Source organism: Callospermophilus lateralis, chromosome 2 (genome assembly GCF_048772815.1).
Source record: "Callospermophilus lateralis isolate mCalLat2 chromosome 2, mCalLat2.hap1, whole genome shotgun sequence".
Taxonomy (NCBI): Eukaryota; Metazoa; Chordata; class Mammalia; order Rodentia; family Sciuridae; genus Callospermophilus; species Callospermophilus lateralis.
In genome coordinates, this window is record NC_135306.1 from 96,784,387 (window position 1) to 96,856,475 (window position 72,089).

The following is a 72,089-nucleotide window of genomic DNA, read 5'->3' on the forward strand; positions in this document are numbered from 1 at the left end:
CTGTCTGCAGTATTTTGTTATGAGCCCTAGCAAACTAACACAGGAGCTTATGCAGAATTCCAAATGTTTTCCTCCTTCCCAGACTGACCCATTCCTCTCTTATTCATTGGATATTTAAGCCATCCTTCAAGGCCGATTCAAATGACATCTCTGCTGTGCAACATTTTGGCATATTTCTATTATACTACTTTTTCATTGTGTCAAGATCTACCTCTAATAGTAGATTGTGAATTCAGAAAAGAAACTATATAAAGTCCATCTTTGAATTCCTAATAACTAGCTTCATCCTTGTCTAACGACTAGATGAAAGTAAGAATTCAGGAGCAGAGGAACAAGCCCCAGGCAAATGTCCCCTTAAGCTGCTGTGCTCTCTTCTGCCCTCTGGCGGCCGTTTATTCCCCATCACTGGGTCTAAGGCAAGACATGGAAGCGCTCTTGGCAACATCCTAGGGTTTCCTTCAGATCATTCATTTTCGGACTCATAGAAAACTTCCTCCTACTGTGTTGGTATTGCCAGGATCTTTTATGCTTACTTCATCATCTTTCAACCTCCTGGTAGTTCTCATTCGTTGAGAACCTTTGTCCCAAGATCACCATCCTCCCTAGCATGACTTCCAGGCTCAGGAAGACCATCCTTCTCAAACATGCAGACTCAACATTCCTTGCTCAAGCCTAACACATTATCTGGAACCTACGTCAGGAGGTTATTTGGCCACAACCAGACTTAATCATCAAAAACATCTAACTACCTAAGCTCTGTAGTGCTCCCTCCCAAGTGCTGTCTGCCTGCACCTAATCCTCGGCCCCTGTGACTATGTAATTTTACTTGGCTAAAACTGTAGATTTGATTAAGTTAAAGGTATTGAGATGTGAAGATTATACTGGATTGTAAAGGAGAACCCAGTATAATCATAAAGGAACTTTTAGGTCAGAGACAGGAGCATCAGGGTCAGAGAAAGAGATGTGACAACAGAGGTCAGTGTAATGTGGGGACATGAGCCAAAGGTAGCCTCCAGAAGCTGGAAAGAACAAGAAAACAGAATTTCCCTTCAGAAGAGGCATGTCTCTGACAACTCATTCCAGATTTCCAGAACTGTAAGAGAATAAATTTAGATTGCTGTAAGTCACTAGTTGGTGGCAATTTGGTAGAGCAGCCAGATGAAGCTAACATAGGAGCCAACAGCCTAATCTCCAACCATAACCTTTCTTCTTCTGTCTTGTTCACTCCACTTCCAGATCACTAAACCCTTTTTTCACAATTTGTCATCTTTCTCCTGGTTTTATTTCCTTTTTATGACACCTAGACACTATGATTTTCAATTTTAGCACCTTTCCTTTGGGGATGTCAACATTCTAAGCACTTACTTCTTTTCATCTACATTGATACTCACAACATGGTAATTTACCAGTCTCCTGCTTGTATCTTTCCTATATTGAGGACACTAAATATCTCAGGAAAAAACAACTCAACAATGTATATTGCACCACTATAAAAGCATGACCTCTAATCTCAGCCTGCCCTCAATCCTTCTTTTTCCGTCACATAACCTTTATTAGCAAATAATTCTGCACCATCACCTTTTCTCCACTCATCTGATCCATCACTGAAACTCTCTTCATTAGGTTACTCTGTCTTCTATTTTCAAGAGAAAATTAATGTGTGGCATGGACTGATTCCAGCTTGGCCTCTTGTCATACTGCCATTTTCTCTCATTGTCCCTGACTGTTCTCACATGTATGCTGTACCCTCCCTTTGCCTCTGCACTCTCTACCCTACATTTTCCTAAAATACACTTACTTATCTTGCATTTCTCAACTTATGGGTAAACTTTCTGTGAACCATTCAATTCCCTGGTTTACCATCCCTCCTTTGAGTTCCTACCTTATTGTACATTCTTCTATTGGCAACTATAGTAGCACACCACATAAAACATGAGATCATGCTTAATTACATTTTTCTATTTGTCTCTCTTTTAACTAGCCTGAGAGTCCCTTGAGATGAATAACTGTGTCTTATTTATCTTATTATTCCCACCAATCTGGCATTATGCTGTTAATGTTTTGAGAAATGGTAAGAAGAGAAGGAAGGACTCTGCAAGAAACTGAGCAATGTGGCCAGACAGACAGGCCACCCCCCCCACACACACACACTCACACACACACACACACACACACACACACACACCACTGAACATCAGTCCTGACTCACCTCCACCCAGTGATTAATCTGTTTGGAGACACAGAACTGTCCCAGACCCCTGGGCAGAAACTCAGACCTGTCCAAATGACAAGTGCATTGGCATGTCCATCAAATTCGCTTCAGAATCAGGAAGACACTCTTGGATACTTCAGTGCCCCAGACCATCTGGTCAGGTGGCATAGTGCCCATTTACAAGGTCAGTTCCTTATTGCCCTGAACATTCCAGATCATGAGGCAGAGTAAACTTTCTCTCTGAGCCACCATGCAATTTTTACAGGAGCAGCATCATTAAGCCCTCCATCATACACTTTTTAAATTTTAATCCTCAACTAGGTGGCAGGGATATTTCTCCAGGTCATCACTGACATCATCTAATTGTTCCTGAGAACAATGGAATGGTCTGGAAGGGGAAAGAGAGTCAGTGTTCACTTCTCATTCCTTTTCCACAGGAAGGAGAGTGGCACTGAAGTGGAGTATACTGTGGAATGTGGACCGACATTCTGGGATTTAAGGGAGATTCCCAATCAGCTTAATGGAGACCTCCATCCAAAGTTGCGCCATTTGCGTTAGAAGTGGTTAGTTATAAACCATGCCTCTCATATAAATGATGGTTGTATTAAAAAGAAATTTTGCACCAACACTAGAAATGGAAATGAGAGAACAAGCTGAAATATACTTATTGTTGGCACAGTTTTTATTGGAATTGGCCAGAAGATTTTCCTTTACATCTAGAAAGTAAATTCTATAATGACAAAAGGCTGCTAACAACATAGAGAATGCTGGAGATGGGCAACCATACCAGTTTTATGCAAATGATGTATACTCTATGCCAAAATAAAAAGGATAGCCATATTACAGACAGCATTCCAAAGGGCCAAGGTGTGGAAGGAAATTGGCTTCACACCAAATGAACATGAAAATGTCTAGATTATCAAATATTTATCTTCCTATAGATAATTCTATTTATGTAGACATCTAAGGGTATTAAAACAAAAAATAGAGCATATTCCAAACCAACTATATTAGAGAATTAATTAAAAGTATATCTCTCTCTCTGCCTTTTTCTCCTATGTATTTGGGAGGTGAGAGGAAGAAGGAGATGGAGGTGGATAGAAAGAAATCCTCATCCCTGGTGATTCAGCATCAAAGTACTTTCTCTGTTAAATTCTCCTTGACCTTTGTAACCCACCATGATCTTTCCTTCCTCTGAATACCTGTAATATTTTGCAAGTTACCATATCACATACTGGTGTGTATAATTAAATATCTATTTATGTTCAAAGTAGTCATTTACTCAATTAGCCACAAGGGTCTTGAGGACAAGGATCATTTGTATTTCCCTAAACCACCTATCATAGCACCTAAACATAGCAAATGCTCAAAATATATAACTGTTTGAGCAGTGACATCAGCAAATAACCCCAAATCACAAATTTGATTTCATAATGCAGTATATAGAATTAAAAGAATAAATTTGTCCCTGTATCATATTTTATGAGTTGTATTTTTCAATTATTGAGAACAAGTGAGGTAGGCTGTGAATTAGGGATGCAGTGGGAATGGGAGTGGTTCGGAAGGAAGGGGGTGAACTTTTTTAATCCAAGAGGCCCATGAAATATGACCCCATGGGATTAAAATAAGCAAGATTTAAAATAAGCGGGATCAAGAATGTGCATAAGTATAAGGGGTGTTTGCAAACAAGATTGAAAAAACTGGAGCTGCAACTCGCCTTAAAGACGCTAGAAATCTGAGCGTGCGAGTCACTGCCTCATGGCCACAGAGGTTTAGTGACAAATGGAATTTTTGTCCTCTCTTGGAGAGCACAAGTTTTGCACGCTCTCAGGGGTGGAGACCGACCGTCACAACGGCTTCTTACCACCAGGGGGCACCTTGCAGAGCCGCTTCTCCCGGCACTTGCAGCCACTCTCCCAGCATGCCTCGCTCCTGCCCGCCACGACCCGGAAGTTGTCGCCGGCTGCTGGCCGGCTGGCAGCCCTGGCACAGTCGGCGCTGCGGAACACAGTCGCCCTCGCCGCCCTAGCCTGCGGTGGCTGCGGGCTGAGGCTGTCGGCGGGAACCCCAATGAGTCCACTCCAGGCGGGGTCTCAGACTGGACGCGGGGCCCCTGGCGACGTGTGACCCGCCCCGGCCGGCCGCTGCACGGGCGTTTGTAAGTGTGTGTGGGACCCAGCCGGCCCTGCACCGCCCTCTCTGAGGCTGCAGAGAGGCGCTCCGCCTGGGGCACTATGAAGGCCGCAGAGCTTTCCTCGGAAACTGCATCTCCGCCGGAAGCGGCTAGTTGGAGTGTTCTGTTGACAGTAGTGAGGGGGAGAAGCAGAGCTGCAGCTGTCGCTTTGCAGCGCCTGTAGGACTTCAAGGGCCCGAAGCCCCTGCCGGTTCTCTGTAGTGAACCCCAGTTTTCTTGTATCTGGAACACAGTACCTGCCTCCTTTCCTGATTCTTAAGTAAAATAGAGGGCTGTCATCTAGGGGAAGCTACCTGAGCCGTTCAGCCATGGAGCCCGACACAGTGTCCCCTATCCAGGAGACCTCTGCCCCGTCTTTATGTAATTTAAGTAATCTGTGGGGTAGCCGGAAGCTGATGATTGTGGGGATCTTACTTGCCTGGCTTCTAGTTATCCACCTTCTGGTTAACGTGTGGCTTCTGTGCCTTCTCTCAGTGTTGCTAGTGGTGCTGGGAGGATGGCTAGGCTCCAGCTCCATTTTGGGGCTTTCAGGTCGACTACACCTGGAACGGTTCATCCCAGTGGCCACCTGCCCTCCATGCCCTGAGGCAGAAAGGCAGTTGGAGCAGGAGATCAACAGCACCATCCAGATGATTATTCGAGATTTTGTGTTATCCTGGTATCGTTCAGTGAGCCAGGAGCCAGCCTTTGAGGAAGAGATGGAGGCGGCCATGAAAGGGTTGGTGCAGGAACTTCGGAGGAGGATGGGTATGGTGAACAGTCGTGCTCTTGCCCAGAGAGTTATGACTCTCTGTGGTTGTCACCTGCAGAGCTACATTCAGGCAAAGGAGACCTTTGCAGAGAAGCAGAGTGGTCCAGTCCAGCCTTCCCAGCTCTGGGAGGCTTATTGCCAGGTTACTGCCCCACATCCTGCTATGCACAATCCTAGTACAGAGGTAACCTATACCCGTGGCATTGTGAATTTGTTACTTCATGGGCTGGTGCCCAAGCCCCACTTGGAGACTAGAACTGGACGCCATGTGGTGGTTGAACTCATTACTTGCAATGTAATCTTGCCACTGATCAGCAAGCTGTCAGATCCTGACTGGATTCACCTTTTACTTGTGGGTATCTTTTCCAAGGCCAGAAATGATTCAGCAAAAATAGATAAATCACTCTTCCCACCCAGTTCCTTGGAACAGCACTCAGTGCCCACATCTCTACCACTGATTGTTGAGGTGGAAAGTCTGCCAGAACGAAGAGCCCCTTCTCCAATAGAAGCCTCTGTGCTCCTAAACTGTAGTGAGCCAGGCCCCACCCCAGAGGTTGAAGAAGGCCATGAAGCTGTAGAGGCAGATATGGCTGGGATACTTGAAGAAAGAAAAGTAGGAAACAACTCATCTCATTTCCTACAGCCAGATATTCGAGGCCCCCTGTTCTTATGTGAAGACTCAGAACTGGAGTCTCCACTGTCTGAACTGAGCAAAGAAACTATCATGCTCATGACCCCAGGCAACTTCCTCTCTGACCGGATCCAGGATGCCCTATGTGCCTTAGAGGATTCCCAGGCTCTGGAACAAAAAGAAGGTGAGGGATCCGAGGGCAATGAAGGAGCAGAGACTGAGGAGGGGTCAGGGACAGAAACAGGCCTGCTGGTCTCCATGCTGAACTCCTGCCCAGAGATCCAAATTGACACAGCAGACAAGGAGGTAGAGCAAGGAGATGACACCTCTCTTACAGCTTTGTTGGAGGAGCCAAAAAAGATTCAGCCCCTGCGACCCTCGTGCTTAGATAATAAGGATCTCATCAATGATATGAGCTCCCTTGATCCAACTCTGCCACCAGTTCCACTTTCTTCCTCTCCTCCTGGTCCTCTCAGCTCAACCACTTTCAGCTTTGAGCCCCTGAGCAGTCCAGATGGCCCAGTTGTCATCCAGAACCTTCGTATCACTGGTACCATTACTGCCCGAGAGCACAGTGGCACTGGATTTCACCCGTATACACTCTACACTGTAAAGGTAACAGAATTCAAGCTACAGGTATCCATCACGGGCTGGGAATGTAATCAGAAATCAGAGTCAGCAAATGCAATGTTCTCTCAGGAGATGACTTTTAGTTTGCTATGTTTAATTCAACAAACATCTGTATGTGAATGGCCTGAAGCTAATTTGTAAGACAGAGTAGGCTCTTACCCTATTCCTATACGAATAATCCAGAAACTCAGGGTTTTACCCTAGTTTCCAATCTTGGCTGTACCTCAGAATCACTTGGGCTGCTTTTTAAATACACTGATTATGATAGATCCTGACAAATTCTGAAGGAGAATATCCAAAGTAAAGTCCAGGGTTCTATATATTAAAAATAAGACTTTCCAGACAACATGAAGACACCTTGACCTCAAGCTATTTGGAGGGAATCAGCTGCTCTAAGCAGCTTCCTTTATAGTTTCAAGTTTGTGCTTAAATGTCTTCAGGAATAAAAAAAATTCCTATCTTCTGAGGTAAATACAGGTAAATAATCTGCCTTCCAAAAATAAAGTTCAAATGATACTGATATTTTTTAAGAATGTAGCAGGGAAGAAGTTTGGAAAAAGAATTCCTGGGCAAGACCCTATCTGTTGTATTTTACTTGCTTTTTCCTTGCTTTTTTCATTGAGTCCAAAAACTTCCATAAGGCATGTACCTGGATACTGCTAACACTCTCATCCTCAAAATCCCAGCCCTGTTAATAGGAAAAGGGCCTTCCCTAATCTGCTGAACTCAGTTGCATCATAACAGCATTTTGAAAATTAACAAGACATTTTGAAGTTAAGACAACAGAATCATAAACATGCAAGTACATATATTTATACATACACACAAACACTCCTTATAAAATAGACAAGTTTTACAAGTATAGACATCTGTCATGTAATAACTCTGGCTAGTCTCAAAGGACAGGTGTAAACATTTTGCCTACCTTTTTGTTCTAATTCCATATGTCCCAATGACATGCACCTTTCTCACAAATAGGCGTCAGCTTCTGATTCTTCCTTCTTCTATTTATGATATATTCTAACACTGATATTAAACAACAATTATTTTTCCTCTTCATTAGCAGAAAATTTAATGGAGAGAATTATTAAGTCATAATCTTTCTCCCACTTACTGTTTTTGTTGTTGCTAAATTTTGACACCAGTTACTACCTACTTCAAGTAGACGTTGAAAAAAGGGTAAGGTGAAAAATGAGCAACAAAATAATATAGTCAATTATGTATAGTTTGAGATTGGCCTTAGATTTTCAAAAGGACATAATGTAACTATGATTTTAACTTGATTTCAAAGTTATTTTACTTTCTGATTGTAAAACAGTTTTAGTTTGTATGATAGAAGTGAACACATCAGTATTGAATATTGTCCCGAATATTCCACAGAAAGATTACAACTCCTAGTTTCTCTGAGAGCCCTCCCCTGAATTCTACCTGTGTCTTTATTTCTCAGTACTGGTCTCAGGAACTTATTTGCTCTCTTCAATTCATAGTGAATACCCCTGCTTCTCTACCTATAAAAAAGTTTAAAATACCACCAAGTCCTACCAATGGGATAGTTTTTCCTATCAATTGCCACAATATAGTAACGTACCAAACAATAATAACCTACTCCTAATTAGTCTATTCCTAATAAGAGCAAACATAACAGTTCCTTGTATCTTAACTACTCTGTCAGAGACAAAGTTTTCCTCTGTATTGAGTCATAGCTTTCATGTTGTTCACAGTGCTCACTTTTCTGGGAACATACAAGAACTAGTCATCATTCCACATACAAGCCCTCCAAGTATTCAAAGGCAACAGACTTTAACAACATCTCCAGTCATCACTTGACTTCTAATACATATGTCATATGCTTAGGGGGAAAAAAAAAAAAACTTAACCCCTAAAAAAAACAACTAGGAAGATTAATCTATCCAGAGCAAAACTAAAACACATGTTCTTTTAATTCATTGCACGCAAACAAATGATTTGTGTTCATTGTTTGGAATTATTTGTTCTACCCCCAATTAATAGAAATCATCCCTGAATGAGTATAAAAGCAAAATGGTTTTTCCCTTAATAAGGTCCAGTTTGTAATTTAGGGGTGATAGAGTTAGCATTTTTTATAGGTGTTATGCCTTCTGTTTTATACTCACCTTTTGAGATTTGAATAATAGTGATGTAGCCATTTGTGTAGATAAAGTACATATTTGAGGGAGGGAGGAGTGAAATTCATTTCTGACATTCTGGGCCACATATATTAGGAACTCATTCTTCAGTTCAGCTTCCTTGGAGTTTGAGTTATTCATTTCAACTCAGGGCAGCAATCAGATGTGTTAGGTCCTATAAAAGAATAGGAATATCTCCCTCCCTTAATCCCTACTGTGCTATTACTGTGTAGCCATTGAACATGTTTTCATTAAATCCAGAATAGAAGATTGCCTAAACCTGGCTGATTCTGTCAATAAATCTGTTCCTTCAACAGTATGAGACAGCTTTTAACAGTGAGAACAGCAGTGCCCTGCAGCAACTGGCCTACCACACTGTGAACCGCCGATACCGGGAATTCTTGAACCTGCAAACCCGCCTGGAGGAGAAACCAGAGCTACGAAAGTTCATCAAAAGTTAGGAATTGCCCAGTCCCTGACTGGCTGCTTGCTTTTCACATCTAGCCACCCTAAACTGAATGATTGGTAGCCTATGGGTTTGTGGAGAGAATAACGCAGCATTGATGTTCTTCCCCAAATTTGCTTTGAAAGTTTGAGGGTTTTGTGCTAGACAGTTCTGATTACATTCTTTCTGAGGTAGTCCTTTGCTGCTAAATGCACTCAAATTTCTATCTGTGCCCATAAGATAGAGTGAGACATTATAACTTTTCCAGAAAAATAGATTATTCACTTTTAAATATTAAAATATTATACAGAAATTCATGTCACTTCCTTTCCTTTAACAACCAGGCCTTTTGTGTGCTGTTTGACACTTCCAAGGCCCAGAGAAAATAAAAAAGTGTAATAAAACTCAACTATAAATATGAGCTAGTCACTGGTTACTTTGTTTTTTTAAAAAATTCTGATTCTGGTCCAAATAAATATTTTAATAACTATGGGCATAATTGTTTATTTTCTTTCTTAGTAACAATAACTAATACTGAGTCAAGCTTGAATACATGGGTCAGGTTCTCTTGTTAGTTAATTTAATCCTCTTAATAGCCTATGAGATAGATACCATCATCTCCCTTTTATAGAAAAAAGACAAAGTTACAGAAAGATTATGCAATTTTCCTGCAGTCATCATTATACTAGGGATTGGAGCCCCAAAACTGATCAGTTGGACTTCAAAGACCTCTCTTCTAACTATATCAATTGGTCTCTTTATATTAGTAGTGGGAGTAGATTCTGTATATTACATCCTGGGAGCATATTTGGAACTCCTGAAATTTAAAAAATAAAGGTCAGAAAAAATATATTCAATAACTGTTTTATATAGGGTAACTCTCTATGAATGTTAAATGAAGGAGGTATTTTTGTTTTATTTTGGAGATGTGAAAGGTCCTAAAAAGCTCTTTCCAGATCTTCCATTTGGCAACATGGATAGTGACAGAGTGGAAGCCCGAAAGAGCCTTCTGGAATCATTCCTCAAGGTTAGCATCTTTTTTGTCTTTGCCCTCATTCTGACTCCTGCCCACCCAAGCCAAGGCAGAGAGATCTAGGAACTGGGATTTCTCTTTAAAATCCTTCTATCTTAATTTTGCAGCAACTCTGTGCCATTCCTGAAATCGCTAACAGTGAAGAGGTGCAGGAATTTCTTGCTCTGAACACAGATGCTCGAATTGCCTTTGTCAAGAAACCATTCATGGTCTCCAGAATAGATAAGGTACTAGCAAAGCTGCTATACTTAGCTTTCATTTCTCTGCAGACGTGGAGTATTCATCAGAACAGAGGCAGTATCTGAAAAATAAGAGAGGTAGGGTATAGGGCAAGGTGGCACAGAGGAGTCAGTAGAACATTGACTAGAATTTTTAAGACATGTTGCCAAATATTGGTTGGACATCAACTTGCCAAATCACAGTGAGCAGCTATTAGGTGATAGTAGTCCTGACTCTAAGTGTACACACATCTCCTGGGGAAACGTTGATTGTTCCTGCAGTAGAGGCATGTAAGGATCAAGTGAAGATTCATGGATAATTGCAGGGATTCTCTTCTTGTGTGAAAGGTCATTCCTAGTGTGGTCATCAGGAAAGAGAGCTCCAAGGCAGGACACTGACCTGGATTTCAGTTGATGTTGTGATTTTCTGATGGAAAACAGAGTATTCAGAGAACTGTACTTATTCAAGAGGGTCTCTCAGCTCCCATGGAGAAGGTAGGAGAAGGAAATCTGGAATACTTAAGAACTTATAAGCTATGATTACCAGCTGTTATCATGGTCTGCAGGACAAAAGCCTGAGATTTATGTTCATCAGAAGATGGTTTGTTTTACAATGTCTCATTGGCAGAAGAAGGGCTTCTCTCTTCTCACCTAGGCTTGGGAGCACAAAATAAAATAGAATTTCATGTAGTAGGTGCCAGAGGACATCCACTGCTATGTGGGATAAACCACAGACTACAAAGGGATCATCTAACTAAAACTCCCAGAGTTCCATGTAGATATATTCATTCATTGATTCTTTCAACATCTTACTAGATGCCTGTTTTGAGTCAGGCACTGTTCCAGTTGCTAGTGATGCAAAAGTAGATGAGACAGATTAGGACCCTCCTACAGACTATAGTTCTTGAGCTTAGAGAGCAAGTTGTATTTGCTGAGCTACATTATCTATTTTCATGTTGTCCTCTGTGTTCCTTCCCTGGCTTGTTCTCTACTCTCCACTGTAGCCTTCTTGTCTATTCGACCTTGTCTTAGCTGTACTGTGCTCCTTGTGCAGGATCATCCAAGAATGTCTCGAAGAAGGCATATGCTGTTCCCGTAGTGTTAAAGAACAAGAGACACCAAGGAAAAGAAACTGTTTCCTTCCTTGTCATAAAAATTTCAGGATTTTGGTTTTTTGTATGTCTTCTTTAGTAAATATATGTTTGTCATTTTCCCATTCTGAGAAATAGATATAATTCTTCATTGGAAATTATTTGGTTTTCTTTATGGCTGGAAAATATTATATCAACTCTAGATTTCTTCATTTTGATCCCAGTGATTCTCATTCTTTCTTTACTGTTAGAAATTGTTTAACTCAACTATAAAAAAAAAAATTCTTTGGTCTGTGTGAATTACCCAAAGCATGTTTATATTATTTATGTCCCTAGACTGTATTTTTTATTTCTGATCATCTTTTTCATTCTTCTTTTTTTCCTTATACTTATATTACTTCCACTTGTTCCATCTTATTGAAGACTATATCAATTTAGAAACTAGAAACCACCTTTTTATATAAAAAGGAAGCCACCAACCTGCAGAACTTCTAGGTTTTTATTTACCCCACTGTATGTTTTGGCTTCTTTCCCCATGGCATTGTTTGTCTTATTCTGCAAGGAAAAGGATATTGATGGTCATAGAGAAAAGGGAAGATTGTTTTCATTGGTGGGTATTTGGCTTTCCTAATGGATGAGGCTCTGCTAGATAGCCTGGCTCTCTACTCATCTTATTGCATAAGGCACAATGAGCTGACTTCTTTTCTGTTTGGCATTTTCCAACTGGGGATGTAAATGGTTGTACTAACCCTGCACCTCTGATCCCTGCAGATGGTGGTGAATGCTATTGTGGATACCTTGAAGACAGCATTTCCTCGCTCTGAACCCCAGAGCCCCACAGAGGAGCTGAGTGAGGCCGAGAACGAAAGCAAGTCCCAGACAGAAGGCAAGAAGGCTAGCAAGTAAGAACCTTCGGTGGCCCAGAGACCCTTTCCCCAGTTATCAGGTTGATCCTCAATCTTCAACCAAAGCCTACCTCATTCTCAAGCCCTAGAAAAGAGCAGGAGGAAGAGGAGGTGGGGCACACATAAAAATTTTTAGGCAAAGCCAGACTCTGGGCTACTTAGCACTCCCCTAGAGCAGGAACCCAGCACTCAGCTGACCAAGGATTTTTTTTTTTTTTTTAACTAGAAGGAATACTGTAGACTATGGATATTCTCTTTTCTGTCTTCTGAAAATTTGAGGTATTTCTTTCCTATTAAGAATTAAGGCTCATAACTCATCTCTGCTGTCATTTCTGGTAATCTTGGCTCAGAAATTTCATATACTAACAATAAACAAGAAAAGGGTAGAATAGAAACCTGCAGGGTCTATTTTAGTAACTGATTGACTGCTACTGCATCCTGCACTAGAGTCCCAGTTGTTCCTTGGCATCACTCCACACCAACATGTAGAAGGCAAGGGTACCACACTTAACCTTACTGGAAATTTCATCTGAATATGGGCCCATAGGGAAAAAGAAAGTTATGTATGTATGTGCGTGTCTGACTGCCATTGTCTTTGTGTTCATGTTAAAATCCAGCAATGCCAGACTCACAATAGTTAGCCTTTTTTAATTGACCCATATTTTATTTTATTTTTTTTTATTGGTTGTTCAAAACATTACAAAGCTCATGATAAATCATCTTTCATACATTTGACTCAATTGGGTTATGAACTCCCATTTTTACCCCAAATACTTTTTCCAGAATCACATCGGTTACACACTCACCTTTTTACATAATGGCATATTAGTGACTGTTGTATTCTGCTACCTTTCCTATCCCCTACTATCCCCCCTCCCCTCCCCTCCCATCTTCCCTGACTCATATTTTATAAGATGACCATTGTGCCTGTGCTTATTTGTTCTCTGTCTCTTAAAACATTGAGATTTATCACTTGGCAATCCCTTCTCTGATTTTATTTGGAATACAAAGGGAATAAATGGTTGTCCAAAAAGGGTACCCACAACAAAAAGAGTATCTAGAATTTTCCCTCAGTCTCTTTTTTTGTCTGTTTAGCCTTCAACAAATTTTTAATTTGTGCATAGTATGTGCACTATCTATGAAGAAATGCCAGAATATATATTTGGAAGATTTCAGGGCCAAATCTTTCCTGGCAACTCTGGGTATCATAAGCCCCTAAGAATAAGTGTGGGTTTTTTTTTTAATTTTTTTTTTATGTATTATCAATTCTGGCCAGCTCTTTGTAATGAAATAAAGACCACAAACTATATTCTGTTTCTGCCTTTTATTACTGTACTAGGTCCAGACTCAGGTTCTCATCCAGCAAAATTTCTCCAGCACTGAGTGTGAATGAAGTACATGAAAAGATACTCTATTGTCTCCAGGAGCGCAATGTGGTAAGACCCAAAGCCCAGAGGACTGTAGGAATCAAGACCCAGGGTGTTGATTCTATAGTTATAGGTAATCGAAACATTCTCTCAAGTCAGGAAGAACTGAAGTGTCTTGCGAAGAACTTAACTAACATCCGGGTCTCACATTTAAAAGTATTTTCTCTGAGTGCTTTTGAATTCTAATTGTTGTGGGTTGGCAGGTTGGCTTCTTAAGGTAGTGGGTTCAGAATTAAGAATGACAGGATGAGAAGAAAAACCAGAGAACAGATGACCAAGAATGTGTGCAAAAGTGATAATCCCAGGGAAGCTTGAAATTTGGGTTAAAAAAAAAAAAAAAGAAACTTTTATAGACTGGCCTTAAGGTCAGTGGGTTCTATACTCATGGTACTTTGGTAGAGTCTCCAGAGTCTGCACAAAAATTTTAGGAAAACCTATAGTGTTGCATTTACTTCTGTACTTTCTGCATTCTTTATGTCATATGCCACTGACTGTTTCTTCAGGAGTCAGAGATCCTATCCATGTCTGGGATGGAATCCTTTATTGAAAAGCAGACAAAGTTACTGGAAATGCAGCCAACAGAAGTCCCAGTAAAAGATCCAGAACATATCTCCAAAGACTATGTGGATGATTGCTTGTCAGGTACAAGCATGCTATCCCAGGACCTCAGCAGCAGTGATGCAGGTAAATGGAAAGGTCTCTACTCCTATAGAGAAGGGAGCCATAAGAACTTAGGATAGGTGTACTTTGTAGCTTTAATATTTTTTGTCTTTAACTGAGCAAGCCACATGTTGAACTCCATTGTAGAGTAGAACACAGTCCCTAAAGCCAAGTCAAATAGTGAAGTCAGGCACTATTTACACAGGGAGTTGTAACCCAGCAGAAGATCCATGTGTATAATATCTTACTTAAAATATTTTTAACATATTCTGGTACATGGGACCACTGTCTTTATCTAGAATTTTCCCTCAGTGTCTCTGATACCACTTTTCTGGTTTTCTTTCCCTCTCCCTGTGGTCCTTTTTTGGGCCCACTTTTTTGTTTTCCCCACCAACCCTCTGTAGCCTTGGTTTGGGCTCTCAGTTCTTCCCCTCACACTGTCCCTAGGTAATCCCAACTGTACTGTTGGTTTCTACTCACATACATATGCCAATAATGCCTAAATGTTGGATATTATACACCTCCATGTGAAGAGACCACAGAGCAGCTGAAATACAGTATGTTCAAGATAGAATTCATCTTTTTTCCTAAATCTGTCCCTTCTGTATTTACTGCCATGATAAATGATACTACATTGTTTCCTAGGCCAGAGAAGGGAAAGAGAAGAGGTTAGGTTCACTTCCCCTTTATATCCTTTGAGGCAGGACTGGTTTGCTTCCCAGGAGAAGGCAGATGCATTCTACAAAGGAAGAATTGGAGCCTTGGATATTAATTAGCATTTGCTGAAATAGAACTTAAAAGAAAAAAGTACTTCAATTCCACCAAGAAAAAGACCTCTGGTGAGAACAAAAGATCACAAAATCTTGGGTTCAGAAGGAAAAAAGCCAATTTAACTTTGTCTTTCAGGTTACCATGAACAAATCACCTTACCTCTGCTCTATGAACTTCAATTTAAATATGTGGAAAGGGGGTTTAAAATCCCACCCCTTCACATGTATCTCATTGGTTAGGTAAATGAAGTAGTATGACAGTAAAAGCATCAGAAAACTCTAAAAAATTACAGATAAAAGGGATGGGTGAAACAATACAATTCTTCCTTTGTAGAATGCATCTGCCTTTCTTCTCCAAATCAACCCTGTAAATTTTGAATATTTTTAAATGGATAGTTTATACCTGAGCTTTTCTTCTTTAGCTCTGAGAGACTCGAAAATGTTCATATGATAGAAAACGTTATCATTTTCTTCCAGAGGACTTGGCAGTACCTTGTTCACCTTATTGTTTTTTACTGCTATGACTGAGTGTTACCACATGGTGGCAGCTTCAAGCAAATAGAAAAAATGAGAGAGTAAAAGTAATTGGATAGAGGAGAATTCTATTTCCCAGGAATTGGAATAGCCCATCTTTGAGTAAATTTCAGATAAAAGGGATGGGTGAAACAATATATCTAGCCCAAATCAACCCTATAAATTTTGAATATAGTATTTTTAAATGGATAGTTTATACCTGAGCTTTTCTAGCTTTTAGCTAGTCAGAAAGCAGTTCATCAGCCAAATGCCCACTAGAAATATAATTTAGAAAAAGAAAGTATGTATTAGATGGCCTTTAGAGGGAAGTGGGTTTCAATTCTAGCAGATCTATCCAAATCACTTATATTCTTTTTTTATTGATACATTATAATTATACATAACAGTGGAATTCATAATGCAATATATATACATGCACATAATAATTTGATTGATCTCACTTCCCAGTACCTTTCCTTTCCATCTTTTCCTCTGATTCATTTTCTCTATTCTATCTCTATATTATGATGATATTGATGATGATTATGATTATGTACATAAGCAGATTCATTGTGATATATTCATACATGGACAGAATAATTTAGTAGATTTCATTCCCCAAAATTCCCTATGCCCTTCCGTTCTCCCTCCCTCTCAGTCCTCTTCCTCTACTTTATTGGTTTCCCTTCTGTTTTTGTGAGATATTGCCTTTTTTTTTTCATGTCTAGAGGACCCTTAAATGAGGTGAGCTTAGGCAAGTCTAGTTAGTCCTAGACTAACAAAGTTATTGTTGATGATTAATTATTAAATACAACAATAGCACCAGAAACCTCAGATTTACTGTGGAATATTATGTGTTCCTAGGAAATCTCCAGAAAGCAAATCAGAAGTGATATCCCCCCACCACACAAAGGTTTAGAAAATGGGTGTTTCACTCCATAAAATACATGTGTTTGGAAACTCCAGGTTAGCATGAGTGTAGGCTCATTTGTGGCCCTTTCAGGAGTCTTCAAAACAGGGAAGAAATCAGTAAATGTCATGGCACTTTACCAGAGGTGAAGTGGAGCTCTTCCTAGAACCACATGTTATCTTAGAATCAAACTGGAGCCTCCTGAATCTCAACTTCACAGCTCTGTGTAATGGAGATGCTGTCAAAACAAGGCTTTGCAGGAGAATGAAGCCCAAATCTTTCCCCAGTTCTGCCCACAACATTTCCATGATGAATTGTGGGGGCGAGTGGAAGGCAAGGAAGAGACAAAGCTTTGCCAGTTCCAGTTAGTCACCAATTGTGAGCACTTACTTGGAACAAGATGAATTCAGCAACCTGGGGAAATAAAGGAGAAACAGAAGCTAGGTAGGTAAAATAAAATATATGTAAAATCTTTTTAAAAAGTAAGAACACTTATTCATTAACCGAAGAATTGTAAATACATACAGAGCCTATCACTGAACTTTCTAGGTATGAAGTACGTGTCTCTTCGTTTCAGTGCAGAGGGATTAAAAAGTAAAGTCCAAGATGATGGATATGAAGCTAGAGAAGACCCCAGTGCCACCAGTGCATTAAATACATTCCTCAATTGGGGGTTTCTTCTTAGTTACTTTTATGCCTTTTTGTCCCTCAGGAACAGAAACAGAGTTAGCTGACATAGCCCTGGATCTAATCCTCTTGCTGTTAATGAAACAGTGGAAATGGCTATGTACTGAAAACATGCAGAAATTTCTTCATCTTATCTTTGGGACCCTAATTCAAAGGTAAGGTTGCTAAGTTCTCCTTCATGGCAGGTTCTCAAATTGCATGGAAATTGGACACAATGGTGACTTCTGTACTTAGAAGGGTAAGTGTGTAGAGTCCAGGAAAACTATGGCCATAAGAAAAGGTAGTATGTCTGCTACAGGGCAGGGATGAATATTGCCAGAAGACTATCAGAAAGCCCCAGCCCCAGCACCACTGCCTGTGATCTTAATAGACTTTTGTTTAACTCTGTCTTCTCTGGGATCTGTTCTCCTTTTATGTCCCCAGACCTGGAGTCACTGTGATGATTAACTATTTAAAAAAAAATGGAGAAAACAGATCATTGTTGTTGATATAAAGCTCTTCCCTCACTAACAATGATGAAATATCCTTCCCAAAATGTTTGTAGGCTTAGATTGAGAAACCCTGCCCTAGACTAGAAACCCTGCCCTAGACCAGAACTAGTTTTGTATCCCCAGCAACTTACACAAGGACAGGGGCATAGTGGATTCATTAAATATTTGATAAAAGAAAAAACATTACTCTTCTCAATATCTTTATACTTAAAAATAGTTTCCTAATGTTTTATTCAGTCCCCTATGACTCTTGCTAATTAGGCCTCCATGTCTCTTCTTTCTCTGTCAGACTTTCTTTTGCTTATCTTCCAAGTATTTTTTAAAAATGTAAAGATCCTACAAATAGATAATATGTGATTTTTTATAACACCCCTTCCCCTGTAGTCATTTACTTGATGAATTAATTTCAGAACACAAGAAATTGTTCAGTAGGAGTTTAAAAGTATAGGTGAAAGAGCTCTGAGGAGCTGCGTACCCACAGATCTACGGTTAGTTCGTGCAAGAGAAGGGCCACAGATCCTGCCTGGTCTCCTGTGGTGACCCCACTCTCACCCCAGTCAGTCCCTATGTACTGGAAACCTGGCCACACCCTTCCTGTTCCTAGTCACTGGCGGGCCATTGCCCTTTACTCCCTCTACCCTCCTGAGGGTCTTCCCATTCTCCCTGTCACCTCAGGGAAGCCCCAGCCATCTGCTTCCCATTTCGCTTCATAGCATCTGGGCCTTTCTAACTTGCTGATTGCTTAGTTGTCCACCTCTGCTGACTGAACACCAGGGGCAAGCAAGACCATATTTGCTTTGTGGATTGTTATGTTGTCCAGCTTATTTCCATGCATAACACATAGTAGGTGCCTGATAAATGTGTGTAAAAGGAAAAATAAGTATAGGTGCATCAACAGAGACTTAGAAAAGATTAAGATCTATATTTAAAAGGTAGGGGAAAATTTGCCTAAAAGTTTGAGTAGCTCAGAAAATGAAATGGCTTGGGCCAGTCCAGATAAAAAAGAGAGAGAACTAGATCCTGAGAATTACAGTAAGATCATGGAAGAACTGATATCTCACATAGAGAGGATCCTTGGAAATCTAAGCAGGAAAGTTAAATACAAGGGAAGTAAGTCCCAAGGGGTATAGTAGACATGGGATAGACTTTCAGTAGTCAAACATAGGCTGAGAAACTTCTAAGCCAGGTTGCAGAACCTTAGTGGGGAATGTGTAGGATTAAAGAAATAATAGTTGTGTTTCCTAGTCTGAATTCTTTCTTGGCTTAATGGTACAGATTTGGCCAGGCGGTTTTGTGGCATTTGTCCCACTTTACCTTTAAATGCTTCTGTCTCTCTTTATACAACTGGGGATTGATTTTGATCTTGCTTCTTTGTTCACAAGGGAAAAAAATGTATATTACCAAAAGTTGGTCAATAGTGAACAAAATAGGCATGATCCCTACTTTATTATATTTTAATAAATTTAAATTTAAAGAGGTTGAGTGCTGAAATTCAGGGCATTACACACAATCATAAAGCTAATGGGTGGTAGAGCCACCATTCAAACCAAACTGCTCAAAAGCCCAAGTTCTTATCTACTCCAGTAAGCTATTATTCTATAATAAAATTTTCTGAACTTTGGTTTCCTCATCTGGAAAACAGAATTAACAATGCTATCTCAAGATGTCCAGTAAACTATAGTTCTTAATATTTGCTCTTCAGAAAAGAAGAATAATAAAACATATTTTGTTTCTAATGCCTTCAATTAGTAGCTGAAAATTAGCTTCACTTTTTATGTCTTCTAGATACATCACCCCATACCAGTCTTCTTCTGCCAGTTACCACCATCCTTTTTGTGCCCATCTCTCTGAGCCACACAGAGTTGGGCTTCTAAATAATGAAGGCTTTATGAGGTCTTTCAAAGTGATTTTGTGCCAGTGATCTCATTTGTTAAAGCAACAACCACAGCACTTCCAGTCTTACATTAAGAAGCAGAACACCTGGGCTCCTGTCCAGTACCGACAAGCACATGTGAAGTACATTGTTCCATAGTGTTTTCCAGGTTTCCTGGTGCTGCTGGCGACCTGGGTGGGGAGAACTACTGAAATCTGTTCTAATAGGAAAGCTTTGGAATCAAGCTAAGTTCTTTACCTTTCTGTCCCCATCCCTTGACACTTCTGCTAGATCCAGTTAGCTAGATAGATACACAGCTGGTAAATGAAAACTATCAAAACCTTTATGCAACTCATACTATAAATTATATCAAAGAAAGGGCTTGCTCCTGAATTTTTCTTGATTTGCTCTTCACTTTTCATTCCTGGTTTTCTTTTCTGTTTTCTTATGGAATGCCATCACTATTTAGAAAGACAGGAAATTGTTCATGTATTTGGTAAATATTGTACAAGAACAGAAATTTGTGGTTGCTTTTGAAAACCTTGTTGTATCTATAGACTGTTAAACATGGTCATGATAGGTATTTCTAAATAATTGTATTTTGTAACCTGTTTAGGTATATCTCTTTCAGCCCTAAAAGTTCTTATTTATATCTAGTCAAACTTTATCCTTAGCCCATTTCATTTTCTGTTAGCTACAAGGAAATAGAACTATAGCTAGCTGGCACTCTCCTCATCCTGTGCTTCCATAGACAAGAATCTTCCCCTTTCAAGACCTTCTGTCTTCCCCTGTAAATCCCTATTCACTTTACATTTTTGATCCTCTTCTCAAGAATCTTGTGCTGGTTTGACAATGTTCCAGAAGCCTCCTTTAGATAGGAAGTAATAAGTCATGGTGTCTGAAGAAAGAACCAATTCCCTCTCCAGAGGCCCAAGGATTTGCCCTTCATGGCCATTGTCTCATACCAACAAGTCCCTGGATATATGGTAGACATGGAAAAGATGGGCCTTACTTCTAAATTCAGAGTGTAGAGATTGATCATCTCATCAGCAAGGTATTTACTATCCTGTAAGCTTTTGTTGAGAGTCTTATTTCATACAAACATTGGGCTAAACATTTCAAACATATTCTATCATTTAATCTCTTTAAGAGCCATATGGAACAGGTTTTATGAATCCTACTTCTAACATGGGGGAAACTACGATTTACAAAGAATTTGTGTTTTTACATCAAGATGACAGGTCAAAATAGCACACACAAAATTTCAACCCAGTTTTTTCTAATTTTTAGCTATAATGATTCTTTAATTTTCAGAATCAGAACCTTTGCCCTATAATTTGAAGGATAAGGCCAACCCAAAAATCTTTCACTCCGAGTAGCAAACATTCCCCAAGAAGAGATTATCAGATAGTTTATAGAATCCAAATTATATCTCACATGTAACAAAAAGAACACAGTTCCCTCCTAAAGTCAGCCTGTATTACGTTCCCTGGGCAGCTTGCAGTTTTTATTTTTAAAAAGTAGTTTACGTAGTCCTTTATTTGCTTTAGTAAGCAAATAAGCCAGGAACTTGATATCTAGAGCTACAGCACCCTCCCCTCTGCACCTACCCTGACCACCCCCCCACAAGAGGTTGATATGAGGTCCCAGTGTCCCCAATGTCCCATGACTGCCATCTAGGAGGCCACATGTTTGTTCTCTCTGAAAACACAGTTAGCTAAGCCATGTCCTTTTGAAGAGTACTAGGTTTCTCTTCCTTTAAATTCTGTGATTTAAGGAACAGTAATATCTTGTGTCAGTACCTCAGGTGAATGCGTCCACTTTGCTAATTATCATAATCACACAGCAGTTTGGGCATCAGGAATAATTCAGCCACCTGGATTTAGATGTATCTCCTCCTTAAAACAGCCTCATTTTCCAACCTCACATTATTTCCAAGCAGACAAGTTTATTCTGCTTCCAGCTTTCTTTACTGTCCCTGCTCCCTTAAAAGACCTATATACATAGCTCCCTTGGACTCCAGGGACTTCTGCCAAATTATAAGCATATTCTCTCCTTAGCCTACAAGGCAGGAAGAAAAAAAAAAGACAGAGTAAATTTAACCTCATGACCCCTCTTTCCAAGCGAAAGTTGGAGGAGTTCTGTTCGGAGCCAGACTTATAAATCTCTTTTGATTGTTGATGGTGTGGAGAGAGTAAGGGAGGGGAGCTCAAGAGAAGTTAGATGCCCAAAAAAGGCATTGTTAAGTCAAAGGGAAGTGTTGCACGCATGCGTGACTGACCTCGTATGTCAGCTTCTGTGCTGGGAAGGTCCAATTATGTAACAAGGAGTGCTCCTTATTTGGCACGGGAAGGGGTGTGGGGGTAGCAAACTAAGCCAAGGAGCAAATCCAGCTTGTGCGAACTCTGCTCATGTCCGAAAACAGAAGAAACTTGACAGTATTCCTATATGCATCAAAATCAGGCTTAGGGAATTGGAAAAGTACTCAGAACTAGCCTGGGTTAAAGGGAAGGAAGAGAGATGTACTGTGCTCCATTGATGATAGAAGGTTTGGGGCAAGAAGATCCAGCCAAGGTAAGGGGTGAGATTATTTTGGAGTGTGATGTAGAGTAAAGGAATGAGAAGAAGTTGGACCAGCTCCCTGCCTAGATGCCCAGAGCCATGCCATGATAAAAATAGGAGCCAGGCCAGCAGTAGAGTACGTGAATGCCACGTCCAGGGCTCTGCCCTCCCCATGGCCCTGAAGATGGTATCAGACCCTGTGTCAAAAGGGCAGCAGACACATTCCTGGCATCTTCATCAAAATTTCTTAAAGAGTGAGTGAGTGAATGAGTGAGTGAGAGAGGAGAGAGATTGTGTTGTATATGTTGGGGACACCAGGCATAAAGTCAGTAAAAAGGAGAAGGTTCTGTTATTTTTAAGAAGAAAAGGTAAAATTTAAAGTCAAAGAAATTTACAGAGGGGGAAAAAAAAGAATGTACAGGAATAATGAGTCCAATAAGCAATGAACTTAGGAGAAAATTAAATGGCAAGTTCTGGAACTTAGGTCAGGCCATGGAATTGTTTTCTTAGAAAAGATATCTCTCTACAATTATCTGCTAGGAAAGGTTAGGATAAGAATATGGCAGAGCATTGAAGAGTGCTGCACTGCTAGATGGGATGTCCACCTCCCTTATGGATAAATGGGAATTGTTGACCATGAACTCTCTTGCTTTCATAATTGTCTTAAGTCATTCCAGAATCATAGATGTTCTCTGGGTGGAACTCCACTGCAAGGGCATCTTTTCTTGGTAGATGTGTAAGTAGTAGATGGAAAAGTGGTTTTTATAACACTGTAATCAATTTCCTAAGGGAAACTCAAAGCCTGCCACTAAGGGGACACAAATAATTATAACAGGAAAGGAAATGAATTTATTACAGCCTAACTATACCAGTTAAGCAGCTACATACTTTATGTACTAATGTGCAATTCTGTGAGATAGATTTATATTTTCACATTTTACAAATTAGGAAACTTATATTCAGATTAAATAACTTTTCCGAAATCATAGAACCAGGAAGTACCACACCCAAGATTCCACATAAGTCATTCTGATGTCAACACCCATGCACTTTCTACTACTGCACACTGCCTACCTCTGAACAAGCTTTCTTACTGAGGAGTGCCACTACAATTGTCCTCACTAGAAAACCCCTGTGACTTATTCTTGTGTAATATCTTGCTGTCCATCTGACTGGTCCCAGGAAGACATGCATTCTGGTGGTAGTTATATAAACTTATTTCTGTTTGCATTTTCTTATTTTATTCTTAAAGCACCCCTGAGCTAGTTAGAGATTGACTAGATTTCACCATTCTATATCTGTACTTTTTCGAAAGTAGAGAAAAAGTATAAAAATTAAGATTCAGAGTTACACAAATCACAATTCTTTCCTTTGTTCAGAAAATAGAGATCACAGTTTTTTCCTTTGCTCCCTAACTTCCTTTTCATCTACTCTGGTGCTTTACTGTAGTTTTTTTCTCTAGAAAAAATGCTTACTCTGGAAAAATGAATACTTTTGTAGAAGTTATAGATACAAAATTAACTCAAACTAGGTCTTAAGGTTTCTCATATCAGGTTTAACTCCTGGCCTAGTAATAATCATTGACTGGGGCTGGTTTTAGTGGTGCCGAAATTAACTTTTCACAGTGATAGCTTTGCTCAGGTTGCATTGTATCTCCTTGGAGACAAGGAGCTCTACTTGTACCATGCCTCTTCCTTGGGCCATGCCAAAGCGAGGTTCTTGACCTCTACAGATCAGGCCAGAATCGAGCCCAGCAGTTTCACCTACTATATACTTACTGTACGAGTGGTCTGCCTGACAACTTTCTTAGATGTTGCTTATTCTATACCCATCTTAAAAATGTTGTGCCCATCCTGTCATGTACTGACAGTCTCCACTTGAATGTGCCTTTAAAGTTATAACAAGTATGTGACAGCTGACTGCCTTGTGCCTGTGCATTGTGTGTTTACACTTTTATATGTGGCATGTGCTCTTAAATTCTCATATACTCAAGTTCAATTACAGCAGTGGTTACTGTAAAAGTTAGGGAGGAAAATGCAAAATGTCAAAATTACTTAAAACTCACAGTCTTTTGTTCCCTGAGTCACATTATTGGTATATCTTGCCCATCTCTATATCTCTGACAACTTAATGTTTTAATGACAACTCTAAGACTCTTGAGGGAAGGGACTGTCTTATTCATTATTACATCTTAAATACCTAGCCTGATACATAGGAGACACTTATTTAATTTGTGTCAAATGAATGAACATGTAAGATCACATGCCATTCCACTTGAATTGGTCCCTCTGCTTATCATTACTGAGACCCTTGTGGTTCTTCAACAGGACTAGGGAAAAGAAATGCAAATGGAAACAATCTTTCATCCTTCCCCCACAGGGCATGCCCAGCTCTTAAACTGGGCAACACTATAATTCCCAGAGTCATGATGGGCCTAAGCAGAGAGATTTTTATTTGGGGCTTTTCAGTCTATCTACCCTTTTCAGTCCATCTGCACTATCATTTCCAAAAAAGTACAGTGCCCCTGACCTTCCTGGGCTCCCCACTATGAGGCCCCATTGAGTTTACCCTCTCAGAAAGCATGGCCCACCCTCTTCCTGCTCCTTCTAGATCTCTCTCCTTCCACTTGGGAAAGAAAATATATGAACCTTGAAGTCAGTCAGATCTGAATCTAAATCCTACCTTTAGGTTTAGCATCTGTGATTTGAACAGGTCACTTAATCTGCTTTTGCCACAGTTAACTCTCTGAGGGGAATAACAGTATCTTTCTCATGAAGTTGTTTAGGGAATAAGAGATAATGTTAGAGAGGCTTTATAAAGAGGAAAATATGTATGGAGCTAGACCTTTTGAGACAGGTATCAATTAGAATGACTTGGGATGAATAATATTCCAGACACTGAAATACTTTTAAAGGATAATGTCTCTATTTAAAATAAAAGATAAGCTTTAAGCATGTTTTGAATATTTTTAGCCATGCTCTCAGAAAAAGAATCTGTCATGTCTACATTGTTTTTGTTTTAAATGTATCACAGAAAATGGAGCAAATTATGTTTTATGCATTTATTAATATGTCAAAATGAACCTCGTTATTATGCATAACTATAATGCACTAATAAAAACAATAAATAAACAAAACACACATTAAAAATTAAATAAAATTGTCACAGGAAGACTTGCCCAGCTACTAGGTGGAAAAGAGTACAAGAATTCTCCCTATAAGCACCAGGTGGCGCTGCAGGTTAAATAATACCCATTCCTTCTCTGAGGGAGACCTATTTTGCAATTATAGGTCACTTGCTCTGATGGTGATGATATCCAAGCCATGCTGCATCTTGCATCATGATTCAGAGTCCATCAGTCCACCCACTCCATAGTGCCAATGACTTTTAGACAAGCCAAGTTGCTTTTTTCTTTCACCCTTTACTCTGTTCAGATGGGTCTTCAACATTTTCTTCTTTCTCTGAGCAATGTATACTGCCAGAAGTTGTCCCTTTGAGTGAATTCTATCCCTTAAGAATTCAGTGCTAAAAGATGTTCTTTCAGAATAGAATGAACCAGTCTGTGATGATGATGAGACCAGCTGGACATCTAAGTGGAAAGAATCTTGTCAATACTGTATAAGCTAGTTTGTCCTATACTAAAGGACTTTTTGGAGAGTTAGTGCCAGATTGCCCTGATATTAGGAATCTTATGCCTGTTATGTAAGCAAGGGATTTCTTATTACTTGCAGCCATGAGACCATTTGGCTCTTTCTTATTAACTTGGTTTTAGAGAAGCAATTACATGTTTATGCTCAGTTTTGTTTTTGTTTTGAGGTGCTGGAGATAGAACCCAGGGCCTTATTGCATGGTAGGCAAGTGTTTTACCTCTGGCCTTAGAGTCTTCACCAAATGTCTTATTTAGGAATAGACTTATTTGGTACTGGAGCAAGGATAGAGTAAGGGTGAACTGGTGGGAGATATACTTTAGTCCAGCTCTAATGTAATACCAGCATCAAAAGAGTTCTCAGCAGGGAATTTAGCCCTCCTGGGAGGGCAGCTTGCCATATAAATGCAGTGTCAAGATAAGTCCCTGGACCTTTTTCCCCTATGGTTTATTTTTCCTCTTTTTTCTTTTCTTTTTCTTTATTGCTTTTTTTTTTTTCAATGTTATCTATTACCCATATTTTCTAATCACACAATTGGTACCCCCAAAATTCTTACTATGCAAAGATTCTAGAGTTGCCACCTCTCTGTCCTTATGTCTTTAGTATCAGGATATATAGCCTTCTAGCTTGGAAAGGTTTTGAAATTCAAACTGCAGAGAGGAAACTGGAAACAAATATCTTCAGATAATTCTTCCATACAGATGATTCTGTTCATTATAGTCACTTTCCTTCTCCTTCACACCCTCTCGAGCATTTTTTCTGCTTCTTTATCTTGGACATCTGCTTCTCATGTATATCCTTTGTTCTCAAGGCTGTTCTTTTCCAGCCTCCTCTGTTACCTCTAATATCAATAGAAATTTGGAGGTCAGCCCCTTCTGAGTCGAGAGTACATAATTACTTAACACTTCTCCCCCTACCACTACTTCCCTTCCCATCCTTGTCTCCTGTGGTGGTGGTTCTATGCCCAGAGCAGAGCATGGAGCTCTCCCTGTGAGGTAAAGTCACCATGAACAATAGGGGCTCTGGTTGTCAGGACAACACTAAATCACTGTCTTCTCTCCTCCTTTGTGTCTTGCCTTTCTTCCTGGTGTTCCAGCCATCAAGGACTTTATACCCTCTCTCCTTGCCCTTTCCCCTCTAGCAGACTCAATTTTCTTCTGAATGGGTGGCACTTTAATTACCTTCCCCTTCTCCAGGCCACCTCCCTGCCCTTGCCCTGGAAAGGCAGGGTCAGAATAACTACCTGGGGACTGAGAATCAGCCAGGCTTACAGTTCACATGAGGCCAAGGAGAGGAAGCAGACATTTTGAATCCAATTTCTACAGTGAAAGTTTCACTTTATAAAACATAGAGATCAGGTTTAGGAAGGAAAGTTTATTATACAAATTTAGTATGCCCCTGAAGACTTTTAAATAACTTTTTTTATGTGCCATACCATCTTGCTATCAATGCACTATGTTCCAGCTCAGAGAAAATCAGGGCTGACAGACTTTACAATTAACATGGAAAAGAACTGAATATACTCATACCATACCTTTCCAAATAGAAGGCTATCTATCCTGATACTTTACACCCTCTGAATACTCATATCATGCCTTCCAAGTAGAAGGCTATCTATCCTGATAACTTTACACTCTCTCCTTGCCCTTTCAGATAGGTGGCAACTCCAAAATCTCTGCATAATAAGAACTTTGGCATTACCCATAACCCCACAGGGCCCTTTTCCAATTTTATTTACTCAATACCAGATTGTTCACTGTTCCTGTTATTTACTTCCCTGGGCCTGCCAGGAGAGGAGTAAGCAATTTTACAAGGAGAAAACTCAAGCATAAATGCCTAAGGATGCTGCTATCATTTAGTTCCTTTGGCCTAATAGAATTTTTTTAAGAGAATTTAGAGGATTCTTTTGATCTGTTGCATGCACAAACACACAAGCAATTTCAAAAAGGCTTTCATTTGTCTTACTTGATTTTGATGATAACTTCATGAAGAAGGCACAGTAAGAATTAGCCCATTTTGTAAAGAAGGGAGCCAGAATTCAGTTCATTCAACTTGTCAGTGGTGAAGGAATAATTTAAATTCTAGATGACAAAAGACAAGGCTCAAAGGTGTTTGTGGATTTTCTATACTAATTGTAAAGTCTATCAGCCCTAATTTTCTCCGATCTGAACTATACTGCATTGATAGCAAGATGGTATGGCACAGAAAAAAGGTTATTTAAAAGTCTTCAGGGACATACTAGATTTGTGCAATAGACTTTTAAATTGGAATCCCAAGGGTGTCACTCAAATCTAAACAAATATTTAGAGATCTCCCTTTATAATTAATCATATTTATCCCAAGAACACAGAATCTTCAAATGACTCCCTTTTATTCTGTATTTGTTAGAAAGGTAGCTTGACCTTTGATTTTGGTCTTTTTTCCCACATCCTGCTATGGTCTTTCTTCTTTTCTTCTAACTTGTTTCAAATAATGGTTTGGAATCAATTGGAAAATGTTCCATCCATTAGAGTCACCTCCCAAAATACAAGTGTGACTTATAGTCAACATAACCCCCTTTGCTTTTGTTTGACTTTCATTCTCTTCTGTCCTCTAGACCTGTTTGCCAGGAAAACCAACAAAAACATAGGCTGCTGGCAGCTGTCTCTCTTCTCTAGGATTTATAGTGTGCCAGAAAGGAAGCATGGCTGACCCACTCCCTCGCCTTCCACCTCTCTTTGCTTCCAGAGGAATGCATAACTAGGTGTGAATTGCCTATTACATGGATTACTCATAATGAATTCTTCATTCTAGATCAGCTGACTTACTACCCAGCATACTCTTTAAAACATTCACCCTGCAGCTGGTGGATTGGCCTACAGTTTAGTATTATTATTAGCTTAAACAAAGATCATTAGGAAAGAATCTAAAGTTATTGTGAAATGTTTATATAAATACATATGAATGCCAAACACAAAGTATTTGCATCTTGTCCATAGTCTTTTAAATCTACTATTTAAAATCTACCAATTATAAACATTAATAATTGAGATCACTTTTTTTCTGATTTAAAAACTGAGATTTTTAAAAAAGTGATTTTTTTAAAAAAAGAAACCCCAAATTTGTACCTTTGGCAGTTTAATATCCAGTTGGAAGTGAAAACTTACAAGAAATTCTAGTGTAAACTTGAGGCTTCAAAAAGAACTGTCTCTGTGAGTCTGAAAGGATCAAGTAATCAATTGTGAGGGGGCCCCAAAAAGGCTTACAGAGCAGATGACATCAGAAAAGCACTTAAAGATTGTGGAGATATTAGAATAGCTATTATCACAAACAAATAAATAAACAAAAAAAAATTTGCTGGTGGAGGATATGGAGAAATAAGTAGTCTTATATGCTATTGATGCCATTATATATGCTATAATGGCTGTAACTAATTTATATAAATTAGTTACAGCCATTTAGAGGTTTGGAGGTTCCTCAGAAAACAAAATATAGAACTATCATGTGATCCAGCTACCCCACTCCTGGGGATATCTACAAAATAGGTGAAATCAGCATTGTAAAGAAATAGTTGTATGCCTGTGTTTATTACAGCACTATTTCAATATCTAAGATATGGGATCAATCTAGGTGCCCATCAACAGATGAAAGGATTTTAGAAAATGTGGTATATACATGCAATGGAGTATTATTCAGCCATAAGGAAGAATTTAATCCTATCATTTGCAGCAAAATGAATGGAACTAGAGGACATTATGTTAAGTGAAATAAGCCAGCCATAGAAAGACAGTACTGCATACTATCTCTCATATGTAGAAGCTAAAACAGTTGACCTGAAAGTAGTTGACCTGAAATGATTACTAGAGATTGGGAAGTGTGTGGGGGGAGGGTGGAAAACAAGTTGGATTTGATAAGTGCATGCTATCAGCATGTATGGAAATACCACTGAACCCCCAATAATATTATGTACAATATTAACATATGTTAATAACTTCTAAAAGTGAAGGGTATTTACGGTAGACATTGAGGAATAGAGCATTCAAGGCAGAACAGTGGTAGAACAATATATCTGTGGTATTAAAGAAGTTAGGTATGCTTAGGAATATACAGTGTGTAAAAAGACTAGCTGAAGATAACACTGTAGGGTTTAATATGATTAAACTGATTCATTTAGAGCCCTGTGAGTCATTGAAGAATATAGCACCTGTCCCCCATTTGGTGGGAAACAATTTACAGAACATATAATGACAACATGATCACATTTGCAATTTAGAAAAAATCACTTAAATAGTGCTGTAGAGGATTCATTAGCGATAAAGTTGGGGCCAGGGAGAAAAATTGGGAAGGGGTTGCATTGATAGAAATGACAAGACAGGAGGAACTTAGCTGAGGTCACTGCTATAGGGATGGTAAAAGGGATGATGAATTCGTGAGATACTGAGAAGATAGAACCAACCAGGTATAATACCTATTGCATTGATTCTCTAGCATTGGATAAAGGTTGGGGAAAAGAGAAATCAAAAACAATTCATACGTAGTTTTCTACCCTGTAAATTGAGAAGCATAATTATTAGGATTGAATAGTGTGTTTTGAACAGTATATCTAGGTCATGATTAAAAGCCCCTTATTGGCTAGTAAATCAACAATTATCTATTTTGATTTCTGAAAAAAAATAAACAGTGACACCTGAAAAAGATTATATGTGTGTGTGTGTGTGTGTGTGTGTGTGTGTGTGTGTGTATATATATATATATATATATATATATATATATATATATATATATATATATATATAAATAATCACATGATAACTCATATGGTGGGCTCCAGACTCCAAAGAGAGTCCAACTGAGGAATAGTAGAAAGAATATGCTCTGCAGGAGACCCTTCAGTCCAATGAAAAGGGAATAGTGGAAGCCAATTTTAGATAATGTTAAAAATTAGAAATTGTGGAAAATAACTGATTCAGAAAGGAAAGCAAAGGTGGACAAAAAGGTACTAAAATTCCCAGGAGAGCATAGAGAATGAGATTTAAAAAATACTGCTTTATATATTATAGTAACAAAAGAACATAAAATTTTAACCCCAAAGGTATCCCTGAAACTTTTGGAACAGGATGATTCATTCAGTAAATATTTAATGATTTATTGTGTGATTGACACCAATGCAGAAGGAGATATCAGAATGAGTTAAGTCAGATTACTACCCTTAAAACCTTACAGTCTTATTCTTTTGATACTTATAAGGTGCTCAACCAATATATGTTTAATGAATGAATAAACAAATTAAACACATGATTCCAATGAGGAAAAAAAATGAATCAGTATGAAGTGAAACCAGGATAGTTAACTAAGATCAGATTGTAAATGAACATACATTAAAAAATAGAGAGGGAACATAGAGTAGCATGGATAAGAATGGAGTCTGGTAAACTTAAACTCAGAAGGAACTGAAGTTGTAGATAAATATTAGGGGGAAAGACTTTTTTAAAAAGAGCAACAGCAACAGTAACAACAACAAAAGGTAAATTGCTTGGGATACATGAGAAAGCATTCATTCAACAAAAAATGAATTAGTCTATTATTTGCTAGGCTATTTAATTTCTGCTTTAGTTTGGTTTTGTGTTTTTGTTGTTGTTGTTGTTGTTGTTGTTGTTTGGTTTGGTTTAGTTTTTTGTTTGTTAAGGAGAAGGTTCTAACAAGAATTAAATAAGCATAATTAAAGTAGAATTGAAGACTAAAATAGGAATGAAAATAGTAAGAGCATTTAATGTGGTTTCCAGTTCATGTACCGGGCCTAGATAAATTTTATTTCATGAAACTGAAAGAATTTATATGTATGAATAAGATCATTGAGAGGCATTGCTAGAAATGGTTTGGTATTAAACAAACATCTTGCCTTTTAAAAAATGGATAAAGGTTGTGAACCCTGACATTTATCTCTGGAAATTTCTGAAGCAGATTAGGAAATAGATATTTTTTACACACTCAGGAAAGGCAATAACAAGCTCTAGAAAGCAGTATGGAGTGTGTCCTGCCTGATTTAGAATGGTTTGTGTCTTTGATGGGATTATGAGGCCTTTAAATGAAAGGACTACAATGATAATTACATTTTATATGAATTTCAACAAGCTTTTGCCATAAGATGCGTATAGACAAAATTGACATGTGTGACATAGACTATAGTAGTACTTTTAAGTGATTAGTAGCTAGTTGAGCTGTTTTTAAATTGATGTCAAACTGGAAAGAAATGTCTAATGATAGAACATTGCTCTTGTTTTTATCTTGTTCAATATTTTTCATTAGTAGCTTTGAAAGTAACTCTAATCTTAGAGGCATAATTTATATTCTAGATGACAAAAGACAAGATTCAAAAATATTTTGAATGATAATCTAAAACCACAAAATGAAATTTGGTTAAAACAAACATTATAAACCAGAATTCACATTTTTTTAATTACACAAATAAAGAGTGCAAGATAGGCATAAACAAGGGACATGTGATTTTTTTTTTAAAAAAAAATATAAGTATCTGGACTTAGGGTTTTAGTTGACTGCAAATCCAGTATGAGTCAGTATTTTTTTGTATATGTCAAAAAGCCAGCACAGTCTTAGGTGTCTTAATAGAAGAATAGCATCTAGATCAAGGAGAGCACTAATCTCCTTTGCCCTTGCTGGTCAGGTCACATCTCAGGGCTGTGTAGTTCTGGGTGCTCTATTTTAAGAGAGAAAAAAAACAAAGCAGAATCCACCCAGAGGGTGGAATCAGGATGAGGAATGGTTCATTTCTCTCTTCCATTCATCAAACATTTACTGAGTATCTACTGGGTGCCCAACTCTGAGGTTGGCAGAATCAAGGGTGTATAAGTTGTAGAAGAGATTTAAGAGATACATAATAGATGAATTTAGAAATGTAAAGTTCTGTCTTATGGAAAGATTTGATCTACCATCTGTTAACTCCACATGATGGAACTACTAGGACTAATGACTATAATTCACAAGGAAGTGGATTTGGGTTCCCAATATTTAAGAAGCATTTCTACGGAACTATAGTTATCTTTTTCAGAAATTTTGAAACTTCCCCAGTGTCACACGCTAATGGGTGGCAGAAGTAGGACAGAAGTACAAGCTTTGGGATTCACAAGCCAGAGCCTTTGTCTGTGCCTCAATATTTACAGAGGGAATTTCTGCTTTGGAGGAGATTAGATAGATAACCTCTAAACCTTCTTCCAACTCTCAAGTTGTGTCTATAAGCCACTTGATATGAAATGCTCTTTATTGGTTCTCAGTGTTTACATATATAGAATTGGTGAATTTGGAAAAAATAATCTCTAAGGTTCAATAAATGACTTCTTGAAGTTGCTTCTTTGAATAAGAATCTTCAAATTTATAGTGCATATTAGTCTCACAACTGTGACTTATACATTACTAATTAAAATCAAAAAATGCTTGTTCCTAGATATAAAAGTATAGAACTCAGATATTTTAAATTGTGGTGGTCAGGCAGAGTTAAGTTCTTCTCTTGTTTGACTTGTTTCAAAGAGGTGGATCCATGATTTAAAACATGAAAGCAAAGATCCAAGAAGAAATTGTGAATACTCTGTGAGCCATTTTAGATGTCACAATAGTTATTTGGAGAAAGAAGCTGGAGTTCCATATCCTCGGAGTTTATTTCCTCCTCATTCTTCTTCTACACAGAGCAGGAAAGGATGGTGACCTAGATACACAGTCAGAGGGCAGCAATGTTGAACTTTCTCAGACACAGCTGAGTAACTTGGGTCTGGCTGGTTATGGGACCCAGAAGTCTAGGACTAAGAGGTGACAACAGGAACTGTCTGTAAATACAAGGGGCCATGGCAGGAAGACAGAGGCCTGGGAAAGGAATAGAGGGAAGAAAAGTAACTTTTATCAGGTGTGAAATTGACAAAAACAATTTGTTTAATGGAAAATGCCCTAAATCCACACTATCTCCCCCTCAAGACCTGCTTTTTCTCCTACCCTATAGATTGGGGCTCCTAAGTGGATGAGCCAATACTCAAAGTAATATGCAAGACCAGGGGTACGGATCACAAAGTTTATGGTGTATACCATTGTAAACCTTTTATAGGGTACTTGGGTGGGTAGAGGTGGTCAGTGTTTCCAGGAAACTAAGAATGTGGCTTGGGCTTGTTCTCCCTTCTCTCAGAACTCCTAATCCTTTATACTATATTAGTGTTTTCCCATTTTTTTGAAAACTTCAATCCAGAGTAAGAAATAAATTTTACTTTGAATCCTGTCATGAACACATGCATAAGTACAGCCATGTACATGGATATACCCACGCACATATCTGAGATACACACACACACACACACACACACACACACACACACATACACACATACACATACATGTAATTCTCATATATTTTCTATTCTAATCTGTTTGTATTTCGATTTCTTAAAATGTTGCCACAAGTAACTTCCAATCATGTCCACAATTTGAGGAATATTGTTGTATAACTACAAAGTTTAAAATGACTATGAAAGTACCCTGATACATGAATCCAAAAGACCCTACACTGAAGACAGTGATTCTCAGATGGTGCCATTTCATCCTCAGGGGACATGTAGCAATGTCTGGAGATATTTTTGACTTTCACAGCTAGCATCTACTTAGGAGTCTAGAGGAGAAGGGGTACACTAAACATTTTACAATGCATAGAACAGCCCTCTACTCCACAACAAAGAATCAGCAGTTCAAAGCATCCATAGTACCAAGATCAAAAACCCTGTTACAGGGATCATAAAATGAGTCAACACTTGTAATCTACTGTAGGTCTATTTGGAATAACAGAAGCTGTCCATAAACACAAGAAGGAGCCATTCAAGATCAGTTTTAACCTCCTCACCCTTTTCTGTCTCTTTTTCTTTAAACTGTAGTTGTTAGCTTAGGATGAAGTTTGAGCATAACAACCTTTGGGTTTTCTCTGAGGTTCAACCCAGTGAATAAATATGCCATAAGGAATGAACTTGTCATTTTCTTTCATTGAGAATGCACCAGATATTTTTTTTAATATTGATAGGTTTTCTATTTTATGATTCATTATTTTCCCAGTCTCTTTCCTATTAAACCATTTATTCAGGTCCCTTTCTCACTTAGTCATGGCAGCACGCTTGAAAAGAAGTAAATTTGGCTAACTGGATTAGACATCATCTCTAGAGTGTTCTCCCTTTACTTATGAAATTTGATTCTGCTATTTTGATGGAAAATGACCTTCTGCTAACCTTGAAGTGTCATCATAAGCCCTGCTGTTAAACTATCTCCTTTTTAGCCACTGGTTCATTCATTCTCTATCTATAGCTATTTCAGACCAGTTTTCCTTCAGCATGGAGGAGACCATGCATTCCTGGTGTGATGACAAGCCTTCATCCTCCACATCCTCCTTCTGTGCCTGATATAAGAGAGACTCTTAAATGTCTTTGTCAGCCTGTTGCTTTTTGACATGTTATTGGTTATTTCTAGGCCCTCTAATAAGACTGCCATATGCTCTACATCTTTCAGAGATGGCTTGACATAAAAGACCTGGTTTAGGTTTTCTCCTTCTTTTCTTTGGATAAAGATAAAATGCATGACAGATATCTCTCTAAATCAAATATCAAAACTGGAATAGTGATGGAAAATAAAACCAATGCTATTTGAGGTTATTATCTACCATATTTATTTTAGCATATTTACCTCATGCATCTTGAATTACATAAACAACAACATTTGTATTTAGTAAATGACTTATTATAAGTAATTTATAATAAACAGTGGGAAGGACACATGTGTGTATCCACCTTGAAACTTTAGATTTTTATACAAACAGATTCCAGAAGTTGATGTTGAAAAGCTACTGTGGTGCATCAGTTTCATCCCTTTTGCTTTAAAAGTGCTATAAGGACACAGATCTGTTTTTTATCTTCCTACTCCTATACTAAAAATATAAAGACAATGTGTGGAGTAGAAAGATGCAGGGAGGTAACAAGGAAGGGTCAAGGGATCAGTTTCTCTTCTAACACTCCTATGCCTAATCTGTTTGTTCTCTCTGCTCTTGCTCAGTTTCTAAGTTGATAAAGTTAGATAAAGAAATGATGGTATGTATGGTGCTTCACTTTAGAGCAGAACGATAGAATAAAATACAGGTATGAACACAAGAGAAGAGATTCTACCCTCTTTGTTGTTAGCAAGTACCTATTGGCATTCAGTCCTACCTAGGTGTCAGACAAGGCTAATTATACCAGATCCCTGTATCTAGCCATTTATAACTTTAGAAAAGTATCACATGTAATAGTAAAACATGTCTTAGAATTGGATTACGGCTCACAAATTTTAGCAGTTGTATTAAATGAGGAGCAGGAATAGTTGTGATTTTCTTGGTTTGGGCTTTGTTGTTTTTCTTTCTAGACTGGAATGTCTGGTTTTCAGGATAATATACCAGCCCTCATAAGTGCTGTGCATTTTGTACACAAGAAAGAGTTGTTGCCCTTAGCCTTCTACACATGCTGCCTGGGACTCAGCCCAGTGTTTGAGAGAAAGTTTTTGCTTTCTGAGAGAAGAAGAAAGAGGAGAAAAGGCCTGGGCAAGAAAATTCTGGAAAGAGGGTGAATGTTTAAATCTCATATAGTGCAAGCATGTAGTCTGTAAGGTATGGAAAAGAATAAGGAAAGCTGGCACCCAGAAGCCCCTTGTCAACAGAAGCCACTTTGTAACCTCTGTACCTAGTTGTAAACCTAAAGTTTGTTTCACTTCTGCCAATTTGTGTCAGTCTTATTTCGTACATTCCTGGGGCCAACTTTCAGGGCCTTCTGTTGATCAGCTCTGGGCCTCAAGTTTGAAGTCCTTGACAGTGTCTTTCTTCTGTTAGCAGTTGGCATTTTACTTGGAGGTTTCAGTTCTCTTTGTGGTTAGTTCTCCCAGTTAACTCCCACAAATTCATTTATCTTACTGATTCATCATTATCATTGGATGCTTGATTTTACCTTTTCAGACTTTGATGCTTCTTTCCAATATGATAAGTTTTCTTATAGATTTGTATAAATTCACCATTTTGCCACATACTAAAATTCATCTTGCACTCAACTTATGTGCACAAGATGCCAAATCACTATAGAAGGAGAATAAAAAGGAAATCCTTGCTATAATGCAGTGCAAGGTCCTGTCCCCACCAGGTGATGCCAATTCAAAAGAATCCAGCTCCTATCTTGTAAGGCATGCCCAAAAGATGACTGATGCCCAAATTAGCTGTTATATAAGATGCTGAGATACCTTTGAAGAGTTTGAATCACAGGCGTTTTTGGCTCCAGACAACAGAAATAAGGGCAGAGTGGCTTATTATTTGCATATGTGAATGTGAAGCATAGTTAGAACTAATTCTGTCTGAATGTGTCTTATTCTTTGATATTCCAGGCTTCTCAAAGATTTTGATTAGCAAGACTTTGTCCCTCTCTTGCAGATCTCTTAGATGACATCCTAGTACATATTGTTCACTTCCATGAAAGGCACAGAAGTGTATGTGGCTTGAGGTGAAGAAGGGAGTCCTTGGGTCACTTGATCCTCTGCAGAGAACTTAATCAGGTCATCACAACCTTCTCCCTCTGGTGACCCTCTTCTATAAACAGGAACAGGAATTCTTGCCACTGGATCCCTCTCATCAGGAGGCTTAGGCTTGCTGAATGAAAAGCCCTGTGAAAAGGAGATGCAGCCCTAATAATAACAGACACGATCGTGATGGCTATTTTGGGCTAGAGCAGCTTTGTGCCGCTCTTGATCTCCATCGATGTCTGCCATTCCTGCCCTGCTATTACCTTTCAGACTTCCTATTCTTAGAATCATTTGTGAGCCCTGGGCTTGGGGGATTGCAGCCCCCAGGACTGGAATGCCCAGCTTGAGCGGAATGCAGACTGTCTGGCAGAGTGGAGGTTAAATAAAGTTTGCCTTGGCAGCCCCCTTTGCTCTTGGACGGGTTACAAGTAATTTGGGTATAGGAGCAATGGTGTGAGCTGCCATGTGGTATGGTCCCAAACAGACTTCTGGACATGAATAGAAGTGGTAGAAGGTCCATCCATGACCAGCTTAGCCATGCCAGCCTCCAACCAGGTCTACTAAGGAGACCTTGACAGTCTTAAACCTCAGCTAGTGATTATGTCACTCTGAAAAAAAAAAAAAAAAAAAACAGGAACAAATAATGTTGAGACACCTTCCAGGTTTTTAGGTGAACTTTGGATTTGGTATATGGAAGAAAAAAGGGGAAATATTTATTATGCTGAAAACAGTTGTCACTTAACGTAAGTTTTTGAGCATAAAATATTTGGGGAAATTTTTATGAAGTAGGAGACACAGAACTCTTGTGCCACTTACAATTGAGTTGAAGAAGCAAAGATATAAACAAATGAGAAATCATTCATACTCTAAAGTAAAATATTAGCTCCAAACTTGTGATCCAGCACTAAGGACTAGAAGAGGACTCAGCCGGAAGAGAGCACCTCTGAATGAGCAGGTCAAGAAGGACCTCCTGGAGGAGGTACAGCTAAACAAGGAGTGTTAAAGTGGCAGACTTCTGTTACTTGAGAGGAGAGGGCAGGTATAGAAACTCCTCAAAATAGGGACTTGAAGACCAACTGGACATGCCAGGGTGACAAGAAAGAAGGTTAAGGGTTTGTTGTGTGAAAAATCACGAAACCCTTAACTCTGAAGGCTGTGTGTACAGGTTACTTAGAAGGTTCTAATGATTCCTACTGGAAAGGCTAGATGCAATCTTAACTCAAGATTGAGACCCTTTTAGTGTTCTGTTCTATAAAACCCTTGTACAACGTGTGGCTCAGAGTGAATCAGTAAATAACACTATTATTGTTACTCAACTTCAAATAAGTATATTTCATACAGTTCTGAAGGCTGGAAAGTTCAAGATCAAGGCACTAACAAATTTTATATCTTGCAAAGACCCACTTCCTGATTCATAGACTGCTGTCTTCCCCTGTGTCCTCACATGATCTCTTGGGCCTCTTTTATAAGGGCATTAATCACATCATGAGGGCTCTTCCTCCATGACCTAATCGCTTCACAGAGTCCTCACCTCCTAATACCATCTCATTGAGGGTTAGGATTTCAATATTTGAATCTAGGAGGGAGAAATAAACATCCAGTTCATTGTCTTGGTGCACCATTTTTTTCCCCAGGTTAATCTGAGATTTCTTTTCTTTTTGTATCATAGGTGGCTAGAAGTGCAGGTAGCTAATCTCACATGTCCACAGCACTGGGTGCAGTACCTCCGGCTTCTTCGGGAGTCCATCTGGCCTGGTGGAGTTCTTCCCAAGTTTCCGCGGCCTGTAAGGACTCAGGAACAGAAAGTGGCTACTGAGAAGCAAGCTTTGCAGAGCCTGATGGGAGTCCTGCCAGGTAATTGGATAAAGAGATTGATTATATTGAGAGCTCTTCTCCTCCCATCCTGCTTTGCCACCATTGCCCCACATCCTTCCCCATTTTCAGAAGAGCTCTGAACATAGCTAGACTCAAAAACCTATTGATCCCCCTACCCACCCATTTTGCCAACTAATAGGAAAATGGTCATGGCTGTGATTCTTTTAGTCCTCACTTAGGTGATGACAAAACAGTGAAATGGATCACTATGGCCACACCCTAAATATTAGGGGAGAATTCTGTAGGTATTTGGGTTCATAATCCTTGGGCAGGTCTAAGGAAGCTGTGCCCTTCCCACCAGATGAAAACTTGGTTTTCTGCCAATTCATGGCACCTTGGACCAGGGAAGAACATGATACATCCTACAAAAACTTAGACTTCATAAATTGAGCCCTTAATAGTAAGTAGAGACAAAACCCAAGAGAGTTTTTCTTCCTTTATGTTGTTTTAAAGGGCAGGAAAGGCAGCTTGTCACCTGTGGCTGTGGTAACTAGATGACAGTGGTGAATGTAACTCTGGGCAGTCTGTTTAATTTACCCTTATTTACCCTAACCTTCTCTTCTCCAACCTAAACCATTACCTCATAAGTAATACCTGTTCTTTTGTGGCAGGTTACAAAATTATTTCTTGAGGCCTATTTTTATTTAGGCACCTCATTGAAGAAACTTATTTTTCTTGACTTTAGTTTAGGAAATTGTGGTTTAACTACATGGTTTAGAGGTATGCCAGAATTACTGAATCTTTGTAAGATGTCAGAGATCCTGGGGAGACAATCTCCTTAGACCCTAAGGCTTCAGTAGTAACAAAAAATTCTATCTTTTTTTTTTTCACACTAGATTGTTTAATAGAAATCCTAGGGGTGAACAAATGCCAGTTGAGCTGGAGTCTAGTCTTGGAATCATTACAGCAGCCACTCATCAACAGGTAGGCTAAAACATGTGTACCCAGTATCAACACAGATAAGGCTGTCTATGGTCCCAGAGGTATGCAGGGTTTCTAAAGCCCACATTGAGAATGGAATTCTAGACTTGCTATGGACTTGACTGCAAAGTCTAAGTCCAGGTTCCATACACATTAAGTAAAATCCAGACTACTGAGCAGGTCATTTCATGGTACTAAGTGACTATGGGACCAGCCCCCATTTGTATTTGAAAGAACTCAGCACAGAACTCCATATGAGCTGCTAAAACCCTGTTCCAGGCTCATCCAGTGTGCTTAACAGTTCTTTCCACCATCTGCCAGCCATGTTAACACTGCAAGAACATACCTTGGCCTGTGCATTATAAGCCACATAATGATTTTTATTAATTTTTATTGATGCTTTATAATTATACATAATAGTTGGATGTGAGGGCAATCTGGCTACTACATCTATTACCCCATTGATTTCCAGAGTTGATTAGGCTGATCTGGCTGGTGAGGCAGGCATTCCCTTCCTTCATCACTGTTCCCTGTGCATTCTTTCAGAAGCTGGACACTTAGTAAAGAGGATAACCTTCCCCTAGAGGAAGCCCATTCTTCAGTCAAGGGCATATGAGTAGCTGTGCTCCCCTTAGAATTTTTAACATAGAATTATAGATTTCTAACATAGAATCCTAGCCTCACTGCAAAACTTGACCAGTGTCAAGATTAGGGGTTGTCTCTGCTTAATATGAAATAGATGAGATTGTGTCTTTCAACTGCCACTCCTCAAGAGTCCTGACTTTGTCTCACTGTCTATAAGATAGCCTATAAATCTGTAGTTATTAATCTTAAGAAGAAGCAGTAGTTAGTAATGTGATATCACAGGAATTTTCCCTCATAGTTCTTCAGAATAGTCTTATGTGCTAATGTAAAAAGAAGTGGCAATTTATAAAATCTAGTCTCAAGTACTGTTATTGCCATTATTATGGTTGTAGCTTTTAGTAATTCAACAAACACTTATTAGTAGTTCAGTAAACATCTTGGGAGACACGTTCTCAAAATGCTGCAGTTTAAAGTTATCAGTAACGAGTGAAGGGGGAAGCTAAAATAAATGTCACAAATAGGATCTTATGTTTCTTGACTGAGCCAGATTCTTCTCTAAGTTGTTGTATCCATTTGTTTCAGACATTTGATTTACTGCCTTGGAGACATCATCATAGAATTCTTGAATCTCAGTGCATCTGATGAGGAATCTGCCTCAAATACTTCTGCCTCAGATACCCCAGGCATCCCCAAGAGGACGGGAGTCACCCCTTAGCTAGGGGTTATTCACATGATCTTCACAGGTTGAGAAAGGAGACTTAGCCACCCAGAGACCAGTCAGGATGCCCGGACCTCAGGAATCACCTTACAAGGCCTAGGTTTCAGTGGCTCAATTCTCCTGAGTCCCACTCCATTTGTAGCAGGTGACAAGGATATATATGTACAATTGCATGCATATTCATGTCCATGGCTTTTTTTTTTTTTTTTTTTTTTGGTGATGTTTGTATTGTTGCTCGTGGTAGATCCTGTGTACTTTGGAGAAGGAAGCTATGAAGTAGAGGAATGAGCCCCTTTTGCTTCTCCTTTTGCCCTCCTCCCTAAGACTGCCATAAATCTGATCCTGTACATACATGTGCCTAATCCATGAACACACAAGATCAAGATCTGGAAAGAATAAGAAAAAACTATAGCCAGATATCCTTGGAAGAGAAAACAATCTTTTGAGCTCTCTGTTCCCACCTGGAAACTAAAAATTCATTCAGGGCCACTCTTGAAAGCCAGATTCCCTGGTCCTACCTAGTTTCCTAACAATTCTAAAAGAAGAGGGAAGGAAAATATTTCTTAAGGGACTTCTCACTCATTGGCTGTTGTCCAGCACAGCAGCCTAATGGAGGGTGCTGTGAATGCTGCTCCCTTGGGTGGCCACACTTTTCCTCTCCAGAAGGTTTCAAAGCAAACTGCCAAAACTTCTGGTAAATCCACCCCACCCTTCACATCCTTTCCTGAAAGGGATTTGCAACACAGATTTTATTTATTAGCTTTCCTCCCAACCCCCTGTCCAAAAGCCATTGAGTTATTGGATTTGTGACCTTCCTTCTATCTTCAACAAAATCACATGGGAAATTATATATATATTCAGCCTCAATGTTTCCAAAGAGAAGGGAAAGTACTTGCTCCATGACTGGGGATGCCCAGAAACCCAGAGGGTGAAGAGTTCTTTCTTCATACATCTTTAGCAGAAAGTTTTCACTCTGAACAGATAATATTAGCATACTTGCAGGGATTAGTTTTAACTTTCTGCTCCTTAATGATCTAGTTAGTCTTTAAGAACCAAGCAATGAGGACAGGTACTCCAGCAGATTGTAGTGTCCACTAGAGAGATGGAACAGTTCAAAGGAATTGCCCGTAGAAAAGGAACCGTATGGAGTTACAAGGAAAGTGCCGCCCATTCAGTGTACATGAATATCTGGTGAAAAAAAGTTTCCAGGGTGCCACCAGGAGACCATGGCTAACCCCTCAACCCTTTAGCATCACACCTGCCTCTTTGTACCCTGTTTTCACTGAACCTTGAAATCATCTTACAGGGAGAAGAAGAGTCTTTAAGAATTAGACCAATTAGAATGGGATGGGGCATCAAGAACCAACATCTGGGTTCTTGTAGACTTTGAAGTAGGTAACGAGCACACAATTAAAGTTGTTCGTAGAAAAAAGTTGTGAAACCATGTTACTTTTTACCTCCTTTGGTGGCTCCTAACCGTAGTTATGTTATGTTGTAATCGAAAGGCTTAGGTATGCTACTCTTGCCAAAGGGCAAGGAAATGAATGAGATAATCATTCATGACCCCTTCTGGCCTTAAAGTTGATTATGACAGTAACTTGACTTTAAAGTTCTGGAAGCATCTTCTACCCTATTCTTTCACAACAGGGTAGCTTGTGGAATTGCAGGGGTCTGGCAGGACACTTTAAAGCTGATCCTATGACTCTTTCAGTGAAGACCATTCTACTTTGGTGAGGTGGAGACGGGTAGCTCTACCCTTCTTTCCCCATACTTTCCCCTCATGTGTATCTGTAGACCTAGATTGCTTTAAATTCACTATCGGTTCTGGCTCAGATGCAGCACAAAGTCAGTGGACGATAACCTGACACACCATAAAATTCCTATAACAGTGAATTCTAAGGAATCTTTTGACACTTCCATCCCATAAAACTTGCTTGCATTTCATGTTATATAAGAGATCCCACCCATGCTCCACCTGCCCCTAAAAGATAAGCTATCCTCACAGTCCATTGGAAGGAAATGGGTTAGCCTAGACAAAAAGCTTGTCAGTCTACCTCTGATCCTAAATATATAACCACTATAATACACTATACTAAGCTGCCTTTTATGTTACAGAGAAAAATAAAATCAAATTTTCATTTTTAAGAAGTCTATAATATAAGAGCTAGCCAACTTATTTGTTTGTTAGTTTGCTTTAGAGGAGGAAAAGTTTATTTTGGCTTCCAGTTTCTGAAGTCTCCTTCCACAGATGGCTGACTCCACAGCTCTAAGCCACAGTGAGGCAGAACATCACAGCAGAAGGTCATGACAGAAGAAAGCAGAAGCTAGCAAAATTTTTCTTTAAGGGGCTAGAGAGTAAGTATTTCAACCTTCATAGCTATCTGGTCTCTATTACCTCGCTCTTCCATTGTAGTGTGCAGACAGCCATCAACAATTCACAAACAAATAAGTGTAGCTGTGTTCCAGTAAAATTTGACTTACAAAAACAGCTGACCAGATTTGACCCATGAATTATACTTTGCAGAGCCTTGGTCTAGCATGTTAGAATAATGCTTATCAAACTTCCACATGCCTGCAATTCATTCACCTGGGATCTTGGGGAAAATGTAAGTTTTGATTGATTTGTTTGGAATGAGGCCTAGTAAACATACTAGTGCTATGCTATAAAAATGTCCATGACCTGATTATCTCACCCCTTCACTGGGTGAGGAAGCAGTTGGAGATGCCCGTCTTCAGGAACCCATTCAGCCAAGCTACCCTGGCAAGCCTCAGTTTCCACAGACCCTCAGCACCTGCAGTTTATCCCTTGCAGTGGAGCAAGATGTGTTTTCCCATGATGAAGAGAGGAAGGTTAGTCAACTCTTCTGGATAGGAAAGGGGACAGGAACCAGGGAAGGAGTGGTAATTGGGAAGGAAGGGAAACCATGATACTTTTGTAGTTTAAGGCCCAACTGGGAAAGCTCTGCCATGACTTGGCCCCTCTGTTTCCTTTCCACTGGAAATGCCAGAAATCATAGGACAGTTTTGGCTCACACTGCCTTTGTGGATAAGAGAATGAAACCATTGAGGGGTGAATTTGAGCACACAAATGTCCATCACTTGAGAGAGATGGATACACACAAACAGGATTTCTCAGGAAAAAAGCAGTGAGGGAGACATTGCCCCAAACATAATGTTCGCACCCTAAACCTCACCTGTGTGTGTGTGTGTGTGTGTGTGTGTGTGTGTGTATATATATATATATATACACACACACACACACACATACATATCTAAACCAAAAAGAATATCAAGGTGTCAAGCAAGAAACAAGTGAAACTCATTAAGTGAAGCTTTTTCAGGATGTGGCTCAGTGGCAGCAGTGAAGGAAGCAGACACAGCTCTGAAATGGCTGAGAAAACATGGACACCAACAGTCACCTTAGCAGATACACTGAGCTATTCTCAGACTTGCTGAGCCTTCTTGCTGTCTCCCTCTCACTTCTCACCAGTTTCTGGTCTGAAAGTCCATTTTGACACTGTTTTCTTGGAAGTGAAAACAAGCATGTAACAGGATGCAGAGAACTGGCTTGATATCTGACAACTGGACTTCTCTACATGTCTTTACTTTTCAGACTTCACTTGCAAATGCTTCTGTAGGAGTCACTAGCAGTTACTGGGTTGGGAGGGAAGAATAAAAGAACAAGAGAAGGCACAGTATCTAGATTCAAACTTAGACAACATGTCTTGAAGTGACATTTTCTGTGCTTTTTATCCTAAAGTTAGATCCCTTTGTTACTAGCCAGTATTGGTTAAGTAATGAAAACTAATTTTAGCATCAAAGTGTTATAATGATTAAGAAGGTAAGTGTGTGGTTCATATATAGAAATCATCCACACTTTGGCTTTTGTTTTTTCTTCTGCTTACATCATGTCACCACTGCACCCAGTTATAAACAAAGGAGGGTTGTTATGATTACTTCTAGAAACTTGGATTGACTCCTGAGGATAAAGACCAAGTTAGATAAACACCAAAGTCTCTGATTGCAGATAAAGAGACTAACATGTCCACAGAAGCTATGACTTTTGTGTCTCAGGTCAAATTGGATTTGGTGACCAATAAGCACAGATAATCAACCCTCTTGCCTGTCGCCCCTGCTGAGGAATCATTCTTCTCCAGTTGTTATTTAAAATATTAACCATGAATCTTGCCATGAGGGAGAAGACACCTTAATAAGGGAGGAAACCTCTTTTGAAGTTCATGGCCTTTACTAATATTGCTCATATGAAGTCCAACTTCATAAAGTGATAGAAAGTCAGTTACTTTCCAGCTGCAGATGGTTGTACTCAAAAGAGCCTTATGTTACTGAGGAATGCAAATGATTCAAGCACAGTGAAGGCATCTTCCATTAAGGCTTCATGAGTTTCTGAGTCACATAGGTTTGGTTGTCAGACTTTTTCATGGGGAAGAATCCATTATAGAGATTATCATTTTTTGTATCTCTTTTACTCCTATTGTATCCCTATGCCTCCCCAACCTTTCTTCTCCCCCTTTCTCTCTCTCTGTTTTATATATATATATATATATATATATATATATATGATGCTGAATTAAAGCAGAAGGGGCAGTAACAACAATATATATTATACACACACATATTATATATGAATGATGTAAAACCAGGCTTTGCTTATTTAAGAGGTAAAATCCAATGGAAAAAAATTGCCAGGGATATAAGATGGCAGCCGGGACAACACAGTGACAAATTTTCATCTTTAGGAACTTAGTTAGTATATCTTTATTTCACAGCAAGTATCAAATGAAAGAAGTTTATTCTTTTATTTTCCATGCCAAAACAGTACTGGTTCTCATCTAAGTATGTGGGCCATAAGGTTTAAAAAAAAAAAAAAAAAAAAAAGGTTTTTAAAAAAATGTGTCTCCATTTGAAAATTGTTTTTAAAATCATTCAGTCATAAAAAATAACCAACATTTCTGCTGATTCCACAGTCCTTTCCCCAAACTGCACCTACTTTTCATCTAAGATCAGGAGTAAACCAAATATCTGCCTAAAGAAAATAATATCAACTTCTTCCTGCCTCAGACACAAATCTGCAAGGAATACAATTACTATAAAGAGAAAATCAATACAACTTTCCCTTCCCCCTGCTATTTGAATTCTTTAAAATTATCCTTGAGTTCCTTTAAAAGTCTATTACTCAGTTTGCCTAAGCCATGTATGTATAAGATACCACAAGGAAAACTCTTCAAAGTTTGTAGTAAATATGAAGAAAAGGAAGGATAGCATAGAGTATATGCTGTCTTTCCCACCACATTTGCAACTATTTGCACAAACCTGACAGATCAAAATGAGTCAGCTTGTGGTTAGAATGAGAAGGAAGCCAAGACCTTTGGTTACAATGCTGCTTTATGGCAATAAAATTACCTGTTGTTTCTGTCTGAAGAATAATTGTCAGTCCATTGATGGAAAAGAAGGAGCAGACAGGAGCGAGTTCAGTCAGAGAATCAAAACTATTATTCGTTTTATAAAAAGGAGAATCTCTAGACAACTTAGTGCTTGGGTCATATATTAGTTTAAAGTATGCCTGCATAAGAAGAATTGCATCTGTTGTAGAATGAAGTCCATGACTCATGCCAGTGCACATTTGCACAACATATGATGTGGGATAGTCTCTAGAGCCAAGATTGGTTCTGTATCCACCCTGGGGCAGGTTGGTTAGTCTCCAGTGTAAACCTCCTTGGGATTAACCACTTATTCCAGTGGAGAGCACTGGATAATTAATACCAGATCTGTCCCAGACAGCTTTGTATATCTTCATATGCGTGAGGACCCAAAGTTTCATTTTCAGTGGCTGTTTGGATGGGGTAGAGAAATCTGTTGTTACAATGTTTAAAAGCAAAGCTATATCCATATACATGTGTGTACCTTGCATAGATACGATCTTGGGAGTGGCAGATGGTGTATACAAGGAAGAGCTTGTCTGGACAGTTAAGGTGGGAGTAAGTTTGCACATGTGAATACAGCAATAATATCTGTAGCATTTCTGTTTGCAAGAGCAAGATTATGTCTTTTTAGCAATCTGGAAAGGATAGAAGCAAGAGCTTGTGTTTCAGCATGCTCTGCATCCTGAGGTTTTGGAAATGGAAATGTGCCTACTGTTGGGGGTGGGGGCAGAGATGACCTGAGTTCTTTATAGGATTAAGGTTTCTGTGGATCTTTTCCAAGTGATGGAAATTTTCTTCGTTTAGTCTTTTTCGTACAACCATTCTTGAACCTATAGGTTGCCTCATGCAATTGCTTCTCTGTATTCATTTCTGAAACCCTTTTATTAAAAACAAGAGCAGAAAATGGCCTTAAAAACTGTTCGTATCTCTATCATTTCTTCTTTTCTTGTACAGTGCCCAAATTGTTTTCTCTTTATTCCTAATTTTTCCTCAACTTATCAGTCTATGTGGGTAATTTGGCCCACAAGTCTATCTTTTTGACAGTAAATTAATATTGGCATCAACTTAACTTTATGGGTAAGCCTGAATTGTATTTCCTGAACTTGACTCCATAGTTGTTATTCTGTGAGAAACATTGGCCCAATCTCCATCTGTGCAATCAGAATAGCCATCAAGCCTGAGATTTTGATAAATTATCCATATGTTGCTCACTATTCACACTAGAAAGTTTAGCCATACAGATATCTTCCTTGATTCTAAGTTCAGATTCTGAGTTTCAAATAGTCTAGTGACTTGAATTTTCTATTGCAAATATGTTGTAAAAACAGCTCAGACATTGGAAAATATAGCAACTTCTTAGAAACACTGATAAAGCCACTTGCCCCGGATAACTTCTACATTTTCAACTTCCTAGAGAAACTTTCTGAATACTGTGAAAATGCTGATTAATTAGAGCTCAGATGGTATGGGGAGGGGAAATATGTGCAAAAGCAAAGGAAGAAAAACTGTCATTAATTGGATCTCTTCATTCTATGTACCTGCTTCCTACCTTCAATGATAGACAATATGTAATAAGCTCCTTTTAAAAATTTGTTTTAAAATGTAAATAAGTTCATCTTAAAGTCAGCACAAATTGCTTGGCAAGTACACAACTATCTTCACTGAGTGACAGTCCAATTTCCATCTAATCTGCCCATAGATAATGCCTATTGCCTCTGTTTTTCTGCTGGCCTATAAGCTCTTTGCAGGCAGATTATCTTGTTTATTGTAATCTCTCCACCATTTAGTGCCCAACCAGGCTTAATTTTCTCCTTATATAGTCTCTCACATTACAAATTTCCCAGAGCCTTGGCCAATTTCTCCATCCTGTGCACAAGGTAATGATGCTAGTGATAGACTGCACAGTTGCTTGGTCCATAGAAGAAGCTGGCAACCTTCTTGTGTCAGTGAGCAACATTTTTCTTTCCTTCTGGTAAACTTGGAATCCTAATCACCATCTGATAATTTTCTTTCCATCTTCTTGTACACCATAGAACCTTAAGAACCCTCCTGACTAAACCAGAGAGAGCAAGAACACACAGTTCCCAGCAAACAAAGACAAAGCCTTGAGCTCTTGTCTCCCCAAGACTTTGCCTTTGCTAGGAAAATATACCAACAGAAGATAGGTTGCTTAACCTCAACCTGCAAAGAAGGGGGTTCCTGGAGCTGCAGCTGCCTCTATCTAAAACTTGCAAAGACTGTTGCCACAGTAACCAGCGAGCTCCTGCTTCTAATGCCTTTGACACAGCTTGTCTAATCTGAGGTGGAAATGTCCCCAGAAGCAGACCCCAAGCTGGCAGCTCTTAACTGTGACCCACCTCATAAGCACATATCCAGCAAAAGCCTCTTGGTTGCTAGGGTGAATCAGTCTCTGATCACCACAGGAGGAGTCTGATGAACTCCAAGAGTGTTGCTCTTTTTTTCACTTGCAGACAGACCCTCCAGCCACATCTCTTGGTGAAAGTGTTCATCTTGTGTGGTTTGTAATGCTGAGTTAAAGTGGAAGGGGGCAGTAACAACAAAGGGTGTGAATTCTCTTCCTGTTCTCAGGGCAGCTTCTCAGCAAACAATGTTAAAAAATGAAGGGGAGTATTAGGTCTGCCCCTGGGGAATTTGTTGACATTTAATGGCTATAATTGATTGTTTCAGCTCACAGATGCACCCACCACTGTAAGAGAATGCTGGTTTCACTCTCATAGCACCTCTTGCTGTAGGAAAACAGGCGATTAGTAGTATCCATGAGACCTAGATCGTGTCTATTTAACTCTTCAGGCATACAAAGGCAGAGATGCTCATTTTATGCTTTGGAATTGTCACAATGTATCCTGTGACTTCCACTCACTCCAACTTCTGCCCCCCATCGCTGCCAAAGGAAAGCAATGAAATGGAAAGGTACATTTATCTGACTTGAAAGGAGCTGGCTTCTAGTCAAGGGTCCTAGAGACCTTGGACCAATCTCCTCTTTACCTACCTGGATTTCAGTATGTTCAATACAATGTTGGATAAGACCATAGATATGACCCCATCCAGCTTGACAACATCTGTAGAGAGCAGGAATTGTCAGGTCTGGGCCAGTTTTGGGAAGGATAATGATGCTCTCTGAATGTTCATCATAAAAATGAATAATTATATTTCATCTTTACTTTTTTCTCAGCAGGAATTTTCTTCATCTTTGCTTGGATCTGTCTAAATTTAAGGGAGGAAGCAAGGATAACAAAGGGGAGAGACAGAAAGAAATAAGGGAATATTATTCTTCCTGACAGGAATATCCTTGGCTTTCTCTGGACTCCTTAGATAAACAGTTCCTATCTTACCCTATGTTTTCCTTCTTTGAACCTGGCAAAATCAAGTCAAGTCAGGATGTCATACATAGTTAAAGAGTAAACTACATCATCAAATTTTCATGGAGTCTAAGGATCTATGTTCATGTCCAATTAGCTTTTCCCAGTAGTGTTGATGGTATTGATCATTAAAGGATCCACTTTTAATTTTCCATTTTCTGGAGTATTTTCCATTGGCCATCTTATTTTATCCTTTCATTATTCTGAGGAATATACTTACATGAATTTAAATCTTGACCATCATTTTAAAGGTCATTTGGAGAGTTACCCCACATCCTCATTTTACTGAAAAGAAATAGCACAGAATTTGTCTTTGGCCAAGCTCATTTTCTCACTATATTGGAAGGCCACAGCACAGTGATTGAGAACTTAATGACTCTGCCTACACATAACCATGGAGAAATCCAATTCTGCTAGCTTTGTATCCTTGGGAAAATGGAGTAAACCTTCTGTGCCTTAGTTTCCTCATTCATTAAACAAAAATAAGAATAGGGCTCACCTCTCAGAGAATGGTCAGACAAGGGAGCTGCAAGTTGATGTATTTAGAAACAATTTCTAGCACACAATGCATAATACATGTTTATGACAAAACCAGGACTAGAACCAGAATCTTCCAACTTCTAACATTTCTGTACCCTACACCAATACTGTCCCTAATACACAGATGGGAACCTGAGTCTACAGTGTTGCAGTGAAAAGCCCATCCAAATTCTTTCTGTTCAGTGGGTCTTGCACCAAACTCTTCTGGTGCACACTGTCCTCCATAGTCCTGAATAGGTGTCAACACGCTTAAGTTTTTTAAATGTATAAGCCCAGCACTATTTTCCAATACTACTGTCAGTCTGAAGCAGACTCTCCCAATCCTCTGGGGAAAGGGTCTTCTACCCATGGGTCTTAGGAGATAAAAAGACTTAGGGTGATTCCTTGCTATGGGCACACACTTGTTATTACCTCCAGATCTTATGTTGTGTGTCCACTGGAATGATCCTCAATGCCAGACCATTTGAATTGACCATTTATCATCCCCTGAGTGCTAGTCTTGTTTTTGCACCTTCATTGTATACTTCCTGAGAAGACAGACTATGTTGTATGTTGGTTTCTAACGCTCTAGAGTTCTTAATGAGATGCTCAGAAAATAATAAGTACACAAATATTTCTGGGTTTGTGAATTAATTGTGTGGTAGACTGCTGATGGCCTCCCAGAGTGGTTAACAGTGGTCCCACCTACTAGTTCCAAGTTCAGGGGGAACAAAGAACTTATCTAGATGCACTCAACACCATCATTCCAGACCAAAGGGAGAAGTGATCTCTCTGCACTCACACCAGGTTATCTGCTACTAAGCCTCAGAACCTGTAGAACCTAAGCTCCATGTAGTGTGCTGGAACCAAACACAACCTTGTTCTACAGTTAAAAACAAGTAAAAGTCATCTGCCAGGGTCACTTGGTACCAAAGCTCTAAGACAGAAGGGGCTTTGGTTAAAGGGCAGCTCAAATCCAGGCATTAAAATAACCTGAATGGTGTCATTTTCTGATCAAATTCCTTTCCCTGTCGGGTTTGTGATTTTTGAGCCTAAGAATGTCCTTCATGGCTCAGGCTTCTCTGCTGTCACACTGGTCTCAGGCCTGGAATGTGAGCACTGACCGTTGAAGTCTGATGAAACTATGTCACAGTCCCAAAATGGAGAGACATTATCTCATAGATGGTGGCAGCAGGCAGGCACCAGTGTGCTGCTGGCAGGCAAGGTCCAGAATTTGGTCCTAAGAGTATTTCACACCCATGGCTCTCGGTGTACAGATGGTCTGATGCCCCAGACTTCAATCTGTGCTCTAGTAAGTTGAGATCTTGCACATCTTCATCCCCAGGAGACAGGAAGGTGCAGGCTGGGATGGAGAGAGCCTCATTTCTGAACAAGTCACATTGTCAGAAAAATCCCTTGTATGTCTTAAAGCACCTGAGGGCTAGGGATGATTGCAGCCATTCACATGACAGAGGACGTGCACCCAGGGAGTGTAAGCCTCCAAACTTCCTTTACAGGGTTCCTGAGGGGCAGGATTGCGTCACCCAAGGGCAGGTGGGGTTTGCTGCCCTATGAGATAACATCCCTATCAGCATTTGGAAGGGAGGAAGCCTCCAGGGGAGCCCATTAACCTCTCCTTGAGTAACAACAATATCCAAGTCCTGATTATTTTGATCAGCAAATGTCACTCAGATTAAGAGAAGCACTCTTTTATCCAGTCTTGGAAAGAGGGGTCTGACAGCTTCCTTCCTGCTTGGTCAGCTTGTCTTTACCACTTGCTTCCCATTGCTATGCTCTGAGATGCTTTGATTCCATCCAAGCCATTGTCCACTCTGCCTTCTCCCACTGCTTACCCTTCCTTACCAGAAGAGTACATTTCTGAGTTTGCTGTGCCCTTTCCTCATGATCCAGACTAAAACTCCTCTTTGGCCAACATCTCTGTCTGCCCCACCCTCTATCTCCACAACTCTTAAACAGCTAGAGTCTGCTCATGCATTTTTTTTTCCAGTGCTGGGAATGGAACCCAGGATCTGGTATGAGTTAGGCAAGAACTCTACCACTGAGCTACACTCCCAGCCCCTGCACATGCATTTGATGCTTGACATACTTCCTTTCACCATAGGCTACCCACTTTTATATGGATAAGTGCATGTCTTTGAAAGCATCCTCCAGTATACACTGAGGGCTTGGGAGCTACTAGTGCCAAACAATGAGTCTTGCTCACAATATTGACCTTTAGGAATGCTGCTGCACTGTATCAATTCTAGTGGCTCCTTAGAATCAAACCTAAGACTGAATCCAGGATATGGCTTCATTTCCCAACTCTCCCCAGTCTCCTTACTTTTCTTAAACATGGTAAGCCCATCCCTGTATCAGGCCCTTACACTCACTCTTTCCTACACCTGCTATAATCTTCCCTGAATGTCCCCATGGCTCACTCCCCATTCCATTGTCTGCCTCAATGCCACCTTCCCAGAAATCAGTTTCCTGACCATTCGTCTAAAAATTAGCATTCCTTATCCCATAATTCCTCTTCTGCTTGATTTTCTTCCATAGCACTTACAACTAACGATTTACACGATAGTTTTTTAAAATATATTACATTATACAAAGGTTTGTAATTTTTTAAATTGAAACATAAGATGTATTTTTTATGGCATACAGTGTGATGATATATTTACATATTGTGAACTGGCTAAATCACGCTATTTAACAGCATTGTCTCACATATATACCATTTTTTTTAGTAGCAAGAACACTTAAAATCTACTGAAATTTTCAAATGCATGTTATATTATCACCTGCAGTCACCATGTTGTTTGATAAATCTCTTGAGCCTACTCATCCCATGTAACCAAAATCCGGTGTCCTTTGACCAACATCTCCCTAATCCTCCAGCCCCTCAGCCGATAGTAACCACCATCTATTCTCTGTTTCTATGAATTCAATTATTTTATATTCCATATATAAGTGAGGTCACACAGCATTTATCTTTCTGGTCCTCGAATATTTCACTTAACATAATGTTCTCAAGTTACAGTATATACTTTCAAATCTTTTATTGTGTGCAACCCCTATAAGAATGACGACAAACCCACAAAGGCCATGACCTTCACAGCTTGTCCTACAGCTGTCTACAGTGTCAGGAATACTATAGGAACTCACTCTTTGTTGAATGAGTGGATGAGTGAATGAACAAACAGGTGGACATTTCTCTGTAAAGTAAGGACAATTCTGTGTGACAGTGTGACATGTAGTCAAGCCCACATGATAAAAGGTTTCCTTTCAAAGAACTGAAACAGTATTTGAATTATAAAGGTCCTTGAAAGTAGGTCAACTCCCCAGTTGTACAAAATAGGAAACTAAGTCCCAAAGAGGCAGGGGAAAAAGATGGAAATGAACTGGGAAAGTTACTGTCTTTGACTTCTAACAGTAAACTGTCCTTAGAGCATAGTCTGATGTGAAAATTCATCTTGCTAGATTCTGAGTTATCAGTTTTCTATGAGCTTTGCCTTAGAATAGTTTTTATTAAAATCAAAAGCAAAATAAACAAGAGAACAAGGCAAAAAATGTAGCATAAAATGTCACCACTTCATATTTCCAAGTGTTTTAAGAGGCATTACTAAAAAGGAGGTACATATATTGCACTTAGTTCTGAACAAATACTGTTTGGATATTTTTTTTTCATTCTTCCCACCCTTCCTGTGTTAGGTAGGACTCAGGAACTATCTACATTTGCAATAAAGAGGAAATCCAAGCATATTCACAAAATTAAGCTGCAATTGGAGCTCTAGGTCTTCATTTGGTTTCTCCAGGCACCTGGGTCATGCAGTTGGGGTCACTACAGGGTACACAAGACCCCACTCAAGACACCATTGAGAAGGGCTCAGCTGCTATGTCAGCAACCATTAAAAGATGTTCCTGTTGTTGTTGTTGTCATTTTTAATTCTCCAAAGGATTCCAGGAAAGTACTACCCAGTCAAAAACCTTCTCTCCCAGTTGGCTTTCAAGGGTAACTGCCTCATGTTCTCCTCATAAGATTGTGTTTGACAGCAATGAAAACCAACAGTTTAACAGCAGTCATTTCTTGGCAGGACAGATTGGTATGAGATTTGTCCCAAAACAAAATAAGCCTTTCAGGGAAGTGTATTTCAAGTTGAGCTCACGTTCCCAAGACACTGAGATTCTTACATGGCTGACATAGGAGCCGAGGCAGGACCCAGCCAGGAGCATCAAATGATTGCCAGTAACACAACGGAGCTGAGTGCAGATTCGGGGGCTGACTGCTTCAAACATGGGGGAATTCAGAAATGCTGCAGAACTCCTTATGGAGAAAGGCCTCCTTATACTCCACCCTGCTCCTCTTAAATGGCCTCCTTAGTGGCTTCAGCCCTGGAAGTGGGAAGTCTGGGTCAGAATAATAACCTCTTTTCTTTTCATCCACCTCTTTTCCCTCCCCAGCTCCATCATTCCCCACAATTCTTTCCTCTCCATTGACCATCATTTTCAATGCTGTTTTTGCCACCTAGAGGAGCTTTCTGGACATTGTCACTAGGGAGTATGACATGTCACCTGTACGTAGCAACTCATTGCACCTATGCCTCTGATCCTCTGTACCTAAGTTGTTAACAAGGTTTTGATTTCTAGGTTTGGTTCTCCTATACAGACTCACAGAACCACTCAGATATCACAGGTGGAAGTCCCCACAGGCATCTTCAGCTTAGAGATAACCAGCTGATTTCTGCATCCCCTTTTCTGAAAGACCACAAGATGGCGCCCAAAATTGCCCAAGCCAGGCCACACGCAGTGGCATCAAGACCAGCAGGTGGCGATGTTGCCTTAGCCATAGTGAAGGGAGTGACTGCAAACCCACAGGCTGGGTACAGCTAGCATCCATAAATGCTGGGTGATTCCCAGAGATGCTGGATATGTCTCAGACAATCTTTGACACCGGCCCTGGGAAGCAAAGTTGAGTTCCAAATGCTGGATGTGGGAGAGATAAAAGCCACTTTGACCAGACAGAAAAGTTCTAGATGAGAAAGCCAATTTCTTGGACTCTAGTTCTGGCTGTCTTGCTAGAACAGAACCTGGAGGTTATGAAGGGAATATGTCCTTTCTCCCCAACAGCTTTTCCCACATTTAATGTTTCCATTATACATTAACAACATATTCTATAGTGCCAGGCCAACTTAGGATTCAGGAATAAAAAAGGCAAACCCTGTGCCCTGGATGAATTCATCATTGATGGAATAGGAAGGCATGTGATCAGAAAGTCACAGTGTGAGAAGGGACACAGGAACACACCAAGGTGGCCAGGAGAAGAACACTACCATCTTGGTGGGCTGCAGAGGTGGACCAGTAAAAGCTATCTGGTAGTCAGCCCTCAAATAGGTCTACAAGCTGAGAAGTCATCTTAGGAAAGATTTGTAAAGGGAATTCTAGTAGGTAAACAAGGAGGCAGACTAGCACAGTGGACAGGTAGGATTCTCATGTGAGTGACTAAAAGTAGGAAATGGAGCCAGACCAGGATATAAGGACCAGCGGGGACTGTGGTCTTGTGCAGAATCTCCCCAATAGGTTTTGTGGTCAACATGCTTTGGAGAAATTCAAAAGGCAACAGTGTACCTAATATATATTTTAATTTGTGGGCACATATGGAGATATATAAGTACCCCCCAAAGGCAAAGAAAAATCAGGAGAGACATTGGAGCCATGTCCAAACTCCATATTTGACCTTAATCTGTCATTGTCACTAGTCACTAATTTTCTCTCTTCCTGACCAGGAAATACAACAAACTCACTATGATATTGAACTGGTAAGATCTCAGTTGAAAAGAAACTGTATGTTTACTTGATCAGGTCAATATACACATTCCTTTTGCAAGATAAGTAGTCACCAATTCATACTGTCACCATCAAAACCAAGACCCATGCCCATGTTCTATGGAGGAGAAACATAAGACCCAGAGAGTTTAGATCATCCAATTAGGGAGAGGAGGTGATAGCACCAGGGCCCTCTCACCTAACTGCAAATTCTCCCCTTCACCCAGGCAGTGCTGCTCTCTGGATCCTTAAGGAGTTCACTACCCAGCTGAAAAAGGGAAGCTGAGTGTGTCTAGTAGTACCCAGCATATTCACACATTCTTTGAGAGATGCTATACAGCATAACTCCCAGGTTCCAAAGATGGGAGGCCCATCACACACAATGCCATTGTTTGCCTAAAGAGGTATAGCTGCTGGTAGCTGGTCTGGTTTCATTCTAAAACTCCCTGCTATTCTGGCATGAGTGAGCACCAAATGTTCACCAGTATTAATTGAGCCCACAGTACACCATGAGTCCTAAAGATACAGGACAATAGACTTTTATTCTCATAGTTCTGGAAGCTAGAAGTCCAAGATCCAGGTCCTAGAAGATGCATTATCAGGTGAGAGTTCATTTCCTCATAGATAACTATCTTCTCACTATGTCTTTATATGGCAGAAGGGACAAATTCTCTGAGGCCTCTTTTATAAGGACACTAATCTCATGCACAAGGGCACCACCCTTATGGTCTAGTCACCTCCCAAAGGCCCTTTCTACTGACACCATCTTGGGGGTAGTGATTTCAATAAATTGATTTTGGTGAAACAGAAGTATTCAACCACAACACAGGAGGGATTTTCAGACTACTTACCAGTGTGCTTCAGCTAGAATAGTCTGATGCTTCATTGCCACATGCACCAATGCAGGAGGGAGGGCCATCCAAGATTTGGTGTACCCATAGTTTAAATGGCATCTTTCCCAGATGCTGTCTCTCAACATAGAAAGCAGCCTACAATTTCATTTTTGAAACTTTCTGCAACAGTGATTCCCTTGCCAGTGTATTGAAGTTTATGGAGAGAATGTTTTTAATCAATAAAGTGTACTGAAGTGATGTACAAAGTTCCAGGAAGGAATGAAACCCACCAGTGAGACAGAGTCTAACAAAGACAAATGAGGGACTTTACTCAACGCCACTAGAAAGAAGGCAGGATCTGTTAAGGGGACTCTGATGGGGAAAGATTATGAAGAAAAAAAAATCAAGCAGTTCCTGATAACAGAACAAATGACATGCAAATGGCCTACAAAATCACATTCAAATTAACCTCAGATTTATCCGAAGAGGCTTAGAGTCAGGAGAACATAGAGATAAAGCTCAACATCAGTGAATGGTGGTACCAAATCACAGAGAGGGGAGAGGACTTGTTCTGATAGATGCAGCTAATACAGAGGGCCCACACATCGTGAGCACACTCCTTGATAGACGGATACACCACATGAACTATGAGGTTTTCTTCCATACTTACACATTACAGATGGGAAAATTAAAATTGAGAGAGGTAAGTAGCTTGCCCCCATACTGGGGTGCAAACCCAGGTAGCCTAGTCCCAGTGCATCCCCATTACCACTTTGCTCTATTGTCAGCCCCAAGGACCATGGTAAACCAGCAACAGAACTAGGACAAAACCCCAAGACCCCAACTCCTGCTTCCTGCTCTTTCCACCATTCTATTCATTCTTCAGTTTCAAGCCACGCCCTTGCTGGTTCCTGTGTCTGGAATCTCCTCTCTTAGATCTACACAGAGCTGCTCTCTCTCAATTACTTTTCTGACCTCCCCAAGTAAAATTTCAACACTTTTACCCTCTGTAGTTCTGGCATATCCTGTCATGTTCTGCCTTACCCACTGACAACAGTCATTACACTACTGTATTATTACTAAACAGTCACTGATTTTTTCGCTTGCTTGTTTGTTTAATACTTTCTACTGAAATGCAAGCTCCGTGAAAGCAAATGTCTTTGTTTCTTCAAAGATAGTATCCCCAATGCCTGGCATGTATAAGCACCTAGCAAACACTTATTGAATCGATAAACGAATAAACAGATGGGCAAACAATAAATGCATTCACACATCTAAGAAAAACCTCAGACACTGTTTGCTGTATGTTGGAAGTCCTTCCTGGTCTCTTGTTTCTGAAACGCTACTCAAACATTCAAATTTACTTTGAGTCTTACCTCCTCCATGAAATCTCCCGAGCTTTTCCACCATCTGGCCAAAATTCCTTCCTTGAATTTTAAAACCATGTCTCCAGGAATCTTCTATTAAGCTGTAGGCACTTCTGAAAGGGAGGACGTAACACATCAATTATTTATTAGCCAGTAACACTTTAAGACATACTAAAATAATACATATACAAAACTTTATGGGTAACAGATCCAAACTACATGCAGCAAGTGTGGAATGAATACAGAACTTTCCAGTCATGGTGCTAAGTGCTTTACAACTGTACAAATGTCCAGACATTCCCTGCTGGGTGCCTTCCTGTTACCCATGAGAATTGCACTTCCCAGATCCTCATGGTTGGATGGCCCCATGTGACTAGTTCTACCCAATCAGACATCAATGGATCTGCTACCCATCTAGAGTGCTAATAAGACACCTGTCACAGCACTTTCACTACTGGCTCAGCCACCTGGCAACCTTGGAGGTAGTGGCTATTCATTCCATCAGCCGCTAAGCAACAATGATGAGTGTGTCCCCAGTCTCACCCCAATGCACTGCTCTTGACCTTCTCAGGCAGTCACCATTTGACAGATAAATAAACAATCTTGGAGACGTAAAAAATTTGGCCAGCATCACACATCAAATGAGTGATAGAGCCAGGAGAGGAACCCAAACCTACAACTTTCACCTTCTTGGGCCCTCTCTTAAATCTTATTGAAATTGAACAGTAAGAAATAGGAAAGTATGAATATCATTCCTGGAAAACAGAAGTTTTGCAAGGGCATCACAGCGTTGGGCTCTCAGGGTCAGGGAAGTCAACAGAACACGAGGATCCTGGGGAAAAGGCTATACACGCTGGTGGCTGAGGTGGAAGTGCCTTTGACAATGTTGAAGGTGGACAGTTCATGCTTTTGTCTACTGGAGAGGTAGAATTCTCAGTCTTTGATTTTCTCTCTGTATATGCATCTATTAAGGAAGCTCATAACCAAGTCATGAGCTCTTTTCTGGGTGCCAGGCACTGCACTCAAAATCTTGATGAAGCCAAAACCCACAGCCCCTGCTTTCAAAGGCCTCTCCTACAGGGGACAGTCATCATTGCTGAGACAACAGCAGCTATTTGCTCTACAGGTCACTGGTCAATGGCCTCATGCCTCAGGACCTGAGGCCAAATCCCTGCTACCCCACCTACTGCTGAAATCATTCGGTGTAGCTTGCACACTTCCATGTGGTCCCACTCCTTGTCTGCCCAAAGCTCTGTTTACTCATGTGGATGTTGATAGGTATAGAGATGAGAAAATGCATCTGAAAATACAATATATCCTAAACAGAATAAGGATGCCAACTACATAGAATAGATCATTATTATAAAAATGGCAGGGGTCAAACCACTCTCATTCTTAGCAGACATTTCTCCCTTTCTAGGGTGATGGAACATCCAGGTTTGTCTGTGGTTGTTTGGAGTTTATTAGTAAAAATCTTAGAGTCCCTGAAATTTCTTAGTCCTAGGCAAACCAGGATGGTTGGTCACTCTGCCCTCTGCCTGGAATTCCTTCCTCCCAGCCTCCCGTCACCTTACCTCTTAGCAAAGGTGTCAAACTGCTACTTCAAAAATCTCCTCCAAGCTTTCCATGATCCCATGAAGCTTTCTACGATCTCTCAGACAGAACACACTCTGGCCTCTGTCTTCCCACACAACTTTCACATAACTTAACAATAGCACTTCCTAGCAAGCCAATGCTCATTATATGAATGAATAATCAAAGAAACAAAGGAAGTTGGAGAAAAAAAAAACATTTTATTCACCTCCAAATACCAAAAAATTGCTTGAGATATTTCCACCTACACTGATCTGCATGGACATGGTAGAAAATCATGAAAGTCTGTATCACCCACGGGGGTGGGGGGCGGGGGGAGGAATACTTGGATTGAAGAAGATTTCCAAAGTTTTTACTTACTGCTAATATAATACCTAAAGTTTTTACACTAAAAATATGTTTCTTGAGGTTAAAATAAATTTCTTCTCTTTTCAAGGACACAAAATAAATTTCTTCTCTTGTCCAGACTATTTTATAAAATTTTATCTTGTTATATATCCAGATGAATGGCCTAAGAATTCTTAACAATCAGCATTGAGGTCCTGCTCAAATAGGCCAGAGTATGTAACATCATGTGAATGGTTGTATTTCTAAATGAATACCTCAACTATGAGGATTAAAATGGTTCCCCAGGGTGTTCTCTTGGGAAATGACTTAGTCCCAGAAGAATTCAAACAGAGGGTTTTCTGTTATTGTTGGGCTTAGTAAAGAACATTAAGCAAACTTGTTGCTAGACCAGAAAGGAAGATATCCTAATGATAATAAGTTGCTATGCTATAGAAGCCAAATTACCTGTAACTGGGTCCACCACAGGTTCTGGAAGCTAAACATGGATTTAAATCGCTCTTTGAGAAGGGTGTCTCTGAGAATCAGTAGAAGGTGAAGGTGTGGAAGCCACTCTGGGCACCTCAATGAAGACGAACAGCTATGAACCTATGGAAGTGTCAGCAATGGAAAGGTGTGGGAAATGACATAGCCTAGGAGAAGAAGAGGAAAAGAGGTTTCTTTGTGGGTAGGGGAAGATGAGGTATAAGAACCCACAGAGAGACATCTTCAGAATAAATTTCCAGAATCAAGAAGAAATTATGGTGACCCTGAGCAGAGAGGCAACTTGACAATGTATTTGTAGACTTAGCCCTGAAATTGTATAATTTGGGAACTAATTGGTCTTGAATGTTCCTACCTTTTTGGTCTCTTTAGTTTATAATCTAAGACCATCTTGTGAAATTCTTTGAACCTGGATCTAAGTTGAACATGAAACACAGCTGAGTATGAAAGAGAATAACTGCCACAAATCTGAATGAGAAATAGCTTAAAATCATTCTGTAAGTCCCTAACTGGAACAATATGTGGAAAGGCAGAACAAACTTCAAAGCTCAACCCACCTGGAAGTCCAGGGTGCAGAGAGGTTGGGGGAACTGAGGGTAAAGTACAGAGTACAGGGTGGAGCTCCAAGTTGGCTACAGTGAAAACTCAGTGGCCTGGACTGACTATGGGTCACTTAGCAGAAGGTCCCAGAGGAACTACAGATTTCTGCTGTTTATATGCGTACAGTCTGGCTGACCTTGAACAGGAGCTATTCTCTCCAGAGTGTAAATCTTACAATGATGAGCCAGTGACACAAATGTAATATCAGATGATCCCTGGTGAGCTCTGCAGCCTACAGCCCAAGGCTTCAGTCTCAGTTGTGTTGTTCAGCTTTTTGTCACTGTAACCAAAATACCTGACACAAATAACTTAGAGAAAGAAATATTTACTTCAGCTCACAGTTTCAGAGGCTTCAGTTCATGGCCAGCTGGGGTCAAAGCTTTGGGCCCAAGGTGAGATAGACTATCATGGTGGAAGGGTGGGGCAGAGGAAATCTGCTCAAGTCATGGCAGCCAGGAAGCCGAGAGAAAGGAACAGACTGGGGACAAGATATAGTATCTAGGGGCGTGGCTCCAAGTATCTACTTCTTCAGTTAGGTCCCATATCCTCTTTATAATGCCTTCAAGTATCAATCTACTGGTCAATATGTGGGTTGATATTAATAAGTGGATTAATAGTAATCTATTGATTAATATGAGGTCTGAGACCTCATGATCCAATCACTTTCCCTAACTAGTGGCTCTAGATAATTAGCTGCTAAACAACCAGAGTGATTATAGTGAATCATAAATCTAATTTCAAGTCTCTGTTTGACACCACTGCATGGCTACCATTCCCAACTCCTCAGCAGGGTAAAAGGAGGCTTTCTCCCCACCCTGCAGCATACCAAGGGCTTACATTTCCTCAAGACTGTCTGCCTTTGAGCAATTTGTCCATCTGCCTGAATGGCTCCCCCATAGATCTCTTCCATATTTCTTTCATTTATTGGATAACTTCTTTCCAATATTTGGGATTCATTTTATATCTTACTTCCAGCTTTCTCTGGCCTCGGGACTAGACCAGGTGCTGCCTTATACAGTCTTAGTTGTATTGTGTGCATAAAACTATCTAACAAATGCAGGTTTGCCCATCCTCCTGCCAACTGAACCACAAGCCTTTGGGGGAAGGTTTCTATCATGCTCACCACTGTCTTCACCCACCCAGCACAGAGATGGCACAGAAAAGGTATTCATTTAAATATTTAAAAAAATTTTTTTTAAAAAGTATATCAGCTCAAAGAAAAATTGCAAAAAAATCCTTTCCCAACTTTCTCTTGTGTTAGCAGCTTATAAAACTTTAGTAAAATTATTTGAACCTGGACATTATCATTGTATCATACTTTTCACTGATCTAAAGACTTTTACCAATTTTTCTACTGAAGTCTTTGGTTGTTGTTGTTCAGGATCCCACATTGCCTTCAATCATCATATCTCCTTAGTTTCCTCCTATCTGGGAGCTAGGTCCTTTATCTTTTTATGTCTTTCATGCTTTGGACACATTTGAAGAGGATTGGTTACTTTGTTTTAGAACATTCCTCCATTTGCATCTGTCCAATATCTTCTCAAGGTTAGATTGAAGTTATGCCTTTTGGGCAAGAATACCAGACTGATCTTATGTCCTTCTTGAAGCATCATATAATGATGTTGCTGTGTCTTGTTACTAGGAATGGTCACTTGGTTAAGGTACTGTCTGCCAGGTTTCTCCACAATGAAGTTCCTAGTTTTCTTTTTACAATTAACAAGTACCATATAAAGAGGTACTTTAAGGTCAATACATGCATTTGAATCAATCAGTGAATGCTGGAAAACAGGGATGGACTATGGAAGGGCTATAAGTTCTATACCCACATTTTTATATACAATATACACAACACATTAAGGATAAGATGAAAATGAGACAGTAGGACAAACTTAGGCCATTGGGATCAGTGCAATCTCACTGCATCCCAAAAGTGCATTTAACTTACCCAAATTCTACAGTACCACCTGAGCAAAAAAGAAAACAGCCATCTAACTTATGTCAATAAGAGCCAAAACTGGCTATATATTTATGCATACAGCCCATCTCTGTCATCTGGTATTTTATATTTTATGAGCAACCCACAAGATTTTTGAGGGTGAGATGACTCATCCCAGTTTTCACTTATGCCAGAGGGCAATCTCCAAAGAAGGTGCAAATTCACTACCTAACAAACCAAAGCCCATTCAGAGATGTGAGCAAGCAGATTCTGATCTGCTGAGAAAGGCCAAAGGAATAGAAGATGCCCAAATTTAAGAAGGCAATGTTCAAGAAAGTGCAGAGGTTCAGAGTTCAATGTTCAATATTCAGGAAAGTGCAGAATGATTATCTCTGTCAGTTTGGGCTGCAGTAACAGCATGCCTTAGACTGAGGACTTAAAAAAAAAAGAATTTATTTTCTCACAACTAGAGGTTGGGAAGTCAAAGACCAAGGGGTCAAGCATTTTGGTTCTGGAGCAGGTCCTCTTCCTGGACTGCAGATGCCCTTCTTCTTGCTGAGTTCCCACATGGTGCAAAGGGAGAACAAGAAGGAGGTAGAGAAATGGAGAAAGAAAGTGCACTCCTGTATCTTCTTTTTAAAATTGATTTACTTTTTTTAATTGGTGCATGATATTTGTGCATAAAAGTGGAATTCATTATTATGTTCATACATGCCCATGACATAGGTTAATTTCATTCTGCTATTGCTCGCCTTTCCCACCCTTCCCCTCACTCCTATCTCCTATTATAAGAATACTATCTCTATCTGATTAGAGCCCCATCTTTATGATTGCATTTTACCTAAGTACATCCACAAAAGCTCTGTCACTAAATATAATCAGATTAGATTTTGGAGAGTCTACATGTGAATTTAGGGACCACAAATATTAAGTCCATAGCAGTAGTCATCTTTAAACATTCTTTAGTTCATTACTTGTGTAACAGGATGTGAAAGTGAGATTTTTCTTGTTTCAATTTCTGCTGAAGCCCTAACACTCAATCCAACAACTGTGACCTAACACTCAATCCAACAACTGTGACCTAATCACAAATATAAAGAAAGTTGTCAGGCCCAAAATTTGTCCAGTTCACATTAATTATCCCACCTCTCACCTCCAGGTGATATGAGAAAAGACTAAGAATCTCTTAGTAGGGAGAAACAAATGGTGAAATTTCTCCAGAAAGGCAATTGCATGCATCCCCCTGATCCTGCACTACTCAAGCCAACTGAGAAGAACCTCCAACCTCTCAACGGGTTTGACATATGTTCCTTGGAGTTGGGGAAGATTCTGAGACTGGTATCTGACTCACATTTGGAAGAAAGTTTGAAGGAGAGAGACTATGGCTTGGGGGGCGTGTGGGCTTGGCTGGAAAAACAGAGAGACAGCTGCATTTAAGTGAGCTGTATCAAAGACAGGACAAAATACACAGCTCTCAAGGTCCAACTATGCACCCTGAAGAAAAGATCATCCATGAAGCAATTTGCAAACTTTCTATCCAAGAGGACTGTCATAAGTGGGAAGTGTGGGGTGGGAGACTCAGCAGAAGGAGACTATGGTGAACCATCAGCCATGGGTGGAAACAATGTCATAAACGTCCAGCCAGGGGAGACATCGCCCATACAGCAAACTGTAGCTAAGAGTCCCCAGTGGAAAAAAGTCACAGGAATCCTGAGAAGTGTCCATGAGAGAAAGAGGCAGCACTTGGGTCCTCAACTCAAAGAGCACTTACACCAGATCACATCTGTACTTGCAAGTAAGAAAGGCCATTTCCACCCACTAACCCTCTGCTTCCTGCCCTTGGTCAGCCTGGAGAGTGGGAAGAAGAAGAGACCTTTGAGGAGGCAGAAGAGGAGAAACAGGTGTCTGTAGGCTTCCCAGCCCTGAGCAAGTCCCCGCAGGGGAGGGTGAAATAATAACTAAAAGAGAGTTTAGAGTTTGGACTTTTTAATAACCGAAAAAGACCAGATTATTACAATGGGGTCTGCAGGAAGGAATTGCAAAAGAGTTTCACACAAAATAGATGAAAAAATAAAGCTGTTTCTATTTGCACTCTACTTAGTCCAGATATCAGAAACAGAACAAAAAGTAACCTGCACAGCTGGCTGACATCTTGGGTGGGCTCGCCTGTGCCCCCACGGAGGACCTGCACTTAGTGGAACTGCACACTTGGCTTAATGCTCTGTAGTCACCATTTTGAAATCCTTAATACTTTTAAATAAGGGGGTCCACATTTACATTAAAATGTAATTTGCTGGGCCCTGCAAATTACCCAGCCAGTTTTGGTTCCATGTAGAACAGAAACTTAGCCATTGTTATCTATGTGACCCCAAGAGATAGAATGGGATCAATCAGTACAAGGTAGGAAGAAACAAATTTTAATTTAATACGTATTGATAAGAGATTTTTAAAAAATTCATGGCTGCCTAAATTGGAATAGGCAGAATAAAGAGGTAGAGCTTCTGATCACCAGAATCCTCACAACAGATGTGGGTCAGCTGCTTGGCAGGAATATGAGAGATATAATTCAAACTTTGCACTGAAGGGCCTCCAAAGTCTCCCTGGGAACCCTGGGATCATCTAATTCTTGGATTAATGAATTTCCTTCAAGATATCTATACTACCAATTTAACCAGGAAATCAACTCACTTTAGTACTATGATCAGGTAAGAGCATTTTCAAGTCCTAACTACCTTCCCTGTGTAGTCAGAGTTTCACCAACTCTCCGAGTTTCTGTCCAGATCGTGAGCTGTTGTTTTTCCTTGATGAGAACATTATTGCCATTACTCACTGTATTTTTCTTGATCATTGTAAGTTGGATCTAATTGTGGCTGGCACAATGCAACCTCTTGTTTCTAAGAAAAAGGCTTTAAAAAGTCCCCAGAATTGTCTTGGGCTTAAAACCAATTTCATTAATCATCATTTTGACAATGAAGCATAAATAGATCTGACAAATACTGATTAAATTACCATTAAAGATCTTTGTGTGTGTGTTGATTATTCTTGTCATTATCATTATTATTATCAGTCAGGGAGATAGTTCTAGGAGAAAAAAGAAAGTCAACTAGTTTTCTGAGATGCTCCCATACAAGCTCTTAGGCTGAGAAGTTTATATTATCTTCTCCTTACAGTATTAGACTCTTGAGTCTCAGGGATCAAAGCTCCATGATAAAGATCCATCTTTGATGACAACTCTCAGACACAGGAAGGAACAGGAGACTGGTATTCTTGATCTTACTCAGTAAACACATTTCCCTGCAGACGTACTCCTCCTACATATTGGAAAACGTTGAGCTTCTTTCATGCCATACTTTGGCCTTGACCTTTATAGTATGAATCCTCCCTACAATGGAGTCTATGTTTCTCCACACCCTCAGAGCAGACCTCCTAATTATAGCCATCCGTTAAGTTGTCATGAAGAAATCCTACTCAATCATGTCTTTATCAGACTCTGGCTGCCAATGGGGTCAAGTTAGGCGTCAAGTCTGACCTGCCAGAGCCCCTGTCCTGTGCTTGTCCCACACTCACTGGGGCCTTTGTGATTAACAGGCCAGACGGCCACCTGGTCGCCCCCAGCTAGGTCCCCTCTTCCACTTCATTGACAAAGCAGTGCAGAGTCTAAAGATGACCCAGACAGTGGGGCTAACATAACGCAAGGCCCTTTTTTGGCTGTTGTCTTTGGGGAATTAAACATACACAGAGATCTTATGGGGTTGTCAAAGTCCTTCATTGGAAATGGAGCCTCTACTGAGTAGAGAGGAATCTGATTTAAGGGGTAAAAAATCTTCCTCCATTTGGACTTGGCTTTCAGAAATTGCAGAATCTGAGAATTTATCACTGCAAAGTCACTTAGTGATCATCTGTCTAAACCTTATTTTACAGATCAATGCAAGTGTGGCCAAGGGACTTGGGTTTTACTTTTATTGCTGAGTCTGGTTTTCTTGAGTTTCAGGTGAGTGATATTTTAAAGGGTCCTCCATAAGAATGAGGGTAATCCATGGTCATTCAGATGTGGCTGTAAATTATTCTCTAGTTGGTTTTGTCGCTCAAATGAGATCATAAAATTTCTTAAGGATAGAGTTTATTTTTTCTCTATTCTGCATGTTGTCAAGCAAAGAAAATACTTTAAAGTATTTTCAAGAGTTACTACAAATTCTTTACTCGATGTTCTATATTAAAATGGATATGTGGGGCTGGGGTTGTGGCTCAGTGGTAGAGCGCTTGCCTCACATGTGAGAGACCCTGGGTTCTATCCTCAGCACCACATAAAAATAAATAAACAAAATAAAGATATTGTGTCCATGAATAACTAAAAAATATTTTAAAATATGGATATGTGTATTTCTATATACCTGCATCTCCCTAGATGGATTATAAAAACTATGTATAAATTAAAATAGACCCACCAATTTGATTGCTAGTCCTATAACTCCATTTAAAACATGAGCATACTGAGATCCAGAGAAATGAGGATACCAAATTGTTCAAGCAGTGTGTAATCTAAACTCAGATTCCTTTCCTACCTATGCAGTGGTCTTCCCACAGTACCAAGCCCATCCTTGTTGTAACATGAGAGTAGATTAATGTTAAAAGGTGCAAAAGAAGGAAAACATCATAAAAGCAGGCTGAATCAACCTCTAACTGATGACATTATGATTGTTACTAGTAATATTTTAAATAGGTAGAGCTGTTAGACTTCAAGAAGATAAACACTGTTAATAGTTTCATGTGTATCTTTTAGTAAACAAAAATGGAAAGTAAGTCTCTGCCACACTCACAGAGCATGCGTGTAGTTTTACTTACATAAGAACTCTGCACTTACACAAAAGCTCTGCACTTTGCTTTTTCAAAGACATTCCTTAGAGATCTTGCTATATCAGCGCACACAGATCTACTGCTTTGTAAATGGTACTTATAGTTGGATATACCATAACCTATTTAACCAGTCCCCTATCAATGAACAGTTAGGGTGATTCCAGATTTATGCTAGGAATTGTGTATTTTTAATAACCAGTTTTAAGTCACTAGCTGCACATGAAACCAATATTTTAAAATCACCAGTAGTCTTATACCCTATTTTTTACAGATGATAAAAATTAAAGTCCAAAGAATTTGGGGAACCTCAACCATCAGTTGCAAAACCATAACTAGAACCTTGATTTCCTGAGCCTTCATTCACTATTCATTTCTCTGCCTTTGGCCATTCAGGGACATAGAACATATTTGCTGTGGCTGTTGGAGAAGAGGCCAAAAGTCACCACCAAACTCATCTCCAGGGAACATTCTCTGTCTGCAACTCTCAAGCCCCAATAGAGTCTTTATCAAAAGAATCGATTCATCAAAAGATTCTCGTCATGGTTTACACTTTACTAGTCCCAAAATCATTGAGTTAAATTTCCCATTTTAATAGATGAACCAAATCACCTTGAATAAAGATGTAATTCAATAAAAACGTAATCCTCTCATAAAATTGAATATTCTCTGGCTCCCCAATGAACCCCAAAACTTATTAGATTTCTTCAGCAGATGATGTGATTAGGGGCTGTTTTACCTTCTTAACCCCATTATGCCTTTAAAAATATATAATTATTTAAATGTTTACATTTCTGTATCCTGCACATGTATAAAACAGCAAATATAGTGTTTCTGGGAAAGCAGGAACTGGTGGAGAAGTTTATTGAATGGGGAATTTTAAGTTGTTAATTTAGGAATTAGAAACAAAAACAGATCATGCTAAGCTCATAGATCCTCCTAGGCAGTCAGTTCCTGAAAACTACTACAAGAGGAGTGCATCCTAGTGTGAGAGAAAAGAGTGATTAGAAAAAGGACTTTCTGGGTATGAGGATCTAAAAGCTACGCTGATATTCAGACTAAGTGCTTTCTACTTGTTTGTTCTAAAGAAGCAAATTGATTTGTTAAATCTGAAAAAACAAAACCCAAAGTTTTTAGTTTGGTTTTAATAGTCAAAATAATGATAGTACAATTTTTAATTTCATGTGTCAACCTGATTGGGCTAAGGGATACTCAGTTGGCTGCTTATTATTTGCCAGCTGTAAGTATGTCTGTCAGGATGTTCCAGGAGAGATTATCATTTGAATCAACAGACTGAGTAAAGAAGATCTACCTTCAACAATGTGGGTTGGCATCATACAATAGTCAAAGGCAGAAAGACAGAGGAAGAGCTAATTTGCTTTCTCTTTTGTGACACATGTCTCCTACTTTTGGACATCAAACTCCAGGTTCCTGGACCTTTGGATTATAAGATTCTCACCAATACCCCCCTCCCTTCCCATCTCTCATCAGGATATTCGAGCCTTCATACTTAGACTGAATCAGACCACCAGCTTCTCCTGTTTGCAAGTGGCAGATAATGGGACTTCTCATCTTCCATAATATGTGAGCCAATTCTCATAATATATCTGCTCTTTAATATTTATATCTGTCCAATTTGTTCTGTTTCTCTAGAGAACCTGACTGGTACAGACAGCTTCCTTGCACTGAGCACTTTCTCTGCAAGCAATGTTGTCATTGCTTTCCTCAATCTCTATTACAAATCTTAGGACAAACTAAGACAAAAGAGAAATACTTGAGGACTTCCATAAACCAATCTCTTAATGAGCTAACCATTATTATGCACAGGGTGTATCCCACTGCAAATTTAATTTGAGGGAGATCTAAAACTCATGTCTATCCTGCCCTACCTCTCACCCCAGGACAGACACTAGGAACTGTTTTTTCCATACCACTTCAACCCTACAGTGTTCCACCCTTACTCTCTGTAATGCACATCCTTAGCCCTTAAAAATGGGGATTATTTGAAGTAGCTTGAAGAGAAATGAGCAAAGTTTTGGGGTACAAATGGCCATCCATCATTCCTATTGGATGATCAATGGGACAAAAGAAGGTCACCTAGCACCACAGCCCCTTGCACCAGGAAACACATATGTTCCTCAAAGGGCAATGGGATCCTGGGGCAATGGGATCCTGGCTCATTCGTATGTGGCACCAAAGCATCATGGAAGAGTGCTGTTCATGGGCCAAGGCTGACCTCCTTCATCTTCTCCTTCTCCTGTTTTTTTGGGTGGTGTTAGGGATTAGATTCAGGACCTCTTACATGCTAGGCAAGTTCTCTACCACTGAACCAGCCATTTTTTAAAAAAATTTTATTTTGAGCAAGTTCTTGCTAAGTTGCCCAGATTTGCCTTAACCTTGTGAATTCTGGCTCAACTTCCCAAGTAGCTGAGATTACAAGTGTACACCACTATGCCCTGCCCAACCAGCTTCTTGATGTTAATGCTAACCTTGTCCTGGTGGTTCTCCTGTCCTGGTCTCTCATTTTTAGCCATACCAAACCCTCTCCTTGGGCATGTCCTCTCTGTTTCTCCCCTGCTCTGAACAGGTTCTATCTAACTTTAATGTGTTATGATGGTTTGGGCTTTTTATTGTTGTTGTTTCTTTTTAAAAAATTTTTTTGGTCTTTTAAAATTATCTTTTCAATCTGCTGTTATCAAATTTAGTCACTCCTTTCTTACAAGTGAATGTTAATGTTGTTTTCTCTTTCTAATTTAAAGACCAGGAATTCCACTGTATCCTGTATTTGAGTATATTAACTTTCCAGTTTAAAGAAAAAAATCACTAAGTATAAATACCAAATTTTGTTCAAAATACTCCCCTGCTATAAATGCTCTGTGGCCTTCTCCGAATTATTCCTCTGGACTTGGAAACAAAAATTTCCATTTTAATAAAATGACTTAAACCACAATCAATTTTTTGGAAATAATTATCCCCCAACTCATTAGGATTTCTCTGCTGGCTTCTGTGGCTTTTCTATTAAACCAAAAGAATCCCATTAATCTTTAAACATGTTCAGGATTAAAGATTTACCCTTTCAAATTTCTTAGCATTCATCTCTGCCTCTAAGTATATTTTAAAAATCTGTGAGGAAAACACAATATTCCATTGCTTTAAAGGGTCATTTAAACTCTTCATCTAAGTTCTTCCAATTAAAGCTCTGACTTCCTGGTAACTTAAGCTCAAGAAAAGCATTAATTCCTCCCTATATTTTGCTTCTAGAGCAGGGATTAGCAAACTTTTTCTGTTAAGATCCAGATAGTAAATATTTTAGGTTTTGTGGATCACCTATCTTTGTAACAACTTCTCAACTCTGGCTACTGTTAAAGCCACTATATACAATACATAAACAAATGGACATGACTGTGTTCCAATAAAACTTTATTAATACAAACAAGCAGTGGTCCCAGCAGCTTAGGAAGATAAAGTAGGAGGATCACAA

General features: G+C 39.6%; 1 protein-coding gene across 4 annotated transcripts; it reads left to right on the forward strand.

The window, feature by feature from the left end:
* Positions 1 to 4,179: 4,179 nt before the first annotated feature.
* Positions 4,180 to 41,614, forward strand: Snx19 (sorting nexin 19). Of its 4 annotated transcripts, XM_076846160.2 has the most exons (12): positions 4,180 to 4,370; positions 6,265 to 6,403; positions 8,880 to 9,018; positions 9,934 to 10,034; positions 10,148 to 10,267; positions 12,121 to 12,251; positions 13,594 to 13,690; positions 14,185 to 14,365; positions 17,247 to 17,376; positions 39,008 to 39,192; positions 40,050 to 40,137; positions 41,302 to 41,614. In XM_076846160.2, exons 4-12 carry the CDS (start codon positions 9,981 to 9,983, stop codon positions 41,432 to 41,434), a joined length of 1,119 nt encoding a protein of 372 aa, XP_076702275.2. In that variant the 5' UTR covers positions 4,180 to 4,370; positions 6,265 to 6,403; positions 8,880 to 9,018; positions 9,934 to 9,980; the 3' UTR covers positions 41,435 to 41,614. The 4 variants fall into 4 exon arrangements, 3 of the variants coding, with proteins under 3 accessions (XP_076702275.2, XP_076702273.2, XP_076702274.2); XM_076846158.2 differs by having other exon boundaries at positions 4,288 to 6,403; XR_013090373.2 differs by lacking the exons at positions 40,050 to 40,137; positions 41,302 to 41,614 and adding an exon at positions 19,498 to 19,728 and having other exon boundaries at positions 4,288 to 6,403; positions 39,008 to 39,050.
* The last annotated feature ends 30,475 nt before the right edge of the window (positions 41,615 to 72,089 follow it).

Bases quoted from the DNA above. Each gene is read 5' to 3' on its own strand.
- Snx19 (XM_076846158.2), top strand. From the start codon at position 4,715: ATGGAGCCCGACACAGTGTCCCCTATCCAGGAGACCTCTGCCCCGTCT. The intron at 12,252-13,593 runs GTAAGAACCTTC...TTACTGTACTAG, and splicing joins GAAGGCAAGAAGGCTAGCAA to GTCCAGACTCAGGTTCTCAT. The intron at 39,193-40,049 runs GTAATTGGATAA...TTTTCACACTAG, and splicing joins CCTGATGGGAGTCCTGCCAG to ATTGTTTAATAGAAATCCTA.